Source organism: Aotus nancymaae, unplaced genomic scaffold (genome assembly GCF_030222135.1).
Source record: "Aotus nancymaae isolate 86718 unplaced genomic scaffold, 86718_ANA_hifiasm-v0.15.2.pri h1tg000108l, whole genome shotgun sequence".
Taxonomy (NCBI): Eukaryota; Metazoa; Chordata; class Mammalia; order Primates; family Aotidae; genus Aotus; species Aotus nancymaae.
Window position 1 is genome coordinate 39,265,333 of NW_026988523.1, and position 60,948 is coordinate 39,326,280.

Here is a 60,948-nt window from a genome sequence, read left to right on the forward strand (position 1 = left end):
TCTGGGTTAAGGGACCAAAAACAGAGGTATGAGTGACTGGAGGTCGCATTGGAGATTGCACATTCCGAGGGGTAGAAAAACACACATCTTTGAGGATAATGAAAAAATGTAAAACAGCTCTCTACCTGTTGAGCAATAGCAAACATTTAAAGATGTGGACGGTTGGCAAAAAGTAGATAATGCTGCTCAGGGAGCCATTAGATCACAATCTCTTCGCAGAAGAGCATTGCACACTTTGACTCAACCTCAGAATCAGCTCTCACGGGTTGGCTTTACTAACATTTCCAACCACTGACTGCTCTCTCCTGGACCTCAGAATACCTATAATTGCTTCCTGCAGACACACTCGAAAATTAGTTCCTACTTCTCCCTCCCTAAAATCTCAGTGTGACTGAAGTCCAGTGGAATTTAGAACCTTGCTGTTCAGTGTGGTCTGTGGACAGGGAACATTGGTGTTACCTGGGAGCCTGTTAGAAATGCAGAATCTCAGTCCCTATTCCAGAATCAGCATTTTAATAAGATTCCCCCAAGTAATTTATATGACCACTTAAGTTTGACAGGTTTCTATCTATAGAAATTAAAATGAAGAAACAAGATTCACTTTCTCTACGATGTCATGATGCTTGATTTCAGTTATAATTATTGTTTTGTTCTGTTAGTTTTGCCACCCAGGGCTTCAGTTAAAGGAAATAGGATTATTTTTCAATGAGGTTTGTCTTTTCAGCTAAATTTTCTAAAAGGAGGTGGGTTGGATAGTACCCATTCTTTGGAAAGAATGGAAGACTCTTTCCCATTCATTGGAAAGAATGTAGGCTGGCATGAGTCATTGTTTTTCATGGTTGTTTCCATGATTGATTTCATTTGCCCTGCACTTCTGCAACAGGGGTCTCTTTCCCTTCCTAAATCGCTCCAAGCTCCTCCCTGCATCAGGGTCCTTACTCATATGATCCCTTCTGCCTTAAAAGCTTCTTCATTTGACGTTTCCTGTTTAACTTTTCACACCCTTTAAACACGAGATGAAATGTTATTTTTCCAGAAAGTCCTTTCTTCATCACTCAGTTTAAAGCAGGTCCCTGTGTTTTTCTCTATCAAGGTGCCCTGCTTATTTTCTTGCTAGCCTCACATTTTCTAATTACATATGCATTTGTGTGAATATGTGACTGTGTGTAAGCTAAGTAGTATGACGAAGTGGTCATGAGCACACACTCCACAGCCGGGCTTCCTGATTTCCAATTCTAGCAGCCACTTCTCCCCTCCTGGGCCTCAGAACACCTGCATCTGCCTCCTGCAAACACGTCCAAATGTGTTTCTCTTTCTGTACCCATTTCCCCCATAACTGTGGGACAGTAAGCAAGTTACTTAAGTGCTCTGTGCCTTCTTTGCCCGTCTGTGAAATGGAGATGGGAGCACTGTATATTTCATAGAGTCATTATAAGAAGTACTCATGGAAATAGGGAGAAGAAGAGGAGTTTTAACATGAGGACATTCAGAATATTTTTATTCTAGAGGTGGATTTAATTTTGCAGGGAGGTAAAAATGAAACAAAAACTCAAGATTCTGCTCCTAGGTCAGGAAGTGGCTCTTGAATGAAAGCAAGAATTCTCTCTCTTTCTGCATTGTATATATATTTCCCAAAGTTCTGTTCTCATTCCAGTTTTCTCCTTAGCTTAACTTACCTCGATGCTGTTAATTTTTAAGTCTCTAGACTCAGCCCTACTCCTAGTCCTAAATTCCCAGGAACTTTCACGTAACTTCCTCATGGACAGCACACTGACATCCTAAAATCATCAGGTCCAAAACTGAACTCACCTTCCTCCTGTGGCTGCTCTCCACTTTCCAATTTTGTCAGTTTCTTTGGCTATCCTGTCAGAAATTTCACCGCCCTCTTTACCGTATTTCATCTCTCCCTTTTCTACTTGAATTTCTTTTTTCTACTTTTATTTCTTCCTTATCACTATTCAATATACTATTTTACTTGTTTTTTTTGTTTTTTGTTTTTGTTTTTTGTCTTTATGGTTTGTCTTCTGCTAAAATGTTAACTCCATGAGAGCAGGAATTTTTTTGCTTGCTTTGCTCATGACGTATTCATGCAAACTAGAACAGTGCCAGACATTCAATAGGTGCTCGATGAATATTTATTAATGACTTAATGAATCCTTCTTTCCCCTCATTCCAATTGCCAATTAATCTACTTAACTCCATATCGATGGGATCTCTTGCTTCCATCCTGTCCTTCTTTTATGCTGCTGCCACACTCGTTCAAATGTCATTGTTTCTCAGAACTGTTACAAGAGCTTGCTGCATGCTGGCTAACGAAATTTGGCTAAGTTATTTAAATTAACTTCACCTGAGTTCTTTATTTTAAAATGGAGATAATAATAGCACAAATTCATAGAATTCTCATGAGACTCATAATGTGTGTACAGCACCTGAAACAATACTTGAAATATAATAAGCACTCAGTCCTAATTTGCACTAAAGGAGGGGAGAGATGGAAACCTTTTTTTTTTTTGTGTGTGTGGCTAGAGAGGATTATTTTTAGTGTGTTTGGTTGGGCCCAGAAATTTTCGCTCAACTGAATAATAGGTTTTTACTATCTTAGATGAAGATAGTGAGGTTCAGAGAGGATAAGTGACCTTCTTGAGGTTCACAGTAAGGTAGTAGCTAAATTAGTATGAGGGCTCATTTTCTTCATCTTGGTACTCTTTACAGTATGCTGGCCATAAACCAGAGTCTTGTCTTGCAAAGGCTTATTTCCTCTGCCCCAGCAAATAACTTTCTTATATACAGACACAGTTGAAATTGCTCACTGACAACCATCTCAGGCTTATAGCATTCAAAGTTGAGAGGAGGTATATGAGTGGTACTTACATCAGGTACCACTACGAGCATCCCCTTCCCCACCCCAATCCCTTGACAGGGAGCCAGACAGACAACTGTATACAGACGATTTAGATTGAGCAATGCAGACCCGTGTAGTCACTAGTGACATAAAACCAGGGAGTCACTAGTGACTACATGGGTCTCTGTTGACATTTACCTCGGCCAAAGCAGAAGACAAGCAGGAGCAATTGGAACAGCCTCAACATGCTTTCCGCGGGGAAGACTGGTGCTTGAGACCTTGAGGCAGTCAACGCTGTTGCCGTTCTGTCAGCAAACTGAAAGCGCTTTTTACTGAGACTTCCCCTTCCTTCAGAGGCGTGGTGCAAAGTCTTCCTCTGCCACTTTTCTTTTTTTTTTTTTTTTTTTGAGACGGAGTTTCGCTCTTGTTACCCAGGCTGGAGTGCAATGGCGCGATCTCGGTTCACCGCAACCTCCGCCTCCTGGGTTCAGGCAATTCTCCTGCCTCAGCCTCCTGAGTAGCTGGGATTACAGGCACACGCCACCGTGCCCAGCTAGTTTTTTGTATTTTTTTTTTTAGTAGAGACGGGGTTTCACCATGTTGACCAGGATGGTCTCGATCTCTTGACCTCGTGATCCACCCGCCTCGGCCTCCCAAAGTGCCTCTGCCACTTTTTGATTTAAATTTTTCTGAGCTAAACGCACAAATCTTTGTTTGTTTTTGGACAAAAAAGTCCTTTATTGCATCTTTCATAAATTTGTTTGTAAAAGTCTGTAAGGAATTTCCTAAAATCTGCTAGAACAAATAAATGAATTCAGCAAGGTGAAAACATACAAAACCAACATATATAATTCAATTGCAATTGTATATACTAGCTATGATTAATCTGAAAATAAAATCAGAAAAACAATTCCGCTCAAATTATATCAGAAAGAAGTTTTTAAGTATAAAGCTAAGAAAAAGCAAAACAAAACCCTGAATTTCTAAAAGTCTAATTTTCTTCTTTCTTTCTTTTTGCTGTTTGGGGGATGCTTTTATTTATTTATTTATTCTTTATGATCATACTTTAAGTTCTGAGATACACGTGCAGAACATGCAGGTTTGTTACATAGATATAACACGTGCCATAAAGATTTGCTGCACCCATCAACCCGTCATCTACATAGGTATTTCTCCTAATGCTATCCCTCCCCTACCTCCCTACCTGCCAACATACTCCAGTGTGTGATGTTCCCCTCCCTGTGTTCATGTGTTCTCATTGTTCACCTCCCACTTATGAGTAAGAACATGTGGTATTTGGTTTTATGTTCTTGTGTTAGTTTGCCGAGAATGATGGTTTCCAGCTTCATCCATGTCCCTGAAAAGGACATGAACTCATTCTTTTTTATGGCTGCATAGTATTCCATGGTGTATATGTGCCACATTTTCTTTATCCAGTCTATCATTGATGGGCATTTAGGTTGGTTCCAAGTCTTTGCTATTGTGAACACTGCTGCAATAAGCATGTGTGGATGTTTCTTCATAATAGAATGATTTATAATCCTTTGGGTATATACCCAGTAATGGGATTGCTGGGTCAAATGGTATTTCTGGTTCTAGATCCTTGAGGAATCACCATGCTGTCTTCCACAATGTTTGAACTAATTTGCATTCACACCAACAGTGTAAAAGCATTCCTATTTCTCCACATTCTCTCCAGCATCTGTTGTTTCCTGACTTTTTAATGATCACCATTCTAACTGGCATGAGATGCTATCTCATTGTGGTTTTGATTTGCATTTCTCTAATGACCAGTGATAATGAGCTTTTTTTCATATGTTTGTTAGGTGCATAAATGTCTTCTTTTGAGAAGTGTTTGTTCATATCCTTCACTCACTTTTTGATGGAGTTGTTTGTTTTTTTCTTGTAAATTTGTTTAAGTTCCTTGTAGATTCTGGATATTAGCCCTTTGTCAGATGGATATATTGCAAAATTTTTATCCCATTCTGTAGGTTGCCTGTTCACTCTGCTGATAGTTTCTTTTGCTGTGCAGAAGCTCTTTAGTTTAATTAGATCCCATTTGTCAATTTTGACTTTTGTTGTCACTGCTTTTGGTGTTTTAGTCATGAAGAATTTGCCCATGCCTACGTCCTGAATGGCATTGCCTAGGTTTTCTTCTCGGGTTTTTATGTTTTTACGGTTTTAGGTCTTATGTTTAAGTCTTTACTCCATCTTGAATTAATTTTTTTTTTATATATAAAGTGTAAGAAAGGGATCCAGTTTCAGTTTTCTGCCTACTTATGAGGCTTAGTTTACCTGGGTGTAAAATTCTGGGTTGAAAATTCTTTTTTCAAAGAATGTTGAATATTGGCCCCCACTCTCTTCTGGCTTGTAGGGTTTCTGCAGAGAGATCCACTTGTAGTCTGATGGGCTTCCCTTTGTGGGTAACTTGACCTTTCTCTCTGGCGGGCCTTAACATTTTTTCCTTCATTTCAACCTTGATGAATCTGACAATTATGTGTCTTGGGGTTGCTCTTCTCGAGGAGTATCTTTGTGGAGTTCTCTGTATTTCCTGAATTTGAATATTGGCCTGTCTTGCTAGGTTGGGGGAAGTTCTCCTGGATAATATCCTGAAGAGTGTTTTCCAACTTGGTTCCATTCTCCCCTTCACTTTCAGGCACACCAATCAAACGTAGGTTTGGTCTTTTCACATAGTCCCATATTTCTTGGAGGCTTTGTTTGTTCGTTTTCATTTTTTCCCTCTAATCTTGTCTCCATGCTTTATTTCATTAAGTTAACCTTCAATCACTGATATTCTTTTTTCCACTTGATCGATTTAGCTATTGGTACTTCCGTATGCTTCACAAAGCTCTTGTGCTGTGCTTTTCAGCTCCATCAGGTCATTTATGTTCTTCTCTAAACCGATTATTCTAGTTAGCATTCCCCCTAACCTTTTTTCAAGGTTCTTGGCTTCCTTGCATTGGGTTAGAACATGCTCCTTTAGCTCAGTGGAGTTGGTTATTACCCACCGTCTGTAGCCTACTTCTGTCAATTTGTCAAACTCATTCTCTATCCAGTTTTGTTCCCTTGCTGGTGAGCAGTCGTGATCCTTTGGAGGAGAAGAGAAGAGGCATTCTGGTTTTGAAATTTTCAGCCTTTTTGCACTGGTTTTTCCTCATCTTCCTGGATTTATCTACCTTTGGTCTTTGATACTGGTGACTTTTGGATGGGGTTTCCATGTGGACACTCTTTTTGTTGATGTCGATACTATTCCTTTCTGTTTGTTAGTTTTTCTTCTAACAATCAGGTCCCTCTGCTGCAGGTCTGCTGAAGTTTGCTGGAGGTCCATTCCAGACCCTGCTTTCCTGGGTATCACCAGTGGAGGCTGCAGAACAGCAAAGATTGTTGCCTATTCCTTCCTCTGGAAGCTTCATCCCAGAGGGGCACCTGCCACATGCCAATCGGAGCTCTCTTATGTGAGGTGTCTGTTGACCTCTGCTGGGAGGTGTCTCTCAGTTAGGAGGCATAGTTGTCAGGGACCCACTTGAGGAAGCAGTCTACCCCTTAGCAGAGTTAGAGCGCTGTGCTGGGAGAACCACTGCTCTCTTCAGAGCCAGCAGGCAGGGATGCTTAAGTCTGATGAAGCTGTGCCCACAGCCATTTGTTCCTCCAGGTGCTCTGTCCCAGGGAGATGGGAGTTTGATCTGTAAGCCCCTGACTAGGGTTGCTGCCTTTCTTTTAGCGATGCCCTGCCCAAAGAGAGGAATCGAGAGAGGTAGTCTGGCTACGGCGGCTTTGCTGAGCTGTGCTGGGCTCCACCAGTTCAAAATTCCTGGCAGCTTTATTTACAGTGTGAAAGGAAAACTGCCTACTCAAGCCTCAGTAATGGCAGACGCCCCTCCCCCCACCAAGCTCGAGCATCTCAGGTTGGCTTCAGACAGCTGTGCTAGAAGCAAGATTTCAAGCCAGTCGATCTTAGCTTGTTGGGCTCCATGGGGTGAGATCTGCTGAGCTAGACCACTTGGATTCCCGGCTTCAGCTTCCTTTTCAGGGGAGTGAGTGGTTCTGTCTCACCGGCATTTCAGGTGTCACTGGGGTATGAAAAAAAACCCCTCCTGCAGCCAGCTTGGTGTCTGCCCAAATGGCCGCCCAGTTTTGTGCTTGGAACCCAGGGCCCTGGTGGAGTAGGCGAGTTGCAAAGACCATGGGAAAAGCATAGTATCTGGGCTGGAGTGCACCGTTCCTCGCAGGACAGTCCCTCCTGGCTTCCCTTGGCTAGGGGAGAGATCCCCGATCCCTTGCGCTTCCCAGGTGAGGGGACACCCTGCCCTGCTTCGGCTTGCCCTCTGTGGACTGCACCCACTGTCTAACCAGTCCCAGTGAGGTAAGCTGGGTACCTCAGTTGGAAATGCAGAAATCACCCTGTTCCTATTTGGCCATCTTGCCCAGAAGTCAAGTGTGCAAATCTTAATTGTGCAATGTGAATTGGAAATTTCACTTTCCATCTAAATACTTTTTCCATTTGGAGGGGGGAATTATTTTATTATGATAAAATAACCTAAATTATATGTTGTGTTTATGTAACCTAAAATTTATCATTTTAACCATTTTAAGTGTACAATTTAGTGGCATTAATTATATACACAATATTGTATAGTCATCAACACTATTTCCAAAGCCTTTTCATTAGCCCAAACAGAAACGGTGACCATTAAGCAACAGTTCCCCATTCCCTTTCCCTCCAGTCCTTGGCAACCTCTAATCTACTTATTGTTTCTATTAATTTGTTTCTTGCAGGTACCTTGTATAAGTGGAGTCATACAATATTTTTCCTTTTGTGTCTGGCTCATTTCGCTTAGCATAATTATTCAAGGTTTATTCATGTTGTAGCATGTATCAGAATTGTATCCTTTTTATGACTAAATAATATTCCATTATATGTATGTACCACATTTGTTTATCTATTCATCTATTGATGGACACTTGGGTTGTTTCTATCTTTTGCCTATTGTGAATAATGCTGCTATGAACATTGGTGTACAGGTATCTGTTTGAATTCCTGTTCTCCATTTCTTCGGGTTCAGCTAGGAGTAAAATTGCTGGATCATATGGTAATTCTGTTTACCTTTTGAGGAACTGCCAAACTGCTTTTCATAATCGCATCACTATTTTATCTTCTTACCTGAAATTGGAAAAAGGGTTCTAATTTTTCTATATCTTTGCCAATATTTTCTATTTTTCATTTTTTGATAATGATTATCCTAATGACTGTGAAGTGACATTTCATTGTGATTTTGATTTGTATTTCCTTAATTACTAATAATGTTGAGTGTCTTTTAATGTGCTTTTTGGCCTTATTGGCCATTTGTATATCTTCTTTGGAATAATGTCTATTTAAGTCCTTTGCCCAATTTTAAATTGGATTATGTTTTTTTTTTAGTTGTAGAGTTTTTTATGTATTTTAGATATTCCTCATCAGATATTTGATTTGTTAATATTCTCTCCAATTCTGTGTGTTTTCACTCTCTTCGCAGTGTCTTTTGATCCACTATAATTTTTTATTTTAGTGAAGTCCAATTTTTTTATTTTTGAGATGGAGTTTTACTCTTGTTGCCCAGGCTGTAGTGCAGTCACGTGATCTCAGCTCACGGCAACCTCCGCCTCCTGGGTTCAAGTGATTCTCCTGCCTCAGCCTCCCAATTAGCTGGGATTACAGGCATGCACCACCGCACCCAGTTAATTTTGTATTTTTAGTAGAGATGGGGTTTCTCCATGTTGGTCAGCCTGGTCTTGAAATCCTGACCTCAGGTGATCTGCCCACCTCCGCCTCCCAAAGTGTTGAGATTACAGGCATGAGCCACTGTGCCCAGCCAGTGAAGTCTAATTTATCTAGATTTCTTTTGGTGCCTGTGCCTTTAGTGTCATATTCAAGAAATCATTGCCAAATCCAATGTCATTAAGATTTTCCAAACATTTTCTTATAAGATTTTTATAGTTTCAGCTCTTACAGCTAAGTCTTTGATACGTTTTCAGTTAATTTTTGTGTATAGTATGTGGAAGGGGTCCAACCTCATTCTTTTGCATGTAGATGTCCAGTTGTCTCAGAACCAATTGTTGAAATGACTGGCCTTTCCTTCACCGAGTGCTTTCAGAATCCTTGGCAAAGATCATTTGACAGCATATTAAAGGGTTTACTTCTGGGCTCACTACTCTATTTCGTTGGTCTGTATTTGATTACTGTACCTTTGCAGGAAGTTTTGAAATCAGGAAGGATGAGGCCTCCAATTTTCTTCTTTTCTGAGACTATTTTGGCTATTTGGTTTTCCTTCAGATTCAATATGGATTTTGGTATGAGTTTTTCTATTTCTGCAAAAACATCTTTGGGATGGGATAGGGATTGCATTGAATCTGTAGATTGTATTGCCATCTTAATAATTTTAAATCCATGAACACAGGATGTCTTTCTGTTTATGTATATCTTCTATAATTTCTTTCAACAATGCCTTAGAGCTTTCAGTGTACAAATATTCCTCTCCTTGGTTAAGTTTATTCTACTATTTTATTCTCTTTGATGTTACTGTAAATTAAATTGTTTTTCTTTTTTTTTGGATTGCTTATTAGTTTATAAAATGAAACTGATTTTTACAAGTTGATTTTGCATCCTGCAACTTTGCTGAATTTTTTGTTAGTCCTAAGAATTTGTGTGTGTGTGTGTGTAGTCTTCAGGATTTTATACATATGAGATTATATTATCTGTGAACAGAGATCATTTTGCTTCTTCCTTTCTAATTAAGATGCCTTTTATTTCTTGTTCTTGTCTAATTTCTCTAGCTAGAGCTTCTAATGCTACACTGAACACAAGTGGTGAAAGTGAGCGTCTTGTCTTGTTCCTAATCTTAGGAGAAATCTTTCAGTCTTTCACCATTGTATATGAGGTTAACTGTGGATTTTTAATATATGGTCTTTACTGAGAAAGTTCCCTTCTATTTCTAGTTTGCTGGCTAGTTTTTGTCATGAAAGGATGTTGAATTTTGTCAAATGCCTTTTCTATGTCAATTAAAATGACCAGTTTTTTTTTTTCATTCTGTTTACGGAGTATATTTACATTGATTGATTTTTGTATGTTGAACTATCCTCGCATTAAACAGGAATACGTTCCACTAAGTCATGTTGTATAATCCTTTTAACATGCTGCTCTGAATTTTGTTTGCTACTTATTTTATAAGCATTTTAACATAAATATGTATAAGGAATATTGGTTTGTAGTTATGTTTTTTTTTAGTGTCTTTGTCTGGCTTTGGTATCAGGGTAGTGCTGGCCTCACAAAGTGAATTTGGAAGTGGTCTCTTGTTAAGGACCAAGTGTTTATGCCTCTACAAAATGTGTATATTGAAGCTCTAAGCCCCGATGTGATGATATTTGGAGATGGGGCCTTTGAGACGTAATTAGGTTTGGATGAGGTCATGTGAGTGGGACCCTCATGATGAGATTAGCATACTTATAAGAAAGGAGAAGCTAAAGTTCTTGCTTTCTCTCTACCACATGAGGGCGTCCTGAGAAGTTGGCCACCTACAAGCCAGCGAGAGTTTCACCAGCAATTGAATCAGCTGGCACCTTGATCTCGGACATTGAAACCTACAGAACTGTGAGAAATAAATTTCATTTATTTAAGCTACCAAGTCTGTGGCATTTTGCCAAGGAAGACAGAGAGGATTAATATATTTCTCTTCAATTTTTGGAAAAGTTTGAGAAGGATTCTTATAAAATCTTTTAACTCTTCAGTGACCAGTGAAGCCTTCTGATCCAGAACTTCTCTTTGTTGGGAAGTTGTTTTAAAATTATTTACTTAATATTCTTAGTAGTTATAGGTCTAATCAGATTTTCTGTTTCTTCATAATTCAGTCTTCATAAAAATTGTGTGCTTCTAAGAATTTGTCTGCTTCATCTATGCTATCCAATTGTTGGTGTACAATTATTTGTAGTAGTCCCTTTTATTCTTTTCATTTCTGTAAAATTGGTTGTATTGTCCCCATTTCCACTTCCAATTCTAGGAATTTGAGTACTCTGTCTTTTTTCTGAAACTCCTCTAGCTAAATTTGTCAATTTTGTTCATCTTTTTAAGTAACCCACTTTTGGGTTCATCAATTTTCTGTATTTTACGTCTGGTCTAATCTTTGGGTTCATAGTAGTGGCACTTTCCCACTTGAGATCTGAATTAGGTGAAATAGAGACCAGTTCTTCATGAACTGCCAAGACGGATTAGAATATTGCAAATAAGATTTGTTGTGTTCCTTCTTGTTCAAGGGCGAGCACTGAGAAGTGAACTTTGTTTATCTTTTCAAATGGTTACTGTATCTGCTTACAGCGTTTCTACACAAGGACTCTGAAATTCTTCATGGGTAGCAGTCAATTTCAACCCCACAAGAGGATGTAGCTGGGGAGCTGGAAGACCAGGCTCAACTGCAAAGACGCTCAGAATAGAGCAGCTGGGCCTCTTTGATAAGGGAATAGGGGGGAAGTGGTTTTGTCTCAGACCTAAAAGCCATTTGCTATCTCACACAGAACCTCTTAGTAAATGGCTTCCCCTTCAGTGTTTACAAAACATTCTGAGGCCCTGCACCTACAGTTGTGGGAACCACAACCTCATTCTCCTCAGTTAAAAGCCCAGTCTTTTTGTCATTTTCCTGCAAGTGGCACTCTGGTGACACAGAGAATTTCTACTCTTTAATTCTGGACTCTGATTCTGAATGTGATTTCCAGGACTCCCTTTCCTCTCCTGATACGTGGATCCAAATTCAGTTCAACAAATACTTATTAAGCTCCACTAGGCACTGGCTTCTGTGATGGGGCACTGTGAGTGAAAAACGAATAAGACAAAGCTCCTGCCCTAGAGGGAGACGGCCCCCAAAACGTGATTTAAGTCCTCAACTTCCTCTCTCTAGGCTGATCAAGGGAGAACTCTCTTCTCTACCTGTGGCCAAGCACCTCTGCTTACTGTGGGTTCTTTCTGTTTCTGGTAGTTGTCCTTCCTGTCTCCAGCTTTTCAGTCTCCTCCCAGGGTCCCAATCATCTCTCCACATCAGCCTTTCTTTTTTTCATTGTCTGTCTTATACTCTCAATCCCTTGATTTCTTGTGCCTCCTCAGGGCCTGGGTTTTATCATGTGGACTATCTCTGTTGTTTCATCTGCTTACTTCATTTTCGTTGCTCTCAAAACCAAAACAAAGTAAAACGCAAAAGAGAATAGATACATTATAAAATGATATTTATTGTGTTTATCTGCTGAAATGGAGCCTGTAGTCTCATTTCTTAGGCACTTACAAGGTAAAATGTATGAACAATACTTTATTAATAGACATTTACGAATGTCTAAAGTAAAAGGCGACACGTGGAGAGGATAAGATATCTTGTTGCAAACATGATACCTAGCTTCTGGAATAGGGTTAGTGGCATTTACCACTAGTGATCATAATTTTCGTGTTCATATTAGTAATGAACTAATCAATAAACTGTTTTTGAGGAACTGAGGTTCATTAGGTACTTAGAGACAAAACAACTTATTAACCAGTTCAGTTGGAGAGAGAGCTAAGAAAATACCAAAGCTATATAATCATCATAGAATGTGATAAAGCTACTACTCTGCACTTGTGTACCAAATGCTGTTAAAGTATAAATAGAGAGCTATATATACAGCTTTGGATGGGAAGTTTTGGAAGCCCACACAAAGGGAATACTCAGTCTGATCCTTGAAGTATGAAAAAGCCAGAGACAGAAGGGAGAGAAGGGTATTCCAGACAGAAGAGACAACACGGGCAAAGGAATGGGAGAATTTGGTGGATGTGTGGACCCATGATAATTCTGTGTGGCTGGAGCCTAGGGACTAGGCAGGAGACAGCCTGGAAGGTCTGATGGGCCAGACTGCTAAGGAGTATGGTCCCCCAGGAAAAATATTTAGTATGGAAGTGAAGTGATAAGAACCTTGTTTTAGAAAGATTGCTCTTTACCTAATAGCATGCCAGGTGACACATGATAAAGCAATGATCTGAGGGAGTGAGCATGTAGAGGGAAGGTGTGTTAGAGAATTAGGCCGATTACGGGGACATGGCTGAGAGAAGCCATATAGAGAAGTTGAAATTGACAGGACCTGTTCTCTGACTAGATGTAGAGGAGATCTGGGGTGACAGGGAGAATGAAGGCGTCGAGGATGAAAACGTTTTCTTCCTTGGGTAGCTGCTGATTGGTGAAGCAGTGAAGAATAGCAGTTCTGTACCCGCCTCCTGGAGCTGAATTCTGGCTTTTCTATTTAGTTGGATGAGCTACTGTGACTCAGCCTTAAAGACTTCACCTTTCTGTGACTCAGCTTCCTACTTTGTAAAACAGAGGATGGCTGTATCTTCTGGAGAAGGCGGATGAGTTTTAATGTTTCTTATGGTATTTAAATGAGTAAATGTAAGACAAGACAGGGAATAGTACACAGCAGGCACTGGATAAATGTTAATTATTCTGATCACGGTGAATCGTTAGCACAGGAAAAACAGAAGGAAAGCAAGTTGGGAGGTCAGAGACAGACCTGTCAGTTCAATTTTGGACACTAAATTTGAGGTGACGTCTGACATCTATGCAGAGATGACCCATAAACTGTTGGAAATACAAGTTATAAATGAAAGACTTAAGATAATGTGCATTTTAAAATTCTCTGACAAATAATTTATGTGATTATTTGCCTACGGTAAGAACTTATAAGAAAAATCTTTCTCATTTGCAAAGATTTGGCCATTTTCCGGTCACAGAGTTGATCCATCCCAAACCCAGAGACTTATACAGGGCTGCTGAGGACTGTCTGGGCGATCAGCCAGCAACAGTTAAGAATTCTCACCCGTTCCTTTCTGAATTCCCAAAGTCTGCAAGTCTCTACGGAATGTATTAGTTATTACTTTGCTTCTTTAAGTCAGAATTCAGGACTTTTTAAATGGTCCTTTGTCAAAATATATTAACATTTTCATATATTTTGAAAAATTACAAGGGCTTCTCACACTTGGGTGGGAGTTATTTAAGTCTAAACATTCATAGCTGTTTTTTTAAATCGCTAAATTGTTCAGCACAATTGTTTCTGTTATTCCTGTGATTTTTAGTAGTGGAAATTTACAGTTTCTCTCATTTTATATTAACTCATCAGAGTATTCATGACCTGAAACCCCTGTCTGTCCAAAATCCATATAGAGAGCTCTATCCAACCTGCTTTAATTAAATGGTCATTTTCAACAGAAAAGTTGAGTGGTTATCCAGATAGCAATGGCATTAACATACTAACATATTTACTTTGAGCTGTTTATAGTACCATAAAATATTAGTCTATGCAAATATTCATTCAATAGCTATTTGTGGTCCCCCTGTTACGTGTTAAGCAAAGTGCAGGTGTATGTACACCTAAGGTCAAGTGCCAGGTATGAGGAATCCACAGGAGGTAAGAGGAAACTGCATGGCAGAGTACAAGTGCATGGCCCTTGGTGACAAGAAGCTTGAGTTCAATTGCTGTCTTCCCAGCTTTCCAACTTTGCCAGGGTATTCATTGTATCAGCCTTAGTGTTAACTGGAAGAATTAATTTCTACTTTACACGGCTGTTGCGAGTATTGACAACAGTGTATGAAGCATCTAGTTTAGCAGTTGGTATACAAAATAAGCTCTCAATGATTCTTACAGGCTCTCTGCCTTCAAGGAGCTCTTCGTTATTATTATTATTTAGATATATCCCCTGTTTTCTCACTCTAACTGGGGAGACAGGGATAGCATCAGGTAAATAGATTGTGGTATAATAACGGGGGAGCAAACGTTGCATATAGTAAAATATATCTGAATAAGGAGGGATGAGAGTTAAAAGTTTGATACACAGCATTAATTTTGCATAGTGCTAGCTGCATTTCTGTTATAAGAAGCTTATTTCATAAATTTGGATTAGCATCTTCTGAAGGTTTCAGGCCTATAAGAACAGCTTATTTAAAAAAAAATCCAGGACTTTGCCATGCACAGGCACATTCCTGTATGAGCAACACCTCATTTAATCCCCACAACAACCCTACAAGGTAGGAACTATTGTTATTCCCATTTTACAGATGGACAAACTGAGGTACAGTGGAGTTAAAGTAACTTGACTAAGGTCACATGACTAAGAAACCGGGATTCAGACCCAGGCACTCTACTGTCAGCACCCACGTTTATGACCACTCATTATAGTTCCTCATGCTGCCTTTGTTCTTCAAGCTTCATTTTTGCTTTCTTTCTTTCTTTCTTTCTTTTTTTTTCTGAGACAAAGTCTTGGTCTGTTGCCCAGGCTGGAGTATGGTGGCATGATCTCAGTTCACTGCAACCTCTGTCACCCGGGTTCAAGCGATTCTCTTGCCTCAGCCTCCTGAGTAGCTGGGACTACAAGCATGTGCCACCAGGCCTGGCTAATTTTTTTAAATTTTTAGTGGAGATGGGGTTTCACAGTGTAGGCCAGGCTGGTCTTGAACTTCTGACCTTGTGATCAGGCCACCCGCCTTGGTCTCCCAAAGTGCTGGGCTTATAGGCGTGGGCCACCGTGCCAGGCTTTCAAGCTTCATTTTACAACTAGTAGAGACTGTCACTATTCTTGAGAAAATTCATACAAATCAAGGGTAATTCAGAGAAAAGTCAAACAGAAGAAAAATAATGAGTCTGGAAGAAAATATAGCCCAGCATTCCTTCTCTCCAGGCAGGACCTAAGAAGTGCTCTCTGTGGACACAGCACAAACCAGACAGGCTCCTTCCTGCCTGTGCCTGGTTTCCAAGCTGGCCCAACCAGGCTATTTTCTCATAGTCTGTGCAGTTTGGAGTGTTCTATAGATTTTTTTAAAATCATATTTTAAACCAGTTTCACTTTCTTCTTCTGAGGAACATGAGCTGCAGTGTTGCTCATTTTCTCAGTTGGGTCCCTCAGTAAAGCCCAAGGTGTCTGCAGGGAGAGACTGTCCTGACCTACTAGAGCATTCCACCAGAGGGCTCTGTCTCTGAGATTTCCATTTTGATGCACGGTTTTTAAAACTGCCCCACTTTGGCTGGATACAAGATCCTGTTCCGTGGTGCTTCGATTTTATACACCTCTTGGTCACAATCTAGTTCATCTGAAAAGTTGTGGAGAGGAAAATAAGATCACATGCATTTTACGGAGGAAAATCTAAGAACTGAGCCCTAGAGAGAAGGCTATTTAACGTGTTCATGAATCAGGAGATTCGTAGGAGAGAAACAGTGAAAGGAGAGACAAGAGCAGGGTGTCCTGAGCCCAAAGACCACCTTCAGAATTCCTGGGCTCTGGCTTCATCCTTCTGGAAGATCTAACAGATCTAACCTGCTTCTGATTTTTATTTTTATTTTCGACAATACGCACAGGGGCATTAGGACACTAGGAATTTTACTTGAGTGAGCCTATTAGGAAGAGGAAGAGGGCAAGTTAGAGAATAAAGATGTTCAGGAGTGAGTGTTCAATGCATCCACAGAGTGAGGAGTGGTTTTATTTTAGGAGAAATGCAGCCTGTTCAGTGTCACTTTGGAACTCCTCCATCCTTTATGGCCAAGCCTCTTTACTTCTTCCTGCATGTGTCTTTCTGGGGCGCTGCCTTTTACCTCCTTACAACTGGTTTGGTGCTTCAGCTGACCTCTTAGTTGGTCTGCCTAACTCTGAAAGTCTTTTCCCTCCAAAATGCCCTTACACCAGGAACAGCCTCTGATGTATGCATCCTGATATTTATTTTATTTTAACTTTTTTTGAGACAGGGTCTCTGTTGCCCAGGCTGGAGTGCAGTGGCAGGATCTCAGCTCACTGCAACCTCTACCCCCCAGGTTCAAGCGATTCTCTCACCTCAGCCTTCCGAGTAGGTGGGATTATAGGTGTGCGCCACCACGCCCAGCTAATTTTTTGTATTTTAAGTAGAGACGGGGTTTCACCTTGTTGACCAGGCTCCTCCTGAATTACTGACCTCAAGTGATCCACCGGCCTTGGCCTCCTAAAGTGCTGGAATTACAGGCGAGAGCCACCACATCCTGATATTTAGTGCTTGCCAGAATTTGATTGCACCACGATTATTGACTTCTAGCTCTCTTTCTCCCTTTTTTTTGCAGTGGGTGGGGATGGAGTCTCACTCTGTCTCTCCCAGGCTGGAGTGCAGTGGCGTGATCTCGGCTCACTGCAACCTCCACTTCCCAGGTTCAAGCGATTTTCCTGTCTCAGCCTTCAGAGTAGCTCAGACTACACGTGTGTGCCACCACACTGGGCTAATTTTGTATTTTTAGTAGAGACCAGGTTTTACCATGTTGGCCAGGCTGGTCTTGAACTCCTGACCTTAGGTGATCGGCCCACCTTGGCCTCCCAAAGTGCTAGGATTACAGGCATGGGCCACCACACCCAGCCGGCTTCTGTCTATCTCTAATTCCCACATGTACAATCTCACTAGAGGAAAACACATAATTATTTATGCTGTAAGGTAGAATGAGATGAGTTCTAGTGATAGAAGGACCAAAGGGGAAAAAGAGCAATGTGAAAAGATCCCTGGTTAATTTTGACTCCTGATACCAGGGAAAGCTTTACAGAAGAGGTATAATGCCCATTTGAGGTGGGCATTGAAGGACATGTAAATGGACATGGGGTAAAGGGCACCTGTCTGGCTGGGGCACCCTGCTACGCCCAGGCAGGGGACTGTGAACATGCATGGTGCATCTGGAGAGGTGCTCTGAATACACCCCACTGATCCAGGCCCCCGCTCATTTTTCATGCTTTCTTTCACTTGGAGGCCCCCTGTCTTCCTCATTCTCTATCCAGATTTCATCCCTCCTTGAAGGCCCAACTTCAGCCCTGCCCCCCATAAGGTCTTCTTTGACCACTCTAGTTCTTGCCATCACTTGTAGCTGCAGTTCAGATTGAACTGTGGTGTCTGTGCTGGAATTGCCTCCTCAGCTACACAAGGGCAGATATTCTGCACATTTTCTACTTTGGGGCCTTGCAGCCCCTAACATAGCGCTAATGATAGTTGGTGCTAGATGGGTCTGTGGATTCATTTACGGGACTGATGTCTTCATCTGCCTAAATGCAGCTCATTTCTGCTGTCCAGCCTAGGACTGTGCGTGGGGAGTTAGGAGTTAGCTGATTATATTTCCCAACACATAAGGCAAACACATCCTCACATGATCATATGAATGCCCTGCTCAGCTGTGAATGATTCTTCCTCATTGCGGAGAGTTAATACACGTGTCAGCTGGCTGGTGGTCTGTTTGTGGGGGATGCCGGGGTGGGAGCACTCTGCCTCCGCCTCAACTCCGTAGTTCTCTGGGCCTTTGGAACTGGGATGAACCCAGTTTCATAATCTGCACCATCATCTCCCAGGTTCCTTCTGGAGGATGACTCTGCTTCTTGCAAGGTCTTCTGTTTTGATGGTTGGGTTACACCCAGTTCCCCAGAAACGTGAGAAATATAAGCTGGTCAATTCCTTTCAGAAAGCGAGAATACTGGGCATGACTGCTTCTTCCGCTGAGGTTGCTTGGAGTGATACAGAAGGAAAGCTTAGCCAGAAAGAAAATCCTATGAGGCTTCTGAAGTAGCATGCCACGAAAAATGCCCAGCAGTCTCTAGACCCTACAGAAAGAACATTTTCCAACACTCCATTTGGAGAGCGTGTTGGCATGGCCGAGAGCCACAACTCTGACAGACCCACACAGCACTGTCATTTGTGTTTGGAGTTACTGAGCACGTTGTGCCCTGCACAAAGATTTCCAGAGAAAGGGAAGAGTGTGCTTATATGCAGCCTGCATTCTGCTCTCCAAGCCATGCACTCGGGGGAAGGGCTGCATCTGCCTCAAGTGAAGGGCACCTTTTCCAAATTTGTGAGGTAGGGACTGGTGGAGGCCACGCACCGGGGATCTTCACACATATTGACGGTGAGGTGAGCAGAGCATCTTGGCTGGTGTGCCGTGGCCTGTTACAGGTGTGCAAAATATTGATCCCCTTCTCCCACAGTTGCTGGGCAGGTTTGTTACCTTCAGTCACGAGAGGCCTCTGGTCATATGCAGCTTCCAGACGTGAGCGATCTTGATTGTTTACCCCGGTGTGCCATAAAAATATTATTTTCTACATATACTACGATGGGAAGAAGTTTGGGAAACACTATTAGGTAACCTGCTTCGTCATTCATCCAGACGGGAGCCATTTCAGGAAGGGTATGCATCCATTCGTCCACTTAGGCACAAGCTATGCCCAGTAACAGAAGGTTTCCTGCTTTGCTTACATGTTGAAATATGGCAATTTGCATTCTCCTAGTAAGAGCTGGGCAGAGATCTGGGTCCAGGGAACCTGCCAATATTGGTGGCTGTAATTCAGTTTCCAGAGGGAAAACTCAGCCCGGCAGTCTAGATCACAATTTCGTAACTTGAAGTCCCAGGAGGTTTACTGTCCTGTGTGCTGGCTTTCCCCATCTGTGCAGGAGATGAAGATATGAGAACATGTTAACTGAAAGGTACTGCGGGGGAACTCCAGTCCTGCGAGTTCCCAGGGCAGTCGAGCAAATGGCACAGGGGGATGCTTTAGATTTGCCTGGTGCTGGGGAAATCTGGGGTAGCAGGGCCTTGTTCTTTGCTGAGTCCCTGTGTCTGCTCCAGCCAGCCCCCATCTGGAAGGCCCTGGGCAATTAACTTCTTAGCCCAGAAAAGAGAAGTGGGTTGGGAATGGTGGCGTGGAGTGGGGGGAGGGGGGCGTGTATTTGGCACGGATTTTGATTATAGGCTTGAGGCAACATTCAGCTTCAAGCCACCTGCATTCCTCGTTCCTAGTTGGGCCCTAGTTTGTTTTTTTTTGTTGTTGTTGTTGCTGTGTTTTTTTTGTATCCCAATAACTCTGCTTTCACCTTTACATAGTGGGGACTCACTGCTAGCATCCCCTGTGCTCTAGCATTTAGAGGGCTACAAACAACCTTCTTATTGACTTGAGGAGTCTTAGGTTTTAAATTAAATACTGACCGAATAACTGTCATCTAACTTGTCTATGAGGATCTATCTTGAGATGTCACAATCCAGGACTCCCTGATTAATCCCTCAAATTTTATCTCCTCTTCCACCTGCTAGAAAGTTAGGTTACTCTTCTTCCTCTAACTCTCCGTGGGATCCCAGTGCAAATATGCTGGGTGCCCTGACCCTCACTTCTTGCCTGTCCTTCTCTTCTTTCCTCATTCCTCCCCTTCTTTTTCTTTCCTCCTTCCCTCTCCTGATCACTGAGGGAGTAAAGTTCCCTCTCTCTGGTTGTCCAGTCCATTTGGCTTATCTCTACAAGCAAACCGCCCTGTGCTTCAAGTCCTTCTTAAATGGAAGTACACTGCCCTGCTTGTCGAGTTCATAGATGTCCTTCCTATTGCCTTACAGGATCAGCTCTTAATTCTTACTCATTTTAGCTTCCTGCTTAGTAACTCAGCTATTAAACAGGAATACTTAGAAAACATTTGATTCTTTAAGCAACCCTAAAGCTGACCTGACTGTAGCAGCAGTAAGGACCTTCAGATATGACGATCCCTCCTTAGATGCGCAAAAGTTAAAGTCCTGTCACAGGGCTATGCGTATGGCAGAGAAGGACATGAGGCACAAGGCACTTGACGCTACAGATGGTTGTGCAGGCTGCATGGGGTGAAAGGGCAGCTGAGGGAATAAACGAACTGAAATTCAGCTTCTGCTCCGTTGTGCCCATCTGGGCATCTGATATGGGTCTGTGTCCGCTCAGAGGGAAGCACCTGTTTTCTCATTCTCACACTGTGAGCTAGCAGTGGCCCCAGGTATTATATGGGCTGGAGTTCCTGGGCTAGAGCTCCCATGCCATAGATCAGAGGCCTAGGGACTTCTGCATTTGAATGGTGCGATCAGCATCCCAAGTAGGACAACTTGTGGGTGGCCATTGGCCTGGGGAGTGGGGCTCTGTGCATGGGTGGAAGTACACATAGACCAAAACCCTAGAGGGTAGGTCCTGAGAACTACAAGGAGTCCCAAGGGAACCAGCTGGCCCCTGGTAGGATGCACTGAGCACACCAGAATGGCTGGAAGAGATGGGAAAACAGGGATTAAAAAGCCAGAAAGGGGTTACCTTATCACATAACTGCACTTCGGAATAAACTGTGTTCACCAGCTCTTCCTTGGAAGGGACCACCTGTAAAACACGCGTCTTCCCCTCAGTGAGGGAGCCCAGGTCCCTCTTCCTAATTCTGCCTCTACCCGTGTGTCCTTCCCTGGGCTCACATTTACTAGGTGGCCTCCCCCCTGGCCTCAGTTCTGGTTCCATTCAACTCTGGAGAGGGTTAGGATCAGGAAGGGATGGAGGCGGGGCAAATGGGTAGCAGTTGGGCAGGGTCTCAGTGGTGAAAAGCCTCAGAGGCCAAGAGGGGGATCCACGGTTCAGGCTGAATCCTGCTCAGTCAGGATTTTATCTTTCCATGGGCTCTATGGATCCAGCGGCCCTATCAGTCCAAACACAGCGCTAGACTGACCAGGCAGACCTCAGTTTCCCCCTTGATTCCTTGCAGACTTCAAGGAAGCAGGCTGGTGGGGACATAAGAGAAGGTGATCCAGGGTGGAGGGGAGGGAGAGCAGGTAGGGAAAGGGCGGGTAGGAAGAGGAGTGTGGGACAGTGATTCTGAGTCTGAGGAAAGCAAGCCGCTGCTGCTAGACCAGGAGGGGCATTCGAGGGAACTTCTCTGTCAGTTCTGCAGCCTCGGAGCTCCCTTAGCAACCTGCTCACTGCGTAGTCCCATGGCAGCCCTCGCCTCACATCAGGAGCGCCTCTGTTGTGTGGCCCCTCTAGGGGGCGCCTTACTCCTAGTCATGGCTCGTCTAACCTGGAGCCAGGCCCACTGTGGGGAGCTCAGGGCCTCAGCCCGTGGAGGCTGCCATGGGGGGACAATGGGTCACGTTCCTGTCCTCATAGAAAGATCCGTGGCATCACTTCCCTGCCATGGCATTCCTGGTTGGACCCTCCAGATTCTTGGCCTTGGCTACTTTCTAGACAACAACAAGCAGAGGGCAATGGCTGCCTGTGACTCCCCGTCGTGGAGACGGTGGCACAGGGGTGTCCATGAATAGCATCAGCTCACCTTGGACTGGAGGATTTCATCATAAATTCTGGACTCTGCTGGCTGGGTGTCCCTTGAAGCCGTGACATATGTGTATGTGGTTTTCTTTGAGGCAGCATCTGTCTCACAAATACATATAGATCCACAGTCTGTGAAAGGTGGGTTTTTTTAGAGATGATCTATTCCAATGTTCTCTTTTTAAGATGAATAAAGGAAGCCGCCAGGGGTTAAATGGCTCTCATCCTTTAAGATGGATGCTTGGATCCTCAGAATGGCACCTGGCTGAGGCCTCAAGCACAGCTCAGTGGGAATTCTCTTCTACTCTTGAGTCCAGATTAAGCCAAAGAGAATTTCCCTACCCCTCCCTGTGTGGGCAGTCAAAGGAAGCTCTTCCACCCAGGATCTCCCTTCATCTCTTTGACATTTACCACTGACTGTCTGTCTTGCATGGCTAGTTGACTTTCCATGTCACAGTCTTAGTTTTTTAACTTGATTGATTCTCTCTAGGAATACACAGTTTTGCATTCTTTTGGTGCAGACCTTGCTGTAACCATCTCAATGTTAAGCACACAGTGGATGCTCCACGAGCATTTATTGCTTGTTTGATTGATTCAGTTTGTCTTTGTTTTTGAGACAAGGTCTCTCACTCTGTTACCCATGTTGGAGTGCAGTGGTGCACTCATGGCTCACTGCAACCTCTGCCTTCCAGACTCAAGCGATCCTCCCACCTCAGCCTCCTGAGTAGCTGGGGCTACAAGTATGTGCCACCACACACAGCAAATTTTTGTATTTTTGGTAGATACAGGGTTTCACCATGTTGCCCAGGTTGGTCTCGAACTCTTGAGCTCAGCCCATCCACCTGCCTTGATCTCCCAAAGTGCTGGGATTACAGGCATGAACCATGGCACCTGGCCAATCCACACAGTTAATAAACATTTATTAAGCTCCTTCTATGTGCCAGGCTCTGTGTGAGGCTCCAAAGAAGAAAAGACAGTAGGTAAGTCTTTCCTTTTAAGAATGTATGGACTAGAATAGACATTCACATCAGTGTACTCCATTGCTTTGGTACTAACACAGAACATTTTAGGGTCAAGGTGAAAAAAGACGACCAGAATTTTGGGCCTTCATAATTCAGGGCACCAACATATCTGCAAATAGCAGATCTGAGCTGAGCAGTATTACAGAGCTCCAACATTCAGAGTTTAGTCCTGTCCCAGTCCCTGCCTCATATTTGGTGAGTATGAGACAAACTAAATGCTCTCTCTTATCTCATTTATAGATGCAGAGAATAGCCCTTTTCTCTTCCCAAAAGGCAGTGAGGGATTGAAGACCGATATCTCTTTGCAGGACCTTGCAGATCACCTGTGGCTCAAGCAGGCTGTGAATTCTCCCCATGGTGAGGCCATTTGAATATGACAGATGTCACAAATCCCCTTCCCCCTAGAATGCCTCCTCCGTACCATGCCTCAGGCCCATCAGTTATCAGTATAGTAAGTATACTAGCTAACGTTTACCAAGTACTTACTATGTACTGGGAATTGGGCAAAGTATTTTATATTTCTAATTCCATTTCATTCACTTAATAAGTATATGCAGCACACCTTATTACTGTGAATATTTTACAACCGAGTAAATGGAAGCTTACAATGATAAAATAACTGGTAGCTGATAAATGGTCAAGCTGAGACTTCCACCCCCAGACTGACTGGGAGTGAAACATGTCTTGGGCAGACATGGGATGTGGGTGAATAGGAGGGTGTAATGATTCCTGGGGGTTCTAAGATTAGGTTTTCTGAATTGGGAATGGCACAACTACAGAATGATCAGAAGGATTCAGAGGGATCTAGTGACAACCATGGAATACAGAATTAGAATATGTTTCTCAATGACTCTCCAATGGTCATTATCAAAATACAATGAAATTGGAAGTGACCCTGGAGATCCTCTAGTCCAAACATTTCGCATGTGAGGACACCGAGCTGGAGAGGTGAACATACTTGTCCAAGGAAGCACAGCTTGTTCATGTAGGTACTAAACTAGAACCCATGTTCTGGGCCCACCAGATACTGGTGTTCACAGGAATGGATTCTGAAGACCATTCAGGGTAATATCACACCATCCTCAGAGCCTTCATTCTGGGAGATGGTGGGGTGGGGATTGGAGGAAGACTGATTGCCTGGAACAACGGACCTCTCTACAGCACCTTGGATAAATGGCTTCAGTCCTGGGAAGAAAGAAGGTGAGTTTCCACATTTTACCTTCTGGGAAAATCCTACCTTGTCTCCTCTTGTACAAATGGAACAAAAACACTGAAGATAGAATGAGAACAAGCAGAAAGAATATAGTCAGCACGCTCAGCAAACTGGTGTGGTGAGTACGGAAGCTCATTGGGATATCTGAAAATAGAAGATGCAGTGAGTCTTGATTCTCAGGAACAAGGCCCAAGAGGCTGGACAGGTTTGTCCACAGTGAGGGGAATTTTGAAAACTGGGTGCCCTCCAAAGGGGTGCCAAAGCTCCTAGGGAAACTAAACTTTCTGCTATTAAAAGCCAGGATGAGAAACTGGATCAGAGACTTGAGCAGGGGTTGCCACAGAACACCCAAACATGTCTAGCATCTCTCAGAAGGCTTTGGCCCCTTTCTCAGTGGGCTACGTGAGAGGTCATGCCCCCAGGACTAGGCCAAACATAAAAGAAGCACATTTCTCTAGAGAATGTGGCCCACATTCAGACCTTACAGCTCCTCAGAGTGATCGCTGGGACTCACCAGGAGAGAAGAACAGAGCTGGTTACCTGCACAGAGCTGCTGGGCAGAGATGGAGTCAGAATTGTTGCTGACAGGGTTCTGGGCTGTACACGTGTAAGTCAGCTCTTGGTCCTTGGGAGTCTGGAAGATTTGAAGGACGTTACCCTCTTTTCCCAGGGGACTCCATCTGTATGTCACATTCTTTTCTTCTTTCTCCACAGAGCATGTCAGTGTGACATTACAGGTGCTGTTCACAGATGTCATTAAACTCTGTGTAATTTTTGGTTTCCCAAGCCGACCTAGGAGGGGCAGACACATGAGTCAGTGGTGAGCTGGAGCTGGCTTGTACTAGTTTGTGGGAGCCAATTGTTAAATTCTCAGAAATTTTGCAAGCTATCATTAAAAATTAAATTATAAAAACTTAAATAAATTATGTTAAAAATAAAGGTAGTAAACACTCAAAACTGATCATTTCTAATCCTTTTTTGACTTTTTCTTACTGTCTATGCTCTTGAAGTTATATCTATTGTATATGTCCTTTGTCAATGGAGAACCTGTGGGCATGTCTTTCCAACTCTGCATGTCTTAAAATCATGGTAGGAGTATTTACCCCATAGAAATTGGCAATTGCTATAAACTAGGTCTTGATTTGCTGTTTTGATGATTGTTGCTATAGACTTAAAATAGCAATGGAGGAATGCAGATTAAACTTAAAAGTGTGTAATATCTGTAGCCATTACATTGTGAATAGCGCAAAAAACAGGAAGTATTCTTTTGGTATTTGGAAACCATTATTCAATTCAGCAAAGAAGTTGCTCATGTCATTGATAAATGAATGAAGCTCCAATATATATGTCTTTGTTGAATAACTTTTTTCTTATTATTTAACTTAAATGAAAATATCAACCAATGTTTGTATTGGAACTATACTCATACATTAATTACAACTACAGGCAGCTAGGGATATAAGTGCTTAGCAAAATCAGTGAAAACATTCTGTGAGAATAATTGGAATTTATGTTCTAGTGCCCTTTTAGCAAAATAAATTCTTTATGGAATTTAAAATAAAGACTATTATATATTTTATTATCATTCATGAAACTGTGTGCTACACATTTTTCAAGTCAATAAAATTTAAACTAAATATAAATTGTATCTATATATGAATACACACACCCAATCAAGAACTAGTTGAACACTTACCAGCATACAACTGCATGAAATTATCTTTAAACGTGTTTTTCTTTCTGTTTTCTGGTGTATGCATATTTTCTTAATTTTTTTTCAAACTATCCATGGTGGAAAGCTATAACTTCTTTAAAAGTCCATTAAAGCAAATTGCCCATGGTCATACAGTTGGCAAAGTATGTCTAATTCCAACATTAATGTTCTTTCCACTACGCTGTCCATCTGGATAAAATATGATTCAATCATCTTACATTAATTGAACATTCACAATTGCTAAGCACTGAGAAAACTGGGAATAGTACTATTCATTCATTCTTTTTCAACAAATATTTCTGGAGCATCCACTATGTACCTGATGATGTAGGTGCTGGGAATACAGTGATAAACAATTGTCCCTGCCTTTATGGAACTTGCAATTTAGTTGGTGACCTGTATACCTGCATTGCATCTGTCACAACATGGATTAGCCACATTTCTGTGTTTTTCTGCTATGAGGCACATGAACAGTGAAATCTTTGAGAAATAGCCAAGATGTTCTCTATGCTAGAAACTAGTGTTGCCCAAGAGAAATGTAATGTGAGTCACTCATTTAATTTTAAATTTTCTAATAATCACATTTCAAAAGTAAAAACAAGCAGGTAATATTAATTTATATTATGCATTGTATTTAACCCAATATAGCAAAAATTTCATTTCCCTAATATGAAAATTACTGGGAGGAGGGGTGGCTGCCATCTCTGCCATTCCAGCCTGCCAGCTTTGGAGAGTTCAAATGATCCAGAGGTGGAAGAGTCCCTTACAACACAGCACAGCTGCTTTGCCAGATCATGGCCAGGCTGCTTCTTTAAGTGAGACCCCCATCCATTACTTCTCACTGGGTGGGGCCTCCCTGCAGGGACTTCAGCCACTCCAACCAAGGTTATACAGACAGAGCTTCGAACTCTTCCAAAGACAGAGCTGTGGGGAGAGGTGGCCACCATCTCTTCCATTCAGTCAACTCAGCTGTTCCAGCTTGCCAGCTTTGGAGAGTCCAGAGAGTCTGGAGAAGGAAGGGGCCCTCCGACGCAGCACGCCTGCTCAACCAAAAAGCAGTCAGACTTCTTCTTTAAATAGGTCCCTGATCCCATTCCTCCTGACTGGGTAAGACCTCCCAACAGGGGTCCCTAGCCACCTCCTACACGTGTATTTGGGCTGGCAACATGTCAGTGCACCCCTGAGACAGAGCTTCTAGAAAAAGGAGCAAGCTGCCATCTTTGCTGTTTTGCAGGCTTCACCGGTGATACCTCCAGGTACAGGAAAAACTGAGGCAATTAGGGTCTGGAGTGGACCCTCAGCAAATGCAACAGCCCCACAAAAGTGTGGCCTGACTATTGAAAGAAAAACAAACTGAAGACAACAGCATCAACAAAAAAGACCTCACAAAAACCCCATTTGAAAGTCAGTGACTTCAAAGATCGAAAGTAGATAAGCACACGAAGATAATAAAGAGTTAATGCAAAAATGCTGAAAACTCAAAAACCCAGGGTGCCTCTTCGTCTCTAAATGACTATAATACTTCTCTAGCAAAAGCACAGAATTGGGCTGAAGTTGAGATGGCTGAACTGACAGAAGTAGGCTTCAGAAGTTGGGTAAAAACAAACTTTGCTGAGCTAAAGGAGCTTGTTCTAACTCAATACAAAGAAGCTAAGAATTATAATAAGACAATACAGGAGCTGATAGGCAGAATGGCCAGTTAAGAGAGGAACAACCAATCTGATGGAGCTGAAAACCACCACACAAGATATTGATCACAAATATCAATAGCAGAATAGACCAAGTGGAGGAAAGAATCATAGAGCTTGAAGACTATCTTTCTGTAATAAGACAGGCAGATAAGAAGAGAGAAAAAAGAATGAAAAGGAATGAACAAAACCCTCAAGAAATATGGAGTTATATTGTTGGGATCCACTCAGGTGGCTGGCAAAATATTAAGGGAAAGATTAGGGAAGTTATAGATTATGGTCTCAAACCTTCTGGAAGGCTGAAAGGTTTTAATGAGACTGGCTGAAGGCAACCAGTTCTTACCTTAAAGCATTAAGTCATAGGGTAAAGATTAGGATAATAAAAGCTTCCCCAGGTAAGTCTGTTTACCCCACATTACTTTGTCCCTACTTTAATTTGTCTACTCATGTAAACTTTGTGCTGGATGGTCCTCTCGAGAGGGCAGTCAAAGGAGAATTACCCATTAATGGTGTTTATTCTGGGCCCCAGAACCAAGACCTTTTATCATTCATAAAACCACTCTTTTAACCATGTTAATTATCCACAAGCATGTTGACTTAAAACCTCTGTTGTTACATTTATACTGAATAAATGTGAGGAGGAACAGGGAGTGGGGGTTGGTTAGTTGCAATCACCCTCTGAGATCAGCTGATGACCATCCCTAGCCCAACTTTTACACTGTACTCTGGTGTGTGAGAGGGTATTTATTCATCTGTCACTGAGTCAGGGTCTGCAGGACAGACCTCCACAGGTGGTGATCAACGTCTCATGTGGTGACCCCGATGTGATACTTGTCACAGCTGGCACCTGAACAGGGACCCACCAACGTGACCAATGCCAGCTGGTGCCCCAGTGTGAGGTGATGTGATCAATGCCACAGCTGGTGTCCCTGTTTGGGCACCAGCTGTGATGAGTATCACATCAAGGTCACCGCCTGAGACATTGATCACCACCTGTGGAGGGCTGTCCTGCAGACCCTGACTCAGCGATGAATGAATAAATACACTCTCATACACCAGAGTATAGTGTAAGAGTCGGGCTAGGGATGGTCGTCAGCTGCTTTAGGTAAAGAGACCAAACCTACAACCGACTGGGGTACCTGAAAGAGACGGGGAGAATGGAGCCAAGTTGGAACGTATACTTCAAGATATTATCCAGGAGAACTTCCCCAGCCTAGCAAGACAGATCAATATTCAGACTCAGGAAATTAAGACAACGCAAGTGAGATATTCCATGAGAAGATCAACCCCAGGACACATAATCATTAGATTCTCCAAGGCTGAAATGAAAGAAAAAATGTTAAGGGCAATGAGAGAGAAAGGCCATGTCACTTATAAAGGGAAGCACATCAGACTAAAAGTGGACCTCTCAGTAAAAACTCTACAGGCCAGAAGAGATTTGAGGGCCAATATTCAACATCATTAAAGAAAAACATTTTCATCCCAGAATTTCGTATCTGGCCAAACTAAGCTTCATAAGTGAAGAAGAAATAAAATCCTTTTCAGGCAAGCAAATGCTGAAGGAATTTGCTACCAGCAGGCCTGCCTTGCAAGAATTTCTGAAGGAAGCACTAAATATGGAAAGGGAAAATAGGTAGCAGCTGCTACAAAAATGCACCGAAGTATGCAGACCAGTGACACTGTGAAGCAGCGACATAAACAAGTCTGCAAAATAACCAGCTAGTATCATGATGACAGGATCAAATTCACACATAGCAATACTAAACTTAAGTGTAAATGGGCTAAATGCCCCCAGTTAAAAAACACAGAATGGCAAACTGGTATGCTGAGATCCATCAGTACGCTGTCGTCAAGAGACCGATCTCACATGCAAAGACACACATAGGCTCAAAATAAAGGAATAGGAAAAAATTCATCAAGCAAATGGAAAACAGAAAAAATCAGGGGCTGCAATCCTAGTTTCTGACAAAATAGACTTTAAAACAACAAAGATAAAAAAATACAAAAAAGGGCATTACAAAATGGTAAAGAGTTCATTTAATTCATCAAAAAGACCTAACTATCCTAAATATATATGCACGCAATACAGAAGCACCCAAATCCTTAAAGCAAGTTCTTAGAGATACACAAAAAGACTTAGACTCCTACACGATAATGATGGGAGAGTTAAACACTCTACTGACCATATTAGACCACTGAGACAGAAAATTGACCAAGATATTCAGAACCTAAACTCAGCTCTGGATCAAGTGGACCTGATAGATATCTACAGAACTCTCCACCCAAATTCAACAGAATATATATTCTTTTCAACACCACATGCACTTACCCTAAAGTTGATCACATAATTGGAAGCAAAACACTCTTCAACAAATGCAAAAGACTTGAAATTATTCAGGAAAATAGTTTCTCAGATCATAGAACAATCAAATTAGAGCTAAAAATTAAGAAATTCACTCATAACCACACAACTGTATGGAAATTGAACAACCTGGTCCTGAATGACTCTTGGGTAAACAATGAAATTAAGAGAGAAATCAAGTTCTTTGAAACTAAAGAGAACAAAGAGACAAGGTATCAGAATCTCTGCAAGGCAGCTAAAGGAATGTTAAGAGGGAAACTTACAGCACTAAATGCCCACATCAAAAAGCTAGAAACATCTCAAGTTAACGACCTAACGTCACAACTAAAAACACTATAGAACCAAGAGCAAACAAACCCCAAAGCTAGCAGAAGACAAGAAATAACCAATATCAGGGGTGAACTGAAGGAGATAGAGACCAAAAAAATCCTTCCAAAAATCAACAAGTCCAGAAGTAGTTTTTTGAAAAAATTAAAAAAATAGACTGCTAGCTAGACTAATAAAGGAGAAAAGAGACAAGAATCAAATAAACACAATAAAAATGATAAAGGGAATATCACCACTGACCCTAAAGAAATATAAACAACCATCAGAAAATACTATAAATATCTCTATGCACATACAGTAGAAAATCTAGAAGAAATGGATAAAATCCTGGACACATACACCCTCCCAAGACTGAAACAGGAAGAAGTTGAATTTTGGAACAAACCAATAACAAGTTCTGAAATTGAGGTAGTAATAAATAGCCTAACAACTAAAAAAAACCCAGGACCAGAGAGATTCACAGCTGAGTTCTACCAGAGGTACAAATAAGAGCTGGCATCATTTCTACTGAAACTATTGAAAAGGAGGGACTCCTCTCTAACTCATTCTGAGGCCAGCATCATTCTGATACCAAAACCTGGTAGAGATACAACAACAAAAAAAGAGAAACTTCAGGCCAATATCCTTGATAAACATTGATGCAAAAATCCTCAATAAAATGCTGGCAAACCGAAAACAGCAGTACATCAAAAAGCTTATATACCACCATCAAGTTGGCTTCATCCCCAGGATGCAAGGGTGGTCCAACATATGCCAACCATAATAAGTGTGATTCATCACATAAATAGTACTAAAGACAAAAACCACAGATTATCTCAACAGAGGCAGAAAAGGCCTTCGATAAAATTCAACATCCCTTCATGTCAAACACTCTCAATAAATAGGTATTGAAAGAACATACTTCAAAATATTAAGAGCCTTATATGACAAACCCACACCCAATATCATACTGAATGGGCAAAAGCAGGAAGCAGTCCCTGTGAAAACCAGCACAAGACAATGCCCTCTTTCACCACTCCTGTTCAACATAGTATTGGAAGTTCTGGCAAGAGTAATCAGGCAAGAGAAAGAAATAAAGGGTATTCAAATAGGGAGAGAGGAAGTCAAAATGTCTCTGTTTGCAGAAAACATGATCCTATATTTAGAACACCCCATTGTCTCAGGCCAAAAGCTTCTTAAACTGATAAGCAATTTCAGCAATCCTCAGGATACAAAATCAATGTGCAAAAATCACTAGCATTCCTATACACCAACAACAGATAAGCAGAGAGCCAAATCATGAATGAACTCCCATTCACAACTGCTACAAAAAGATTGGTATACCTAGGAATACAGCTAACAAGGGAAGCAGAGGACCTCTTCAAGGGCAGCTACAAACAACTGCTCAAAGAAATCAGAGAGGACACAAATAAGTGAAAGAACATTCCATGCTCATGGATAGGAAGAATCAATATTGTGAAATGGCCATATTGCCCAAACTAATTTATAAATTCAGTGCTATTCCTATTAGACTACCATTGACATTGTTCATAGAATTAGAAAAAACCACTTTAAAATTCATATGGAATGAAAAAAGAGCCTGAATGGCCAAGACAGTTCTAAGCAAAAAGAACAAAGCTGGAGGCATCACACTATCCAACTTCAAACTACACTACAAGACTACAGTAACAAAAACAGCAGGGTATGGTACAAAAACAGACACATAGACCAGTGGAGCAGAATAAAGAATTCAAAAGTAAGACCACACACCTGCAATTATCTGACCTTTAGCAACTCTGACAAAAACAGTGGGAAAAGGATTCCCTATTTAATAAACTGTGCAGGGAGAACTGGCTAGCTATATGCAGAAAATTTAAACTAGACCACTTCCTTACACCTTACACAAAATTTAATTCAAGGTGTATTAAAGACTTAAATGTGAAGCCCCAGACTATAAAACTCCTATAAGAAAATCTGGGCAATACCATTCAAGACATAGGCACGAGCAAAGATTTCATGATGAAAATGTCAAAAGCAATTGCAACAAAAGCAACAGTTGACAAATGGGATCTGATTAATCTAAAGAGCTTCTGCACAGCAAAAGAAACTACCATCAGAGTGAGCAGACGACCTACAGAATGGGAGAAAATGTTTGCAATCTATCAATCTGACAAAGGTCTAATATCTAGAGTCCACAAGGAACTTAAACAAATGTTTAAGGAAAAAACAAACAAAGAAAAAAAAAACAGCCCCATTAAAAAGTGGCCAAAAAACATGAACAGACACTTCTCATAAGAAGACATTCATGCAGCCAACAAACAAGTGAAAAAAAGCTCAACATCACTGATGATTAGAGAAATGCAAATCAAAACCACTATGAGATACTATCTCAGGCCAGTTGGAATGGCAATTATTAATAAAGTCAAGAAATAACTGATGCTGGCAAGGTTGCAGAGAAAAAAATGCTTTTACAGTGTTGGTGGAGTGTAAATTAGTTCAATCATTATGGAAGACAGTGTGGGCATTCCTTAGAAACCTAGAGGCAGAAGTATCATTTGTTACAGCAAACCCATTATTGGTTATATACTCAAAAGAATATAAATCATTGTATTATAAAGATACATGCACATATATGTTCATTGCAGCACTATTCACAATACCTAAGACATGGAATCAACCCAAATGCCCATCAATGATAGACTGGGTAAAGAAAATATGGTATATATACACCATAGAATACTATGCAGCCATAAAAAGGAACAAGATCATGTCCTTTTCAGAGACATGGATGGAGTTGGAAGCCATCATCCTCAGCAAACTAATGCAGGAACAGAAAACCAAACACCGCATGTTCTCATTTATAAGTGGGAGGTGAATGGTGAGAACACAAGGACACATGGAGGGGCACAACACACACTGGGGCCTGTTGTAGAGGGGGCTGGGGGAGAGTGAGGACCAGGAAGGTTAGCTAATGGATGTTGGTCTTAATACCTAGGTAATGGGATGATCCGTGCAGCAAACCACCATGGCACATGTTTACCAATGTAACAAACCTTCACATCCTGCACATGTATCCCTGAACTTAAAGTAAAAATTAAAGAAAAAAAAGACAACAATTGAGATATTTTATATTCTTTTTTGGGTGCTAAGATTTCAAGATCTGGTATGAATTTTACACCTACAGCACATCACAATTTGGACACATTTCAGATGCTCAAGAGCTGCATGTGGCTAGAGGCTACCATACTGAACAGGGTATCTCTACATCTGTGCTTCTCAAACTTTGGCACAGATGGGAATGATCCAGAGAGAATACTAAACACAGATTCCCAGACTTCATTCATTCACAAAGGTCAGGGGCAGGACCTGAACATTTGCATTTCCAAAAACCTCCTAGTTGATGCTGATGCTGCCAGTCCACAGACCACACTTGGGATAGCTTGCACAACAAAGCACACATATCTCCCAGTGAACTGTGGCAATTATAATGATGATAACAAATAGTTCTCATATTTTACCATTCAAAAGCACTTTACATAGCTACTAGAGAAATTCAAATTAAAATTAAACTGAGTTACCACTGCACACCCATCAGAATGGCCAAAATGAAAAGTAATAACACCAAATGCTAGTGAGGATGTAAAAAAACTGGATCACTCGTACATTCCTGGGAGAATGGCAAATTGAAAATAGTTTGCCCATTTCTTTTAAAACTGTAAATGGATTTGTAATGCAATTATATTCTTGAGCATTTAGCCCAGAGAAATAAAAACTTATTTCATGCAGAAATGTGTACACATATATTCACAGCATTGTTTATTTGTAATAGTCCCAAACTGGAAATGTTCCTCAAGAGGTGAATGGTTAAACAAACTAGTGCATCCATACCGTGGAATACTATCTCACAATAAAAAGGTATAAACTATTAATACACACAAGAGTTTGGATGAATCTCAGTGACATTACACTAAATGAAAAAATACCCAACCTCAAAAAGGTAAATCCTCATTCCATCTACATAACATTTGTGAAATAACATAGTTGTAGATATGAACAAAGTAGTGTTTTTCAGGGATTGAGGAAGGGAACGATGGAGGTGTGGCTATAAAGGAAGAGCACAAAGGAATCTTGTGATGGTTAATCTTGGTTATGGTAGTGGTTACACAAAACTGCCCATGTGATTAAATCATACAGAGCTACACACATGGTCATACATAAATAAATGCATGCATAAGTGGTGAAACCAAAATAGCTCTATAGATTGTGCTAATGTCAATTTCCTGTTTTTGATAATGTGCTATGGTTATGCAAGGTGTTAACACAGGGTGAAGGGTACACAGAACCTCCCTGTATATTTATTTGTACCTTCTTTGCATCTATCACTATCTCAAAATAAAAAGTTTTTTTTAAAGCACTTTGCATATGCTATCTCACTTGATCCTCATTATAACTCTGGGAAGTGAGTAGTATGATCACTAACATTATGCAAAAAAGAAAATCAAGGCCCAGGGGACCAACTACTGATGGAAGATTACATAGCTAAAACTGGCAAAGCCAGGACTGAAGTAAGACTACATCCTTTCATAAGTATTGATATATTAATGTATAAGTATTAATAGATATAAAAAAAATTAGGGGACCCAATTATCAGAAATGTAGATGTGCTTCAGATAGTAAATTTGCAAAGTATAAATCAAACACAAGCCCTCCATCTTCCCATGACTTACGATAGACTTGCAGGTTGTAGTGCTTGGTGATGGTGTAGGGCGCAGTCTCTGTATTTATATCTGCTTTGTAGTCTCCTGCATCTTCCATCCTCAGATTGCTAATGATCAGGTCGCAGCTTGGATCTAAGACATGTATCCGATCATAATAATTTCTGTGGGTCACAGTAACTGTGGGTGCTGTTTCTGAGTCTCCTGGTTTTACAACAGCAACAGATGTTTCAGAAGTCCAAGCAATGATTTTAACTTGCTGTGGTTCTTGGATATTTACAGGGAAAGTGACTGATTCTCCCAGAATCCCAATCACCATGAAGATTTCTGAGTCTTCTCCAGCTGCTTCTGGCCCTGAGAACGCAAAAAGTAAACTGTAGCCATCTGACTGTTGCCCCTTTTACGGTTCCTAATCTTTCTAGCCTTGGAGCTCCCTGAGGAGTTGCCACAAATGCAGTTCACCCAGTTTCTTGAGGATGCCCCCCTTTTTGGGCATTCTACTCTAGGTGTATTTAGTTATGTTACGACAACTAAATTTTCTAAAGCATTCTCATTCAAAACCTAAGTTTCTCATTAGAGATCCATTTTATTAAAAATATTTTTACCGAGACTTATGGACTGAAAACTAGAAGGCATTTGAGAGGTGAAGGCCATAAGCCTCCATGAAGTCTAAGATATTAGGTGCATTTCTTTCCCAAGATCATATTGCCAAGTGCTGGAAGAGCTGGAACAAGAACCCGGAACATCATGTCTGACGGACTCTTGGGTCATTGCTTTTTATTTTCCTGTGATCTCTGCAAAAAGCAAGTAACAGTTTTTTCTCTTTTCCTGGAAGATACAGGTAGAGAGTGCCTGGAGAAAATATTCCCCAAGTTGGTGACCTTTGGGGATCTTTTTCTGTTTACTTCTATATTCCTAGTCTCTAGAAGAGTGCCTGACACGTAGAAGGTGCTTAATAAATGTTTGTGGAATTAATTGATAGAATTTACTCGTGTGTTTTCTAGACTCTCTTGGAACAACTTCTGAAGTTAAGCAAACTTCATTTATGCATTCATGCATTTGTGAATGAATGCATGTATTTATTCAGGATCAGTTTTGTTCCAGATACTATGGTGGGTATTTATTAATTTAATTTATAATGTAAGTGTTTGTTGGACATCTACTCTTTTAAACAAGATACAAGGGGCTGGGGATACAACGGTGAGAAGAAACAGATGTAATTCTTGCTCTTTTGGAACTGACAGTCAGAGGAAGATACCAGTGTTGATCAGATAATCATACAAACAAATGGATAGACAAAAAATACCTAAGTATTATGGTGATTTCAGAGAGACCAGCAAGAGGACTTGATCTGTTCTGGGAATCCAGGGAACATTTCCTAGTGAAAGCTGAAGGATCAATATTTTTAAAACGTAACATGGGAAGATGAAAAGCTTATTTTCTCTTCCCTTTTTTCTCCTGTATCACTTTTGAAAATAAACTCATTTAATACGTAGTTTGTAAAATGAGAGACAATATAATTACAAGACATTATTTTTCTGCTCTTCCTCATCCTCTTCTTCATTATCATGTAATTCTCAATGAGTGCTCTTCAGTGAGAAACAGTGTTTGGGGCAAGTATGGATGATATTCAATGTATTTAATAACCAGTATGACATGGACCCTGACCAATCGGAAACGGCGTTAGCCATAAACAAATTAGTTGGGTGGTTCTGCTGTGTACTGGCTGCATGTAGGCTCTGATGACCATGACATCAGTTTTCCACATAAGTGGGTTCAGGTTGACCCTAAAGTTTATCCAAGTCTTGATATGTGGAAGAATAAGGATCATAAAGTATACAAGTCACTCTGAATTGGCACAAAAATAAAGGGATTTCTTAAGCTGATGGGGCTGTCTCACTACAGTCACCCCTGTTCTTCAGCTTAGCAGCCACTGAAAGAGCCCAAGAAACAGCTGATGTAAACCTCTTTCCTTTCTGACCAACAGAGATTTTTTCCTTATGAGCAATAACCAGGACAAGGCCTTAGGACTTAGCTGGGGCTGGTTAAGTACAGAAGATGTAACAGGGAAGGGCAGGGAGTATGTGGGATGGGAGTAGTTAGGGGATAATTGGGAACCGTTATCTGCAAACATTTGTTAAGTGCTAATTGTGTGTCAGATGCTGTGTTAGGGACACATGGATAAACGGGACATCCTTGCAGCCATGAGGAGCTCAGCCCAGAAAATAAGACAGATGTGGACACAAATGAAAGACAATACAACACTATGAGTGCGAAATGGTAAGAGCACTAGCAATAAACCATTGCGGGGGGTGGTGGGTCAGAAAGAGGCTAATGCTGCCTTTGGTGGTAGGAGTCACAGTTTGCCAAAATTCGAGAACATTAATTCTCCCCAGATGAACTGTTTTACTGGGCTGATGAGTTCTAGGAGAGAGGTGTTTGGAGTGTCCCAGCCTGAATCTCTGGATGTTCCAGGCAGGGGCATGCGATCTATTCAGTTGCACAGAACCCTGAGCTCAAAAGGACGCTGAACTGGACTTAATGCTGCATTGCCACCTTGAAATTCTACATGCTATTTAAACAAGGGGCCCTCCATTTTCATTTTGCACTGGGCCTTGCAAATTATCTAGCCAGCCCTGGTCCCAGATCTCCCATGTCTCAATTCTTTTTTGAAGTCAGTCCCTAGTGCTAATTGCTTGCCATTTCACTCTGTGGATTGAGATTAGGTGTGAGGAGATAGACAGAACACAGATTCCACAGACTCGTAATTTTGGTGGATTCTCTCACTAAACCCCAGGAAGTATGTAGGTAGATTGTTTAGGCTGAGATGTTAGGGCAGTTGAGCAGCCACGGTAGTTGGTGTGTGGAGCAGTTTTAAAAGTATGTCTCATCTCCTGTAGCAAGTCATTCAGGAAGTGATGCTGGAGTATTTAAGGGCAATCAGGCGGTGGAAGTGGTGGGTAGGCAAAGCTGGGGGAAGCTGTTATATGTGCTGCTGGTGTAATTGGCAAGAAAACTTTGCTTGCTGGAAAAGGCGAAGGGGTTGCACATGTTTAATATAAAGATTCTGCCACCTTCAAACACTCCAACTGTGCTCTGAGAGAAGCAGCTGCAAAACCACTGCCTGCTGTGCAAAGATAGGGAGGCAGAAGGCGTAGGTGCAAGTACTTCTGCTTATGAGCTGGACAATCTTAACGTGGTCACAAAACCTTTCTTTTTTCTTTTTTTTTTTTTAAGACGAAGTCTCACTCTCTCACTGTTGTCCAGGCTGGAGTGCAGTGGAGTGATCTCAGCTCACCGCAACCTCCACCTCCCGGGTTCAGGCAATTCTCCTGCCTCAGCCTCCCGAGTATCTGGGATTACAGGTGCATGCCATCACGCCCAGCTAATTTTTGTATTTTTAGTAGAGACAGAGTTTCACCATGTTGGCCAGGCTTGTCTCGAACTCCTGACCTCAAATGATCTGCTCACCTCAGCCTCCCAAAATGCTGGGATTACAGTCATGAGCCACCTCACCTGGCCAGGCTACAAAACCTTTCTGATTATGCAGGAAATGACATAATATGAGCCTCAGTTTCTTCATCCATAGAATGAAAATAGTAACTAAGGTATTTGCCCTATTTGGTGAGAAGCAAATGATGTAATATGAGTAGAAGTACTTTGTTGATCATCAAGGCAAAATACAAGTTATTTCTGGAGTTTATAATGATAACATTCATCATACCTTCTTTATCATCACCTTAACAGTTGATACAAGCCCTTTGGGGCTGCCCTAGGCCATCCTTATGATGGCCTTGGCGATGCCAGGGCCATACTGGAGCATGTATCAAGAGCCATTTTTTAGGGCTAATTCAAGTAAAGCCTGGAGGGACAGTTTTAGGTACCCTGGACAGACTTTATTCTGCTCTTAAAAGACTTTAAGATTTAAAAGAAAGAATCTCCATATCAAACAATTCCAATATTTATGTTTCTAGATGCTAAAGGGACTCTAATATTATAATACCACTGGAAGTGACCTTAGTAAAATCTAATTTCAGAGATAACTTGTGGCATAAAAACATCTTGAGGACTTAACATGAAATGCACTATGCTAGTCTGTGACAAAGACAGATTCTCTGCCTTTTGGGGGGTATTTGATACCCAGTTAGGGAAATAAGACAGACAGACAGACAGACACACACACACACACACACACACACACACACACTCAAAATTGTCCTTTGCAATATGAGGTAGTGAATAATAAATTCAAATGAATGGTAGAAACAGTGATTGCAGTAGAAATTCTAAGAAGGGAAGGATCACTGAGCTGTAGTGGTCAGGAAAACTTCTCAAAGAAAGTAGAATTTGAGGAGGATTTGGAAAGGTGAATAGAATTCTACTGGATGGAAAGGGAAAGGAAGTGTGTCTCAGGTCCTCGGATTCTGAATAAAAGTTTAGAAGCAGAACCTATGATGTTAGTTGGATGAATATAGATTTCCATAACAGAGTGGAGAGAGATACAGCTGAAGATACAAACTAGGTTTAGGTTTGTGACAGCCTTGAGTTTGAGGTCTCCATCATAGGCAGAGGGGAGCTATTAAGGTTTTTGATGGCGAAGACTAAAATAATGTTTTAGTCATTGTCATGTAGTAATGATGTGTGGGGAGAAAAACAGGAAATAGAGACTGGATCAGAGAGGCTATTTAGGGGCTACCGTAGTCTTCTGGACATAAACCAGGAAACAATAATGGGAATGGAAAGGAAGGGCTGGATTTGACAGATAGCACAAAGTAAGGCAAGAAATAAAGAGGCATCTACTAGAACTCAATTGTTCAACAATATATTTTGAGTTTCTACTTTATGTCATTGGAAAACTCATGAAGCTTATGATGGAAAGAAGTCAAAGGGGGAAGACAGGTTTAGTCTTAAAAATATTAAATTTCAGGTGATGGTGGACCACATAAGTAAGTTATTGGAAAGATGGAAGATAAGGAGAGAGAATGGACTTGAAGTATTATTTGGGGCACTGTGACAGAATCTTCTAGCTGTTTTCCAACATTTGTTCCCACCTTCATTCTTTGTAATAAAATCGCTAATTTTTACCAGGGCATATAGCCACCCAAAATAGACTATATTGTCCTGCTTTCTTCTAGCTAACGTTAGTCTCATGACTAAGTTCAGCCCAACAGAATGAAAGTGGAAGTGCTGTATATGACTTCTCTGACTTTAAGAAGAGTGAGGAGCCTGGTGCGGTGGCTCATGCCTGTAATCCCAACACTTTGGGAGGCCGAGGTGGGTGGATTGCTTGAGCCCAGGAGTAAGAGAACAGCCTGGGTTGGTACGAGACCAACATGGCAAAACCCTGTATCTACAAAAAAACACAAAAATTACCCGGGCAATGATGGTGCACACCTGTAGTGCCAGATGCCTAGAGGGCTGAGGTAGGAGGATCACCTGAACCCGAGGGGGTCAAGGTAGCAGTGAGCCAAGTTCACACCAGTGCACTCCAGCCTGGGCAACAGAGTGAGACCCTGTCTCAAAAAAACAAACAAAAAAACCAAACAAACCAAAAAAGAGGGAAATTTGCCCTTTTCACCTCTTCCTTGCTTTTGCAGGCCAGAAGGCCATGACAGCTGGATCTCAGACAGACATTCTGAGTCATGAGGAGGACATCAAGTTCTGAGGATGGTGGAGCAGGAAGAGAGAAGTCAGAGACCCCAGTGACCTTGTGAACTATTCTGCCAACTGTGAACTGTCAACTCTGGACTTTTTTACATGAGCAAGCAATAAACTTCTTTCTTGCTTAAGCCATTCTTACTTTAGTGTCTCTGGTACTTACTGTAACACTGAAATCCAAGGGGTTCAGAGATCACGCACAGAAACGGGGTGGGTGAAAGAGAGGAAGAGTAAGCCTGAAGTCCACGACTGAGCCTTGTGAGAGTGCTCACATTTATAGAAGAGCCATCATCAAAAGAAACCGAATAGACAAAGCAGTCAGAGTGCAAGAGAGGCACCAATAGTGGACAATATCACAGAAAGGAGAAAGAGTCTCAGGGAGGAGATTGCCACTGATGTCTAATGATTCAGTGTTCAATGGGATGAAGACTGAACATGGCCCTGGGTTGGCCTGTTATGAGGTTATTGATGGCCTTTGAGAATGTGGTGCAAGTAAGACAACTCAATGGGAGGCCAGAGTCTAGGGGACTGACAGAGTAGGTGGTAAAGCGTGGAGGAAAAGCTTGACAGTGAAAGAAAGGAGATAAAATAGAACAATAGATAGAGGGTCAGGTAAAACTAATTAATTTGATTTTGTTTTAAAATAGAAGAGACTAGGGATGTTGGGGGGCAGGTGCTAGGGAGAGTGAGCAGAGAGAGATGTCCCCAGTGGGCCTGCTCTAGGTTAGACGCTCCTGCTCATGGGCTTTCTGGAACTCCAGGTTTCCCCCTCACAGCAGTTGCCACATTGTGTGGTGGTCATCAGTCTGCGTGCCTGTGTTCTGGACACTGTGAATGACTTGAGTCCAGGGGTCTTGCCTTAAACCTCTGGTGTGAAGCACAGCACAAGACACACAGGCCACTAATGCCTGTCATGGAACAAAAGATGGAAAGGAAAGTGCAAGCAGTGGAAGCCATGAGTTTCCAATCAGAGGAAGGTCACGCCCTCACCTGAAGTGGAAAGGGAGAAGGAAAGGATGAGTGAAGGTATTCTGAGATGCTGTTAAACGTGGGGCTTTAATAACAGGAAGAGGCTGCTTGGTGAAGTAGAGTGACCACAGACTTGAGGCAGGGGGGCTTGTGCTCAGGTTCAATCCCTGACATTTGCTGAGGTCCTGATCTTGCTTGATCACAAGATGGGATATAATAATGCCTGCCTCACAGAATTGTTGTGAGGGCACATAGAAGGTGCTTAATACACAGTGGACATTTTGGAACAGATAGGATAAAATGCAAGACAGTCCTTTGGGGGCCTTCATCTCTTCAGTAATGTAGAAGGGGAGACTATCTGCTAAGAGTAAGGAGGCAAGAGTGGGACCAGCGAGGAGGTGTACAGACTAAGGGTGCAGATTTTGAATCCAGGTATATTTGAACACAGCTGTGTTATCTTGAGAAAATTATTGAAATTCACTGTTCCTCAGGTGCCTCATCTGTAAAGCGTGGACAATTATTTATTTATTTATTTATTCATTTATTTATTTATTTTGGGATGGAGTCTCTCTCTGTCACTAGGCAGGACTGCAATGGGGCGATCTCGGCTCACTGCAACCTCTACCTTCCCGGGTTCAAGCAATTCTCCTGCCTCAGGCTCCCGGGTAGCTGCGACTACAGGCACCTGCCACCATGCCTGGCTAATTTTTGTATTTTTAGTAGAGATGGGGTTTCACCATATTGGCCAGAATAGTCTTGAACTCCTGACCTCGTGATCTGTCTGCTGTGGCCTCCCAAAGTGCTGGGATTACAGGGGTGAGCCACTATGCCCGGCGGGACAATTATTAAATGTAATTGTGAAGATAAAGCACTTAGCACAATGCCTAGCACATATAAATGGTAGTTGCTGGTATTTTGGTGAATGTAAAAATTTTGGGGAAATGGTACTATAAGGAATACTGTAGGGAGTTGACAAGAGATTGATGAAGGGGATCAAGTGTTCACTAAGTAGCCTTGGGAGCTCAGTGAAGAAGCGGTAACCCACATTTTCAACCTTTCCCAAAGAGTGCGATTTACTGACCTTCTTATGCCAGAACTCAAATAGGAAGAGTAGGACAAAGGCCATACCTCCAAAGGAGTAGCAAGGGCAAGAAAAGGCTGAAACCCTGGGGTGGAAGCTTAGGTGGAAAAATCTGTCCACTGTGACTGTTAGGTAACTATGGCAAAGAGGGAGCCCAGGACCCAGAGGGCAGGATGACCAGTGTTGAAAGAGAGCACTGTGGACTAGCTGCTCACTGGGGGTGGCCTGCCCCTCCTGGCTTGGGCTGAGGCACCCTTTCCAATGCAATACACGTTTCTGTGTATAAGATGATAATCCCAGGTGTATGGATGGACTTTACAAACGTACATTTCATGGTTAGGTAGCTGCCAAAGCCACTGACTACAAGAAGACAATAGGGATCATGAGAAAAAGAAGAATATTCGAACAAACAAACAAATAGAAAAGAATCAGAAACCTCATACACAGTATAAAGATTGATGGAGTATGATGCTTTTAACTGGTGAGAAGAAAATTCTTCAAGGCTGGGCAAGTGAATTTACTGAAGTTTTGGGTGGAATCCAAAGTGATTTTGAAATGTCAAATATTGATGACAATGGAGAGGGCATTTAGGCCTAAAATCCCATAGTTCTCCTTAGATTCTATTAAAAATTAATACAGTGTACCCTTGGAGTTTGGGGAGCTCTCCAGTCTCCTTTCACAACCTCTACCGCCACTACTAGGCTCTGCCGCATCTGCCCCTACTTCTCCCCGACTCCATCCACACCAGCTTCCTCTGTTCTGTAAACAGGCCAGGGGCACTTTGCCTTAGAGCTTTTGCACCTGCTGTTCTCTTCTTTTCCTACTACACTGTTTTCAGCAGCCCCCAACTTTTTTCAGGTTTCTGTCCCAACACATCATGAAGAGCTTTCCTGGTCACTGTGCCTTGCCTTGCTACCCTTCTGCTCATTGCACCACTAAAGCATTGCCTGTGCATATTTATCCGTTGTCTCCCAACCTATCCCCTCAATACACTGCTATATAATGCAATTATCAAGAATGCAGAGTCTTTGTCCGTTTCAATCACTACTGTTCCTCCAACAACTAATGAATGATTATTAAATGTTTGTTGAAAAAATGAACACCAGCCTGGGCAACATAATGAGATCTCATCTCTACAGAAAAGAAAATTAAAAAAAAAATTAGTCAGGCATGGTGATATGTGCCTGTAGTCCCAGCTACTTGGGAGGCTGAGACAGGAGGATCACTTGAGCCTGGGAGGTCAAGGCTGCTGTGAACCGTGATTGTGCTACTACACAAGAATTTTTTTTTTTTTTTTTTTTGCAACTGACTCAATTATTCTTTTCCAACAATAGAAAATGAGGCAGAAAATCACAGTGAGAAAATGAGTAAGGGCAAGAGAGGACTCTTTACTGGTCTCTGAGTCTCGATGTGAAAGATGAAGGATTTAAACTGATTATTAAGAAAAGGCAGATGGCTAACTGTAACTTCTTTCTACTCCAAAATTCTATACTGTTTGTGAAGAAATTTTTTTAGATTCACAGAATGGGGACCCACAGCAAGGGTCTGCTGTTGACTAGCTGAATGACCATGAATGTCACTTACTTGCTAAGTCTCAGGGTTCTCGTTGGTAAAAGAAATAAAACAGAGCCATGCTGCCGTTTTGAGGAATTATGAGGATTAGATGACATGAGAGTGCTCTCAAGTGTGTGTACTAATGGAGAAGAGCCTAGTGGTCCCAAGGGGAGCCTTGCCTTGTGGAGTCGCCTGTGTGGCAGCATGACTTAGTGATTGAGAACTAGCCTGCCTGGGCTAGAATCCTGCCAGAAACCCTAGGGAAAGTCAAGAAAGACAAGAGGTCTTGTCTTCATCTTGAAGACCCCTCGATGCAAGAACTTCAGATCAATGGCAGGGAAAGTCAGTAACCGATCTGTGCCTCAGTTTCCTCAACTTTAAAATGAAGGTAATATTAGCACATTAGAGAAGGTAATAGTAGCACAATATTTGACCACGTAAAAACATTATGAGGGTTAAATGAGTTAATATTTGTAGACCTCTTAAAATAGTGCCTGGCATATACTAGGCACCATATGTGTTTGCTATGTAAAACAAACACCTTCAAAGAAACTAAACTAACACCTCAGACAACTATGAAGGGAAAAATAAGAGTTGGGGTATTGGGGAGATTAAGTTAAAGTCAGCAAATAGCTATTAATAAGAGTGGAAATGGGGAAGACTGTACTGTTGCTTAACAGATACCTCCACCCCCTTACTTTCTTAGAATCCTCCAAATAAGCATTTCGGGTGTGTGTGTGTGTGTGTGTGTGTGAGAGTGTGTGTGTGTTTGGTGTGTGCGGGACTAGCTAAACTTCCCCTCCTCTTCTCCACCCACTGCCTCCTAGAATCAAAAAGTGGGGGTGGAACATCGCTGAGTATTGCAGGTCTGGGAGAGTGCCCAGAGGTAGCTTTAGCATGTGGTACCCAAAAGAGACTTCATTATAACTGCTCACACGGAGTGAAGGGACACAGAGGGAAAGGGGAAGCACAGGGTTAGACAGCCAGGAATTTTGTGTCATTCTTCAAAGCGACGGAAAGTCCTTGATCATGAGATTTTAAGAAAAAGGAACCTACCACCCCCATGCAATAGTACATTATTTTCCCCTGGAATTTTTACTTTAAATCATCTTTATTGGGATTTAGGTTAACTTGAATCAGTTCCTTGAAAACACACACACACATACACACACATACACAATCTCAAAACAGACATGGAATCATCGCCATCCACCATTTTATCATTGCTGCCGTCTATTAGCAGATACTTGAACACGGAGTATAACAAAGGGGTCCAGTTATTCACAGTGGGCCCACTCACCTCTCGGACTTTTAAGTCTTAACTGCTGAAATGCCCATGACTATGTTCAACGTCCATCAGGACGTCGAGATCATGTTGATGCTGGACTTTTATTTGTTTAAAGAAACTAATTCAACTCACGTTTCAATAATATTGAAATGAACGGTCTTTGAAACATGTCTGGAGATGGTTATTTGCTTGGGTATTCTGCCTCACTGGCCTGCCTAAATTTCTTTTATTGGCAAGGACCTGCCGGCAGCTCCTTCTTCCTCTGTGGGCGGGTATAGAGACAGGTGCAGCTTCTATCCCAACAATCCTGTCTTGCCGGAAATAAATAAATCATCACTTTTTACTGACAAATTCCCAAATGTGATAAACATTAATAGTGGGGAGAGTAATTTACTCCACTTCAGCATCAAAGTGGGTGGACGCAGCATGACTCAGAGGTTAAATCTAAGGACACTGAAGTTTAAATTCTATTCCCTTCACTTTTTATTAAATGACCTTTGACTCTCTGTGTATCAATGCTTCCTTTCTGTGAAGGAAGTTTAAATTCGACTTGCCTCACTTTTTGTTAAAAGACCTTTGAGACTCTGTGTATCAATGCTTTCGTCTGTGTATGCACATATTAATAGTACATATCTCATAGTGTGTTGTAAAGATTAAACAAAATAATAACTGTAGACTACTTAGAGTATGCTGAATATGCAGTGATTGCTCCATATATGGTTATTTATTAGTATTATTGATGGGAGATAAGATAGGAAATTGAAGAAATAGAAATAAGAATGGGGCACAGAAAAGGAAGAATTAAGAGTGTGAGGCAGAATATGTAGAGGGGATGGGCAAGGATTAAAACTTGTGGTCTGCTCCGTCTCCTACCCCCAGAGTGGGAGTGTCTTCTAGGATATGTGGAGAGACAGTCAGAGTCATGGTGTTTCCAAAGTCATGATTAGAAAGTTGAGATCAGAGCATATGACTGTGAATTTTGACTCAGAAAACTTTTCCAACATGGAAGAGTCATGAGTCTGCACACTCAGACTTTCCTTATGTCGGTGATTTCTGGGGGAAAATGGGGATTTCTCCCTGCATCTCTCCGCTGCTTCTCAGCCTCTTCAACTGCTCTGAATTCCAGGAAAATGCATAAAATGTAGACTCCCAAGCCCAATACTGAATATAAAGGACTACCTCTAACAGGAACAGCAGCAGGAGGAATTCAGGGTATATTTTTGTGCTCAGAAAAGGTTTGCAGAATAATCCTTAACAGGAAAACAGATAATTCAGTAAAAGTGGACAGTATGTAAAAAGTATTCCTGGCTTTACTTTTATTAAAAAACAAAAACAAACAAACAAAGAAAACTCCCATTTCCTCTTTCATGGATCCTTGATTAAATGGATATCTCATTCCTGGTCTCCTTTTCCAGAATCCCAACGACCAACACCTAAGCTCAAACTCCCACCACCTTTTCTCCTGTTTATGTTCCTTGGACCATTCCCAGACAGAGGAGTCCTGCCCAGGATCTCCGTGCAGCAAAGCCATGGCTCTTCCTAAGAATGCATGAAAAGTGAGTGTGAAAAACAGCAGCATTAACTAATATCTGTTAAATGATATATTCAGCTACTATGCCAAGTGTTGTACATGCATTATCATCATTTCGATTCTCAAAACAATTCTACTATGTTAATACCATCCCCATTTTGAAGCTGAAACAAAAGTTGGAGGAGGAATATAACTTCCTTATGACCACTACTAGCTGATTTGACAATTTATTTCAGTTTCAGTAGATGAAAGAAGTGTATCCTACAGCTACCTTTTATCTTAGCAGGTATTAACCTTTTGCATCAAGAATTTGAAAACAATGAGTGAGGAGGTCAGGTGGAGCAGAAAGAAGAACCAATGAGATTGGGATTAACCTTAAGATTAGAAAAACCAGTGTCTATTTCCACCTCTACCAATTTAGGTATTGAAATTTCAGGTGAATTTTTTAACCTCTAAATCTTACTTTATTTTTCTTGCATAATGTAATTAATAATATCTATCTTTCCCATCTCAATGGTTTTCATGTGGATAACATAAGAATGTAGGCATAAATATGTAAAATGTTTTGAAAATTAAGTGGTATCAAATGCCACCTTGTCTAATCTCTCTCTGGAAGATTAAGGACATTCCCAGTACCAACTTTTCCTCACCTAGTTGCATTTTCTGTTTGCCATTCTAGAGCAGCCAGCAGAGGCTCCAAAAATTTGATCTGACCTGTGTCAATGTTACAGTTTTCTTTGTACCAACAACAATCAATATTCATGTTGTTCTTTTAGTTTACCGTTACGCCGTAAGTAAGAAAAATAGGGTTTTTAATTCAAGTTTTCCAACTATTTTTTTTGAGACTATTTGTGTAAAATGGGATAGTAATCTCTTCCTCATTTGTTTTAGAGTTTCTGAAGGATAAAAGCAGCGTGATGTCTGTGATTGTATTTTGAAAATAAAGGGAGTTTATAGAGGCCTACACAAGGATGACAATGAGTCAAGCATCACTCTAACCTGATGGGGCAATCAACTATAATTAGGAAAGACATTTTCTGTCTCAAAAATCACCACAATTGAATGCCAAGAAGAAATTGCTTTTAAGTCATTCAAGCTTCTGGATGATCTTTCCTTTGCCAGGCTTTGTGGGTGGGTTTACCAAGTTCTGGCTCCTCTGAGAAGGATTTGCCTCAGACCTTTGGACACTGAGATCTCCAAAACCAGATAAAATTCAGAAATATAGACTTTAAAGCTGAAAACCACTTAGGTTTGGATTTTAAGTCTCTCCCCAGCCAGTTGGATCCTGCTGAGTACAGTAAATACTGAGACTCAGCAGTTCTGTTAAAACATCAAAAGAACAGTTCAGTCTTTCTTAAGGGCAAGTTTTAAAACTTTGTGGAAAACTAGGAGGGGATCAGCAAGGGTCAGAACTCACAGGTTTGCAGGCAAAGGAGCAAGATCCATACGTGGTGTTGAGCCATCTCTCCCGGGTCTAATCTTCTGTGGAAAAGCTCGGCACTGTTCTAGCAGAGTCAGTTTCACTCGAGTTTTTGTCCTCCTTCTTATAGCTAAGTTGAAGAAAGGAAGTGTAACTAACTTCCTTTAGTTAACATTGGTGGTGTATTACTGTGCTAGTTTTTTCGAATTTAAAGGGCCTAGCATTAATTATTTATTCAACAAATATCTATTGTGTGCCTACTATGTGCCAGACACTCTTCTGGGTGCTGGCAATACACAGAGCAACAAAGCAATTGATCACCCACTTTTCATGGAGTTTTTACTCTTTTTTGGAGTAATCAACAACTAAACAAGCAATTCCAATATAACACAATAAGTGTTGTAACAGGGAAAATACAGGGAACTCTGAGAACAGTAGGGGCATCTATCTCAGGCTAAGAAAAGTTGGAGTAGGCTTTCTGAAGAAATTGACAACCAACCTGAGACAAGCTTGAAGAATGAATTAGTATTATTAGGCAAACGGCGGTGGGGGATGTGAAAGAGAAAAAATATTTTGACATACGGTAGGAGCTTAAAAAATTGTAGCAATTAAAATTATACAATTATAGATATAAAAATCACAATATATGATTATGTATTATAATATATAATCATATTGTTTTAACATAATAAATTATATATTACTTATATCATAATTAATTATATATTATTTAACATTTAATATAATCAATTATATATTAGTTATATATTATTAATTATATTAAGTCAAAGGTCGAAGGGAAGGTGGAAGAGACATAATACTGAGTTATATTAAGTATACGTTAATGTATAATTATATTTATATATGATACAATAATATATAATTATATATTAATACATAATATAGTATAACTATATACATATAATTATGTATGATTCCATGATATCATCATGAAACATGATTATGATCACACCTTATTAGGGACACAAAAAGCATTTGATAAAAATTAAAGCCGAAAGGGATTTTTAAACTATCAAATCTGTTTTGCAGAAGGAGAAACTGGCTGAGAAGGAGAGGAAGTGATTTTTCCCTATTTCACTCAGTGAATTAGTAAACTGAGGTAAAAGCCAGCAAGTGTCACTTGGAAAAGACCGTGATTCCTGGGCATGAGAGACAGCAGGTGCAGAGGCATGCCTAGGTGGAGTTGAGCTAGATTTAAAAGGACTTTTTCTTGTAGAGGGTCCTCATCCTGGTTAATAAGAATAAGAGTGATTACGTAATGTGTGTATGGGAGAGGTTGTCTGGGAATGGTGATGGAAATGGATGTTTGGGCCCAGAAGCTAAGCAGTTTGACCCAGCTGTTTTGGGGAGTGCTGAGAAGGCTGGGGACACTACCCCCGAGACCTGGAGGATGTGTAAAGCTTTTCCAACTGAGAGGAGTCCTCATGCCAGCTAGCTTATTCCTAGGAAATCTGGGCCTCTAGAATCACTCATTAAACAATCCTGCTGATCGTTTCCCATATATACTTACATACCACTGAATATAGTTGACCCTCGAACAATGTAGGGGTTTGGGGTGCTGTCCCCTCAAATGGTCAAAAGTCCCTGCATAACTTTTGACATCCCTAAACTCAACTACTAATAGCCTACTGTTGACTGGAAGCCTTACCAACAACACAGTTGATTAACACATATTCTACGTTGGGGGAAGCAGCAATGGAGAAAGGGTTTACAGTGTGCCTACATAAACTGGTTATAAGTAACGTATAAAAGAAATCAGGAACACCTTAAACCACTTCCACTTTAAACTGTAGAAGACCATGGAGGCCCCTGGGGAGGAAGGCCTCTCTATTATCAGTATGTTCCCAGAAACAGAGTGACCTAAGCTCTGATATTCTAAACATAGTGCCTAAGGACATAACACTCCCTTGAAGCACTGGAATGTAACCAGACATGTAGGCTCCTTGCTAAGCCCACTCCCACCAGCTGCACGGTCTATTGATAAGCATACGATTTTAGCGCTTGAGAAATTCACATAAACCACCACTGCTAACAATTTTATGTTTGATGCACAGCTTCTTTTCACCAAGAAGAGATAGAGGAGGTTGAAGGGAAGGTGGAAGAGACAGGCAGTCAGTGTAAGTTTTCAGAAACATATTTAATTTTTGTCTGACTTTTTTCTTGTTCATTTCTCTAAAAATGTTTCTATATGGTACCCCTTCTTACTTCTACCATTTGTTTTAGTTTTAGTGCCTGTATCATACTACAGAAGGGTCCACGTCATAAAAGAAGTCAAAACCAGTCCTGAATAGTCAGAATTCTTCTGTCAGACTGTCTAATGTCAACTTGTTTTCTGGCACTGCTGCTTCTATGTCTTCTTCCTCTTTGTTTGATCCTGGCTTAGAAGCATTCTTCTCCATCAAGTCATCTTCTGTTAATTCCTCTAGCGTGGTGTCTATTAGCTCTTGAATTTTGGTGAGAACTCTTTCTTGAAATCCTTTATCCCATCTTTTTTTCTTTTGGCCATATCCACAATATCTTTCATAATTTCCTTGATTAGCTCTGTCATAAATCCCATGAAGTCACACACAACATTTGAACACAGTTTTCTCAAGCAGAATTTATTGTCTCAGGCTTAATGGCTTTCACCACTTTTTCTACAACAATGATGGCATCTTTAATGGTGTAATCTTTCTGGACTTTCATGATGGCCCTCTCTTGGAGTTCTCTTCTACAGCAAAACCATATAAGTACATTTACAATAGTGATAGCCACATCAATGACTAAGGTTTTGGTCAATCTCTCAAAATTGAGAAAATGACCAAAAGTGAAAAATCACTGAAGCAAATTAAATATGGTCTGAGAAGGACTCCGTACTTCTATATGTGAGCCCTTCTAGATGAACTGTATCCTAGCTTAATAGTCAGACAAAATTGAAAACCTAACTTAATAGTATGTACCCATAACAATTGTTGAATGTTGGCCAATCCTAGTGGCCATACTTCATCCACTCATAGACTGCTGAGTGTTCAAACTATTCAAATAAGGCAAACGCTGAGCTGTAACCAATGTTGCTGTTTCTGTACCTCAATTCTGATTCCTGAAAGTCACTTCAACTTTTTTGTCTATAATTTTTTTCTGATCACGAGGCATCCCTGGAGTCTCTGTGAATCTGCTGTAATTCAGGGGGCTGCACGATTCGCAAATCCTTCATTGCGCAATTAAACTCCTTTAAATTTAATTTGGCTGAAGTTTTTCTTTTATCAACTGCAAATACTACCATGTATAATCTGTGTTTGTGTACGTTTTGATAAGTCTTAACTTTTTAGAATAGATTTGCGTATATTTTATGGTAGTAAATGATAGGCAATATCTAACATTTGAAATGCATCCATGATCTTTTGTATAATCATATTAAAGTATATTTTCACATCTGTTATAACTGCTATTGCAAAGGAGAAATACTATTGTCTTATTTTCCAAGAAATATACACAGAGCAATTTTTTTTCTCCAGGGAACTTGTGCAAACCAATATGAGATCTAAATTCTTCACATAATATATAAAACAGGAGAAGCCTCTTCAGATTTATTTTTTAAAGTCTGGAATGCCGGCACTTTCCAATTAGGCAACAGTTCTTCATTCCTGTAATCTGGCTCAAAGCAGCTGCTACTGTGGGCTTAGAGCAGGAGACATGATTTCTTTTTAGGATTCTTCTTTTCCACTGGTGTTTTTCTATTTATTTGTCTGACCAGGTCATAAAATATCTCATTAACATTGATCTTTGACTTTGCAGAAGATTCTAAAAAGGCACAGTTACACCACTGTCTTGCTAAATTCTGGCCCTGTTCTTTGCCAACTACTCACTCATCTTCCAGGTCATATTTATTGCCAACCAAAATCATTGGAACGTCTTCTGTGTCCTTAACCCATAAAATCTGTTCCCTCAGGTCCTGTAAGTCGTTAAACGTGGACTGAGCTGTAATAGAATATGCTAGTGCAAAACCCTGGCCATTCTTCAAATACAAATCCCTCATTGCTGTAAATTGCTCTGTCTCTGCAGTATCCAGGATTTCGAGCATACACTGTTGGCAATCGGCTTCAACTTAACTTTCTGTAGGAGTCTTCTATGGTTAGGTCATAATTTCCCACAAAAATTCCCTGAACAAACTGAACCGTCAGAACAGATTTTAAGTTCTGGGATACATGTGCAGAACGTGCAGGATTGTTACATAGCTATACACGTGCCATGGTGGTTTGCTGCACCCATCAACCCATCATCTACATTAGGTATTTCTCCTACTGCTATCCCTCCCCTAGCTCCCAACCCCCTGACAGGCCCCAGTGTGTGATGTTCCCCTCCCTGTGTTCATGTGTTCTCATTGTTCAACTTCCACTTATGAGTGAGAACATGCAGTATCTGGATTTCTGTTCTTGTGTTAGTTTGCTGAGAATGATGGTTTCCAGCTTCATCCATGTTCCTGCAAAGGACATAAACTCATCCTTTTTAATGGCTGCATAGTATTCCTTGGTGGATATGTGCCACATTTTCTTTATCTAGTCTCTCATTGATGGACATTTGGGTTGGTTCCAGTCTTTGCTATTGTGAACAGTGCTACAATAAACATATGTGTGCAAGTACATGCAATTTTCATAGTGTCAAGCAAAGGTCAGGCTCTGAGTAAGCAATGCAAAACAATCAAATAGCACAAGAAGACTCCAAAAACATGTATCTCTGTGATTATAGCTTTGAGCTTTACAATAAAATCGTCAGGATGAATAATCTAACTATTCTGATCTGGTCACCATACATTATATATACCAAGACATCACTATGTACCCCATGAATATGTACAATTATTGTCAATTAAAAAATTAATTAAATCTTTTAAAAAAGAAAACTTGAGTTTCAATTTCAGTTTTGCTACTTATTGAGTAGAATACTTGTATTAATGTCAGGTGGTCAAGTTGAATAACCTCTGATTTCTTTTTTTTTGAGATGGAGTTTCACTCTTGTCGCCCAGGCTGGAGTGCAATGGCATGATCTCAGCTCAATGCAACCTCTGCCTCCTGGGTTCAAGCAATTCTCCTTCCTCAGCCTCCTGAGTAGCTGAGATTACAGGTGTCCACCCACCATGCCCAACTAATGTTTGTATTTTTAGTAAAAATGGAGTTTCCCCATGTTGGCCAGGCTAGTCTTGAACTCCTGACCTCAGGTGATCCACCTGCCTTGGCTTCCCAAAGTGCTGGGATTACAGTCATGATCCACTGCACCAGGTCTGATTTCTTATGCAAAGGTTATTTAGGATAATTAAATGACAAAACAAATTTAAACTAATTAATACAGGAGTCATCAAAGTACATCCTGCCTGCTGCCTGTTTATGAATGTAAAGTCTTGTTTATTTGTTTTTGAGACTGAGTCTCACTCTGTAGCCCACGCTGGAGTTCAGTGGCGTGATCTCAGCTCACTGCAACCTCCAACTCCTTACTCAAACGATTCTCCTGCTTCAGCCTCCCAAGTAGCTGGAATTACAGGTGTGTGCCATCACGCCTGGCCAATTTTTGTACTTTTAGTAGAGAGGGGGTTTTACTATGTTGGCCAGGCTGGTCTGGAACTCCTGACCTCAGGTGATCTGCCTGCCTTGGACTCCTAGAGTGCGGGGATCACAGACGCGAGTCACCACGACCAGCCCATGAATGTAAAGTTTTATTGGAACATTAAAAAAAAAAAAAACTGTCACAAAGAAAGTGAAAGGAGGAAACCACAATTTACATCAGAACCAAAATAATGTTCTAAGATGGCACTGTGATGCAAGTAAATGAAGGCTTGGGAGAAAGGGTGAAGGATCACTGCCCTCACTCCTGAGCTGTGCCACCCTAATCAGGTTTCTTAACCGTTCTAAGTCTTGTTTTCCTCATCCATAAAATAGGAATTGCCATAATAGCACCTTAAGTTTGTTTTGGGGATTAAATGGGAATGTCTGAACACACTTAGCAAAGTGCTTGGCACATTATACACTTTTCATAAATGTTAGTTCTTAATAGTATTATCATTAATAGATGAATAATACGCCATTTGAACATTAATGATCTGGAAGACTGTCCACCAGAGGGCAACAGATGGTAAAAGATCAGGCACCGAACGATAAGACAGACAAAATGATCATTTATTGAGTACTAGGTTTGTTTCCAGGGCTATGTTCAGCACCTCCATATGAGAAACAGTGAGAGAATTGGGATTGATTGGCCCGGAAAAGAGGAAACCTAGTGAGGGGGCTGTGATTAAGGGATCAGGTGGATTAGTGTGATAATTATGGCTACGTATTTGAAATGCTGGTGTTTGGCGTCAAAGTGTCTCCAAAGACATGGTCGTGAAAAACGAAGAGGCTTGTGTTTAAACCATAGTAAACCATAAGTGTTGCTCCAAGGAAAGTACGGTGGTTCAACATAAATATATTTCCCCTAACAATTGTAGTCATCCCAGAACAGACAGTTCAAACCAAGACTAGATGGACTTTTGACATAAATGTTATTGTGGGAATTTCTCATGGTGTAGTTGAATCTTGAATGTCCCAAAACAAGCACGGTCTCGCTCTATTGTCCAGGCTGGAGTGCACTGGCGTGATCTCGGCTCACTGCAACCTCCGCCTCCTGGTTCAAGTGATTCTCCTTCCTCAGCCTCCTGAGTAACTGGGATTACAGGTGCACACCTCCATGTCCAGCTAATTTTTGCATTGTTAGTAGAGATGGAGTTTCACCACATTGGACAGGCTAGTCTTGAACTCCTGACCTCAGGTGATCTGCCTGCCTCAGCCTCCTAAAGTGTTGGGATTACAGGCATGAGCCACTGTGCTTGGCCAAAATTGTTTCATTCTTATACAGTCTTCTCAACTAGCTAGTGTATAGGGTCATGAACTTAAAGTCGTCTGTCTAATAAATTGTGCTTTTCTAGCTGACTCAAAAACCCTATCAGCAGCAGCATGTGCGTAACCTAACATGATAAATATCAGAAAGAGAAGGGCTAAATTTTATGACAATTTTGATATTTTCAACATGCAAGCTAAATTGAAGTACCTAATCACTTTCTCTTTATCAGCATAGGAAAATCTATTCTGGGGTAATGAAAAACAAAGAAACCTGTGTTTAACTGTTGGTCAGAAAGATCATGAAATGTCAGCCAACGCTTGCTAGCATTTTCTCAAGTTAATTAGGGGAAACAATGAAAAGAACAGCAAGTCCCCTACACACACACACACACACACACATATACACACACATACACACACACACACACACATACACACACACACATATATACACATACCCATATATACACACACATATATACACACACATACACACACACATACACACACACGTATACACACATATATACACACACACATATACACACACACACAGATATGTGCACACACATTTCTTAGGTTATTTGCTCAGAGACAATTATTAGCATCTAATCCATGTCTTCAAAGCACAGAGGAAGGTTCTGCTTTTAAAAAGAAACTTTTTTCACTTCCTTCTTCCTCCTCTCGGTTCCTCTCTTTCCTATTTTTTCGAAACTGATTTGAAGAGAAGATAAGCAAGTTGGTAAGATTCATGTTAGTTTAAAAAGACATTCTCAATAATTCCAGTGGTCTTGTATAGAGAGAGATATGGCTGGAAAACTAATACTGCTATGTACCAGAATTAATTATTCTATTTTAGTTATTCTATTTATGTTACTATTTATGCTTATAAAAAAGACAAATAAAGATCAAATCATAGGGGAATTAAGCAGAATAAGGAAGAGAAAAACTAACATGTCTTCCAGAAGGATGCTATGGTTGCTTTGAGTGAAAAGTCAATAGTTATTTGGGCTCTATCCCTTTCCCTCCACCTTGTGTCATCAATTTCTGCCTCATTACTGGGCAGTAACGCAAACACACATAGATACTTTATAACCTAGTTGCAAAAATAGTATCTCCCGACCTCACTTCTTCCACTATATACCATCTCATTTTCTTTGCTCTTATTAAAAGCAAAACATATTTAAAAAAATGTATTGTCATCTCTTCTCTTCCTTACTTTGCTTTATTTTCAGCCTTCTCCAATACAGCTCCCGAGTCCACTAACGCTCCTCCTGCCAAGTTTATCAGTGATCTCTGTAGAACTCTACCGGTTAGTTCTTTATTCTCCTCTTTCTAGAGAAAACATACAAGATTTTTTCTTTTTTTGAGACAAAGTCTTGCTCTGTCACCCAGGTTGGAGTGCAATGGTGAGATCTTGGCTCACTGCAACCTCCACCTCCTGGGTTCATGTGATTCTCCTGTCTCAGCCTCCTCAGTAGCTGGGACTACAGGCGTGTGCCATGACACCCAGCTGATTTTTGTATTTTTAGTAGAGATAGGGTTTCACCATGTTGGCCAGGCTGGTCTCAAACTCCTGACCTCAGGTATCCACCTACCTTGGCCTCCCAAAGTGCTGGGATTACAGGCATGAGGCACTGCGCCTGGCCTAGAGTAAACATATAATTTATTATCCAAACCAGGAGATGTTTGGGATAAAGAAGCACTTAACTGATTAATGTTATTTGATTTTTTTGAAATATTAATATATGGGGTGAAAAATCTATTTTTATTATATTGGTAAACTAGTAAAACAGTTTTGTTGAAAACATTTTAAAAATAAAGTTATTTCTAAAATATATTTATGTTTATTGAGATAAAAATCAAAATTTTATGTATTACTACTTATATATTAAACTATATTTGTGTTATTGGTCATCTGGCCATCATCAATAACATAAATAGAATAATTATTTCTGGGCCACAGGCACAGAGCTGCAGTTTTTTAGTTGTATCTGTCTCTCATACCAGGTCACTGGACTATTTTTCTAAAAATGTACTTTTTAACTAACTTTGATCTTATTACTTTAATAATCTTATGAAATTGCCTTGTGAGCTTCTTCAAATTTGCATTTTACGATATTTAATGGCAGCCACCATTCCTTGGGGAACTAGCAGATTCTCCACTTGCCCTGCAAAGCGCCTCACCCTCCTGCGGACTCAGTGGCTGGCACCTGGTGTGTGAGTAAGCATGGCGGCCGGAGCCAAGGTCAGAGTTGCAGAGGCAGTGGTGCAGCCTACAGCCAGGGCTTAGGGAGAGAACACTTTGCTGGACAAATGTATTGGTGCCTTTAAATGGCTCTTTACAGACTCAATATTTTAAATTGAGAAACTAACTTCTCTTTAAGTGCTGGGGTATTGGTAAGCTCAGAGTAAATTCTGCTAAATGGAAGATGTTCTATGTTTTAGTCTGTTTGGACTGCTATAACAAAATACTATAAACTGAGTGGCTTGTAAACAATAGACATTTACTTCTCACAGTTCTAGAGGCTGGGAAGTCCAAGATCAAGGTGTCAGCAGACTAAGTGTCTGGTGAGACTGCCTTCCTCAAAGAAGATACCTCTCTGTGTCCTCACATGGTAGAATAGAAGACCTAGTTTTCTGGGGTCTCCTTTGTATATATTTTTAAGTTTCATTTTATTTTTAATGACAAATATAGGCCGGGCGCGGTGGCTCAACCCTCAATCCCTCAACTCGGGAGGCTGAGGCAGGAGAATTGCTTGAACCCGGGAGGCAGAGGTTGCAGTGAGGCAAGATTGTGCCACTGCACTCCAGCCTGGCACCTGGCGACAGAGTGAGACTCTGTCACAAAAAAAAAAAAAAAAAGGAAAAATGAAAAATGACAAATATATATATTGTAAACTGCAATGTGGTGTTTTAATACATATATAATACATTGTGGAGTTATCAATTCAGGCTAATTAGCACATTTATCACCTCAAATATTTATCATTTCTTTGTGATGAGAACATTTAAAATCCTCTGTTTTAGGTATTTGAAATAATCATATAACAGTATGTGATTATTATAGTCACTGTGCTGTGTAATAGAGCACCAGAATTTATTCCTTCTAACTAAAACTTTATTCCCATTGACCAACATCTCCCTTTTCCCCATCCACTCCCACAATCCCTAGACTCTGGTAACCAATATTCTACTCTACTTCTATGAATTCATCTTTTTTAGATTCCACGTATAAGCAAGATCATACGGTATTCGTCTCTCTCTGCCTGGCTTATATCACTTAACGTTAATGTCCTCTAGGTTCATCTGTGTTGTTGCAAATGACAGATTTTTTTTTTTAGGGCAGAATAATATTCTATTGTGTATATGCACCACATTTTAAAAATCTAGGCCGGGCGCAGTGGCTCACACTGTAATCCCAGCACTTTGGGAGGCTGAGGTGGGCAGATCACAAGGTCAGGAGTTTGAGACCAGCCTGGCCAACATGGTGAAACCCTATCTGTACTAAAAATACAAAAAAATTAGCTGAGCATGGTGTAATCCCAGCTACTCAGAAGGCTGAGGCAGAAGAATTGCTTGAACTTGGGAGGCGGAGGTTGCAGCGAGCCAAGATTGTGTCATTGCACTCAAGCTCAGGCGACAGTGTGAGACTCTGTCTCAAAAAAAAAAAAAAAAAATCTATTCGTGCATTGCCAGACACTTAAGTTGGGAGTGCAGACATATCTTTGATATACTGATTTCAGTTCCTTTGAGTATGTGCCCAGTAATGGGATTGCTGAATCATGTGTTAATTTTCTATTTTTTTTTTTGAAAAACCTTCATACTATCTTCTACAATGGCTATAAAAATGTACAATACCACGAATAGTGTATACATATTTCCTTTTTCTACATCCTTGTCAACACTTATCTTTAACCTTTTTGACAATAGCCAATCTGACAGGTATGAGGTGATAGCTCCTCCTGTTTTTAACTTGCAATTTCTCTTATGATTAGAGAACTTGTGCAGTTTTTCATGTATCTGTTGACCATTTGTATGTCTCTTTTTAAAGCAATTTCTATTCAAGTCATTTGTCCATTTTTAATAGGCGTGTTTTCTTGTTATTGAGTAGTTTGAGTTTCTTAAATATTTTGGATTTTAACCCCTTATCCAATGTATGTTGCAAATATATTCTCCCAATCTGTGGTTTGTCTCTTCACTCTATCGTTTCCTTTGCTGTACAGAACCTTTTTAGTTTGATGCAATCCCATTTATCTATTTTTGCTTTTGTTGCCTATTCTTTTGGGATCATTTCTAAGAAATCACTACCCACACCAATATTAAGGAGAACTTCCTCTGTTTTCTTCTGGTGGTTTTACAGTTCCAGGTCTTACATTTAAGTCTTTAATCCATTTTGAGTTGATTCTTGTATAAGAGGTGAGCTAAGTGTTCGTTTTCATTTTCTGTAAGTAGATATTCAGTTTCCCAACACCATTTATTGAAGATACTATCCTTTTCCCATTTTGCATTATTGGCACATTTGTCAAAAATCAAAATCACATAGATGTGTGAGTCCCATTTATTTCTGGGCTCTCTCTCCTATTCCATTGGTTGATGTGTCTGTTTTTATGTATCAAGTGATTTGACTGCTATAACTTTGAAATATATTTTGAAATCCTGTAGTGTAATGCTTTCAGTTTTGTTCTCATTAAGATCTCTTTGGCTGTTCAGAGCCTTTTGTGGTTCTGCATGAATTTAGGATTTTTTTTTCTATTTCTGTGAAGATCACATTGGAATTTTGATAGGGATAGCATTGAATCTGTAGATTTGAGTAGTAGGGACATTTTAACAATATTAGTTCGTTTAATTCATGAACATGGGGTGGCTTTCAATTTTATTTGTGTCATCTTCAATTTTTTCACCAATGTTTGATAGTTTGCAGTACACAGATCCTTCACTTCCTCAGTTAAATTTACTCCTACGTATTTTTAAAATGATATTGTAAATAAAATTGTTTCCTTGTTTATTAAGAGTTTTTAGCATGAAGCAATGTTGAATTTTATCAAAGGCCTTTTCTGCATCTGTTGAGATAATCATGTGGTTTTATTCATTGGTTCTGTTTAGGTTATGGATTATGTTTTCGATTTGCATATGTTGAACCAACCTGGCATCCCAGGGATGAAGCCGACTTTATCGTGGTGGACAAGCTTTTTGATGTGCTGGATTCAGTTTGCCAGTATTTTATTGAGGATTTTCGCATCGATATTCATCAGGGATATTGGCCTGAAATTCTCTTTTGTTGTTGTGTCTTTGCCAGGTTTTGGTATCAGGATCATGCTGGCCTTGTAAAATGAGTTAGGGAGGAGTCCCTCTTTTTCTATTGTTTGGAATAGTTTCAGAAGGAATGGTACTAGCTGCTCTTTGTACCTCTGGTAGAATTTGGCTGTGAATCTGTCTGGGCCTGCCTGGGTTTTTTTTTTTTCCCTTTGGTTGGTATGTTATTAATCACTGCGTCAATTTCAGAACTTGTTATTTGTCTATTCAGGGATTCAGCTTCTAACTGGTTTAGCCCTGGGAGGGTGTATGTGTCCAGGAATTTATCCATTTCTTCTAGATTATCTAGTTCATTTGTGTA

General features: G+C 40.8%; 2 protein-coding genes, 2 long non-coding RNA genes and 1 pseudogene across 6 annotated transcripts in view; 2 read left to right on the plus strand and 3 right to left on the minus strand.

The window, feature by feature from the left end:
- The window catches only part of SLAMF6 (SLAM family member 6), a 23,611-nt gene extending 20,386 nt beyond the window's left edge, over positions 1-3,225 (minus strand). For both annotated transcript variants that reach the window (XM_012449660.3, XM_012449659.3), the window contains exon 1: positions 3,041-3,225. In XM_012449660.3, coding sequence (XP_012305083.3) covers positions 3,041-3,089 — 49 coding nt within the window. In that variant the 5' untranslated portion in view covers positions 3,090-3,225. The remainder of the gene's footprint in view (positions 1-3,040) is intronic.
- Positions 3,226-9,092: 5,867 nt separating this feature from the next.
- LOC135272298 (uncharacterized) lies at positions 9,093-26,331 on the plus strand. Of its 2 annotated transcripts, XR_010340410.1 has the most exons (4): positions 9,093-9,169; positions 10,369-10,466; positions 23,207-24,786; positions 24,894-26,331. It is a non-coding gene; the product is annotated as an uncharacterized LOC135272298 (long non-coding RNA). The 2 variants fall into 2 exon arrangements; XR_010340409.1 differs by having other exon boundaries at positions 23,207-26,331.
- Positions 12,069-48,600, minus strand: CD84 (CD84 molecule). The gene is made up of 7 exons (XM_012449661.2): positions 48,463-48,600; positions 34,977-35,318; positions 24,720-24,971; positions 24,204-24,323; positions 21,949-22,046; positions 20,946-21,008; positions 12,069-19,297 (listed from the first exon to the last, which is right to left on the minus strand). Exons 1-7 carry the CDS (start codon positions 48,506-48,508, stop codon positions 19,232-19,234), a joined length of 987 nt encoding a protein of 328 aa, XP_012305084.2. The 5' UTR covers positions 48,509-48,600; the 3' UTR covers positions 12,069-19,231.
- LOC135272299 (uncharacterized) lies at positions 28,640-40,757 on the plus strand. The gene is made up of 3 exons (XR_010340411.1): positions 28,640-37,244; positions 40,100-40,238; positions 40,562-40,757. It is a non-coding gene; the product is annotated as an uncharacterized LOC135272299 (long non-coding RNA).
- A 3,544-nt stretch (positions 48,601-52,144) lies between the features above and the next one.
- Positions 52,145-60,573, minus strand: LOC105715498 (ras-related protein Rap-1A-like; annotated as a pseudogene).
- Positions 60,574-60,948: the final 375 nt, after the last annotated feature.

Coding starts and splice junctions, on each gene's coding strand:
- CD84 (XM_012449661.2), bottom strand. CDS start 48,508: ATGGCTCAACACCACGTATGGATCTTGCTCCTTTGCCTGCAAACCT. Junction 35,319..48,462: donor GCTCCTTTGCCTGCAAACCT/GTGAGTTCTGAC, acceptor TTGCGTTCTCAG/GGCCAGAAGCAGCTGGAGAA. Junction 22,047..24,203: donor TTTGTACAAGAGGAGACAAG/GTAGGATTTTCC, acceptor TTTGTGAGACAG/ATGCTGCCTCAAAGAAAACC.